The 72,089-nt window shown below is 43.5% G+C and overlaps 1 long non-coding RNA gene across 1 annotated transcript; it reads left to right on the forward strand.

Moving 5' to 3' along the window:
* The first annotated feature begins 15,945 nt into the window (after positions 1-15,945).
* LOC109285920 (uncharacterized) lies at positions 15,946-56,888 on the forward strand. Its single transcript, XR_002093810.1, has 3 exons — positions 15,946-16,099; positions 18,562-18,633; positions 56,438-56,888. It is a non-coding gene; the product is annotated as an uncharacterized LOC109285920 (long non-coding RNA).
* The last annotated feature ends 15,201 nt before the right edge of the window (positions 56,889-72,089 follow it).

Below are 72,089 nucleotides of genomic sequence, written 5' to 3' on the forward strand. Positions count from 1 at the left end.
CCGCTAGAGCAAAGCATGTCCAGATTCCTCAGATAGCACACATTAATGGATTTCACACCATGCGTTTGTCCCCGTAAAGTTAACTGACAAAAGTCCCAGAAGCTAGGAGGTCTTGCAACCTATTCAGATAGAAGTTCATGGCTTTGACTAGTGAGGCAAAGAAGGGTTTAACAAAGGGTATCTTTTTTATTGCAGGTACCACCTTATTCTTGGCAAGAACAGAGCAAGGAGCAGTGTTCTGACTGTCATAAAAGCTTTGGCTATGGCATGACAGAAGTACTGACAAATGTGCTAATTCTTCTTAATATAGGCCATCATGGTTATTCTAAATATCAGCAGTATTCCTTGGGTTTTCTAGTATATAGACAATATACTTAGGCAAACACCAGGATTAGTTTACTGCAAGTCTTAGGTAAAGAAGACAATGAGCAAAGTTTTAAATACCACCAGCAAGCCTGGAGGACCAGAAAAAGGAAGGAAGAAACATGTTCCCAAGACAAACTTCCTAAATTGGGCACTTATAAGCCGGCCTGTTCAAAGTTCTGAACACGCCTGCTGTGAACAACTCCTTTCCAGAAGCACGAGGAGGAGACGTGGTCTGAGCTGAGTGCAGACAAAAAGAAAACTGCTTCTCTCAGACCAACCTGATGGGCCCCTTACTTTTTTACTACACATTATTGTTTCCCCTGGTCCCAAAAGGGGCCTTGTCTCTTTCCAGAGCCAGCAAGCACCATCCTGAGCAGCTCAGATGGCTTGCTTGGCACAACAACACAAGGTGCTCCCTTCCTGCTCACCCCTTGCCCATCCCTGCAGCTGAGCTGCGCTGCACTGAGCTAGGGAGCAAAGATACCTTTCTTCCTTTTAATGGGATCCCTTAGCTTCCCACAGATTAAGCACCCTATTTGAAGAGCACTGGAAAAATGCAAGATGGTATTGGATTGTATTAATGTCATTTAATGGTAACTGTCAATGATAGTGATGGAATAAATATGGAAAAGGAAATTACTGTAATTGATTGACAGTCTGGAAACTTCCACATACAATCTAATGAGAGAGACCTGTAAGAAGCTGCTGCTATGGAGTCTATTAATGCAAATCATATGCACCATGCCTGCTCTCTGAATTATGCAATGCCATGTGAATGTCTAATCCGTTTCACTAGGCTTGTCTTTATCCAGAAAAAAATATTCCGCTGACATGCTGATTAGTATATTAAGAGAGTTTTAGAAGTTTGGTGCTAAAGTAAGTGCCATCACTATGTTATTAATTTAATTCAGAACAAGACAAACAGCTCTGTGCAGCCATCAAAATCACTACATAGGTCTACAAGATAACTTTGTCAAGGCTGATAGGAATTTACAGGATTGCCTTGTGATATGTGGTAGGAATTAGCAAATAGATAAGGAGGATATCATTTTTCTAGGAAAGAGTTGTTGAGTAACTGGAAAGAATGAAAGACTACTAAAGGCTTCCGAATTTCTCTGTGATGACAAGTTATATAGACTTCTAGAAAGAATATTGTGAGAACCTGCAACTCCAGCCATACAAGACACTTTGGGCAGGAGCTGGCACGCACATACTGAGGCAGTGCCCCAAGCATTGCACCCACTATGCCATTGCAGGAGCCCATAGGATGACACCGTCTGTCCCAAAGAGCTAGCTCAGCTAATGCAATTGTTTTTCCCCTCTACATGTCTAGGATCAAATCCTATTTAGGTCACTGATGAAAATGATTTTGATGGAATAATCCCAGTCCCTGGTGGGCATTTGTCCACACCACAAAAACATCATGTAATTAGCACCACAGTATCAGCTGAAAGGAGGCAAAGAACTAAAGTAAAGGAGGGATGTCATGCAGCTCAGGATTAAGCTTCAGGCATATGAAGGAAGCGTCCCTCCAAACCTCCCTGCCTTGTGCCTTGTGTTACAGCTGCTGTCACTCCTTCATTCACAGGAAAAGGAAAGCCTCTTGCAATTAGAAAATAAGAACAGAAAGAATCGGTGAAAGCCGCTGCATTGATAGGAATCCTGCCAGTTTGCTAACATAGCCTTTACACACTTGAGACATTATCAAATAAATGACATGCTGACAGATAAACACATGTCATTTACCCAGTCTTAAGGCTGCAAAACAGGGAAAATCATTTTGTCATAAGACTACCTTTTCTTTTGTTTGGTTGGGTTTCTTTGGTTGTTGTTTTGAGCTAAGAATTCACAGGCTGGCCATAGCAAAAATATCTAGAGTAGCAACAAGGGAAAAAATGTCTTTACAGCTGCTTTGAAATTGATATACCTGGTACTTATCCATTATAATGCAAACAAAAGCCACACTTCCACAAGCTGACTTATACAGGAAAACTGTCCTTCAGGGCACCCAATAGTACAGGGATGGGCAAAATATGGCCCACGGGCCGGATTTGGCCCACAAGGCCATTCTATCTGGCCCACATGGCCCCTAAAAAATGTTGAAAATTAATATTTATCTGTAGGACCCAAGGGAAGCCTGGCGGGCTCCCACAACAGCAGGGCCCGCCTGGCCCCGGCCCCCCAGCTGTAAGCCCCAGCAGGGGCTTCTGGCCTGGGACCACATGGCTACCCCAGGAACCAAAGATGGAATCTCCGCGAACGTTTCCTCCCAGGACAGGGGAGGAACCTGGACAGGGAAGGAGCCCAGGGAAAAGCTGAGTGCAGGGGGGCGGGAAAAGCTGCCCCTCTCCTGCCCCGTGGCTGGCGCCCTGCGCTGCAGCCGCTCAGAGCCCACATGGGGCTACCTGTGCCTGCTCCAGACAGCACCGCGCGGGCTGCGAGAGGCTGCAGCAGGGAGCGCCAGCCATGGGGCAGGGAAAGGCCGCCTTTTCCCCACGCTCAGCACCAGCTTGTAATCTGGCCCCGCTGCCAGCCTGGGCCCTGCGCCGGCTCTGGACTCGCCCATCAGGGATGTGCATGGCAACAGCAGCTGTGGCCCCCCCTGCTTGCTGCGCCAGGCAGTGTTTGCCACCATCGCCTCTGCGCTGCCCAGCTTGCAAGCTCCAGGTGGACAGCAGCAGCAAACATTGCCCAGCGCAGCAAGCAGACAGGGCCATAGCTGTTGCTGCCACACACAGCCCTGACGGGCGAGCCCAGAGCTGGCGCGGGGCCCAGGCTGAGAGCAGAGCCAGGTTACAAGCTGGTGCTGAGCACGGGGGGGAAAAGTGGCCCGTCACCTGTCCCATGGCCGGGTTCCCGTGCTGCAGCCGCTCACAGCCCACGTGGGGCTGCCTGTGCCTGCTCCGGACAGCCCTGCGTGGGCTGCGAGTGGCTGCAGCAGGAAGCACTGGCAATGGAGCAGGTGAGCAGTTGCTTTTTCCCGCACTCAGCACCAGCTTCTTCCCTGCCAGTAAGCAGAGGGTCAGGGCTGTGTGCTGCCCCCCGCCTGTACCGTGGGATGCGGGGGGGCACTGGGAGTGAGCAGGTGCAGGAGCCAGCAGGAGCACAGGGCCCACACCGGTGTCCCAGGGCCAGTGCCGGTGGAGCCCAGAGCAGAGTGGCAGGAGCGCAGGGTCCCAGCTGGCAGAGGCTCTATGGAGCTGGGCTAGCTCCCCCCTCTCCCTGCTGGTGCAGCCCAGCCCAGCTCCACACACCCCTGCCAGCCTACACCCTGCTCTGGGCCCCACCAGTGCTAGCCCTGGGACATTGGTCCCAAGATGGTGATCAGGGGGCGGAGCACCTGTCAAGGGGCAGAGCTATCCATGCAGCCCTCAACAGCCTACCAAAACTGGGTAAGCGGCCCTCCGCCTGAAATAATTGCCCGCCCCTGCAATAGAACATAATGAGATTTCACACAGTAGGGAAGGTTTGCCTGTATGGATCCATCTGCAGGACTGGGGCCCAAGCTAGTATTAAAGATGGACCAGAACCCAAGTAAACTTCAGCATAGTGTAGGGTTATGAAAAAAATGTTGTCTGTTCCTAATTTAATTGGACTGATTCTGTCATGCCCAGAGATATCTCTGCATCTTCACAGAGAGGTGCTATAGACCTGTCTAACTCATTACATGAATGGAGAGTTTCAGGGACTCAGATCTGATCTGCCTCCTCCATCATTTTGCTTACAAATTGTTTCAATACTTTGGGCACATTTGTCTACACATGCACTTTAATGAGCATTAGCCTATTTTAATGTACATGAAAGTGTTCCAAAAAACCCATACAAAAAATTAGAACTCTTGGTTCCAAAATGATCTTTTAGTACACCCACAAAAAACCCATGCTATTTATCCAATGCGCATTAAAGTAAGCTAATGCATATTTTTCTAGTACTTCACAATGGAAGGCACTTTTACATGTCTTGGGGGGAGGGGCCACGGCGCTTTCATTAGAGTGGCAAACGCTGCAGCATCTCAGTGTCCCCAAACTTCAAAATGTCAGTGAGGGCGCTTGGACTAAAGCTTGTTCAACGAGCTTTAGTTCAAGCACCCCTGCTGCCATTTTGAAGCGTGGAGACGCTGACACACAAGATGCAGGAGGCTGTTGGAGCACAGTAATTGCCATATTCCAGCAGACTCGATTAATCAATTGAGCCTGCTCCAACACATTGTAATTACAGCCTCCGTGCTCATGTACAGGCACCCAGAGGTACTAGATTTAATGCACATTACCTAAAGCACATTAATTGAATGTAAAGATGCACCCTTTGAGATCCTGATGTTGGGTTTTCAGTATTCATGTCATTATAATGCCTGACATCACCAGTCATGGTCTAAGGCTATCGGAAACTGCACCAAGAAAATGAAAAGCTAGATCCTGCTCTGGAGGACATGCTGCAAATTGGATGGGTGCTTTTATCCAATTTTTTTTCTAATTGATAAATTAGAGCTTGCCTTTTTTTTTTTTTTTTTTTAGAAAGTCACTGCTGTGGCAAACCTCCTGCTTTGCCATATGCTATTATCCACCAGAACATTTGAGGCCTTTATGATGTAGCAATACCCAGGTTACCATTATTTATTATTCAACTAACAGAGTGCCCATGAGTACTGTCCTAGAAACAGTACAAACAGTGACCTGAAGAAGAATGCCATACGTTCGAAAGCTTGTCTAATTTTACCACAACTATGCCATTGATGGAATAAATTATATCACCCAAAAAATCCTTGCCTATCACAGAACTAAAAGACAGTTTTGCCTGAAGAGCTTTTGGATATGTTCATAAGCTTCTGAAGTTCCCAGCACAATGAATTGGTGATTCCACAACACTTTTCTAACCTGGACATTGTAACCAGGACCCATGGTCCATAAAGTGTGAGGAGACCTTGAGTCCTTTCCCTTTTATGACATGCATTTTGAAGCCAGTGGTTTTAAATCCTTCATAGTCATTTCAGGGAAGAGATAAATGTAGGGTTATAAGCCTTAGAGAAAGAATACTGCAATTTCCTGCCAGTTAAATCCTGCAGAGGATACAGATACATACAGATCAGCAGATCCCCAAAGGTTAAAATCAGTAAGTATGCTTGTACAGCATATTGACTTGCTCACTCTCTCTCCCCCTAAGGTTGCTCTAGGAAGCGAAGAATTTTGGATGTTACAGCAAGCCTTGTGTTGTTAACAGAATAATAAGCCTTTGGTGACTTGGCTTTTAAATGTTTTGAATTCATACCACAAAAGTTTATTAAAGTTTTATGGAGGTTTGAATTCATTTGGAATGGATGTGCACTCTACAGTTTGGGGAGCTGGGCAAGGAAGGGACTATGCAAGAAACTAAGAAGTCCTCTCTGGCCTGGGAGGAATTGTTAGCAACATGGCAGACCAAAACTGGCAGATTTTGCAGAGAATGATGTTTCCAACTTTTAGAAGTATTACTGCTCTCTACTTTAGAGGGAAAATGGTTTCTTATGTGTTCAGCTTCCCTGGTTTTGATTCCTCTCCTAGGTAAAATGTACTACTGTACCTGTGTTTATTTAGGAGGGGCACAAAAGCTGGATCTAGATTTCAAATGTTAGCAAAGCTCATGCATACTCAGACCCAGGCTAGGATTCAGATCATCACACAGAAAGCAGGCAGCTGTAAACCAACATTTCTCCAGTACCTGGGGGGGTGTTCAACTTCACAGTTCTTTCTCTGCATCTATAAAGAAACTGTGGAAAAGGATGCAAAATGCAGCCACCCATATGTAACTTTATTGCACAGAGCCTTTTAATGAGGGAGCACTGTATTAACACTAATCAAAACATATCCAGGAGGAGGAGGAGGACTGATATTTCCAATGTCAACTCCAATTAAGGGGAAACAGAAGCCACAGATGAGAAATAAGAAGCATCTGTATGTGTGAGCATATTTAGCTTTGAAGCTGGTGTGGGAATATTGGCGTAAGTCCTTACTTTCCCCAAGTGTTATGTCATCTCATGTGTAATGTTGACACTTACAAGGATTCCTTATTAAATAATTCTTTTACAAACAACAGGGAATAAGTCTGGCCTTTGATATAGACAGATTACAATCTTGCAAAGATACTATAAGGACCTCCATATTCACTGGAACAGCCTAAGCACATTTAGAGTTGGGCAGGGAAAAAATACAAATATAAAATATATAAAATAAGCCAAAAACACACAGACCAAAACCCATGACATGGCACAGTTTTTCTCCATAAAAATAGAAGTTACCACAGAATAAATGATGCTGCATCCCTCTCAGATTCAGTGAAATCTGAATTTTATGCAAGTCTCGACTAAAACACTTCTTTTATTTTAAAGCCAGGATCCTGTGTAGGATTCACAAATGCCTTATTAACTCGACTGCCTACAAATCATGCAACTGCCTGTAACTCAGGCCATCCATTGTACCCACCACTGCTTTGCCCACAGAATTGTGGTAGTTTAAGACTCTGTTAAATATAAGGCTCCAAACTATTAATATTTGCTCCCGTCCTTAACAGAAAAAATAAATCCCCTGGTTATTTGCATCCTGATGGCCAGCCCAGCACATTATTGCCAGCTAGCATTAAAGAGAATGTTCTCATCTGTCTAAACCCAAGGTCTGACCTCCATATAGATGCAGAGGGTGCAGCTGCACAGTTATGGCAGTAAAGTGGCAGAGGGATTAAGCAACGGCTTCAGAGGTATGAATTTAAGCCCTGTCCTGGACTTGTGCCAAATGCCACCTTCAGTTGACCCAGCTGTACATAGGCACCTGGTTATTTGGGTTGTGGGGATCAAAGATAGCTGGCTGTGGTACTAGCCCCAAAATTCCCTTTTGTGCTGTTGGCTGCAGAAGTGGGCTTGAAGTATTCTAGCCCTCTAGGCTGCTACACCCAGCAGGATCTCTACAAATGTTAGGGCACGTGGGTTTGCTAGCCCTGGGGACTAGCAGCATCCTGTAACATTTCACACCCTTGCTGTCTAGCATTCAGCATTCCCTACCACTCTCTGGCACTGAACAGCATCCTTGCCCAGGGTGCCCAAATTGCTAGTTACATCTCTGGGTGCCAGTGTAGAACTAGATGCCTGATACCCCCCAGATTTGCTTGTACTTGCACCTTCTGAGTCAAAGAATTACCCTTGTTGATCAAGTAACCACCAACAGCAAACCTATAGCTTATCGACAGACCTACATCATATTCATCTTCACTCTGTAGTTGCTGGGAGAGGGTATACAGGCTGTATTTTAAGGCTGTGTTTTAAGAGTCTGTGCAATGATTTGTCCCCAAGATTACAATTAGGATTCAATTAGCATGCTGCTCCCTGGAAAACTACAATAAACAGGAGAACTATAGCACAGTAACACAATAAAGCAGGAGATGCATTTCTCAAAATACAAACATGAACTGCATTACACGTGCCAAATCTTGGCTGACTTTTGTCTGAACAGAGTGCATGGAATCAGTGCTCAGACTTTAGAACTAGCCCCAAGACCTGAAATCAGGATCAGGAGTGGATCTGGTGCCATTTCCGGTTGGTCTCTGCTTCCAGAGAAAGCTTTGTGGAGAGACAAGGACATTAAGCTCTTATAATATTTTGCAGCACATTTGGGAATTGTCTTCTGCCTGCAGTTTTGAGCATGCAGACATAAAGGAACAAATTTATCCCCAGCGTAATTTCTCTCAATTTCAGTGAGGTTACACCAGGGATTAATTTGGCACCAGCATTTTACTTTACTGTCCCTTTCACTAAGACATGTTTCCAATCTGTCTCAATCTGAGCATCTGTTATAAATGGATTCAGGGTGAATGACTTCTTTAAAAAAAATGGATAAAAAAGGAAACGGTGTTAATTTAATTTGTTTTCAAAAAATTGCCAGTCCTGTATATGCTTAAAGCAAATGAGGCATTAAAGCTGTGAAAATGCATTGAGGCCCTGCTACAGTACTTCCTTAAGTAGAAGGAGAATAGGAAAGGCCCCTTTCATACTGTCTTTTAAAACTGTTAGGTGTTTGGCTCCAGAGTTCTAGCTATTGGCACAGTATGGGGTTACCAAGGGCACTCAGGGACAAACAATTTAAAACTTTTACATAAATCCAAAACACAAAGACTCTTTATCTCAGTGCTGAAAGGAGTAAAATTGTGCCTCTTACCCACCCGCCTCCCTCCCAAACGCCTGCTGCTGTGGTGCAAGCCAGGTAATCAAAACACACTGGTACGATGGCAGGGTAGGATCAAACAGACAGATGGATGCTGACAGAAAGAAGAAATCACTGCAGATTTCCCTTCTGAACTTGTGTGGTGCAAGAGGAGGAACTTCTCCCTTAACAACATCATCTTGCTCTTGGAGCAAAAAAGGCCTCTGCTGTTAGTTACACCTGAGACAAATGGCAACTCAGCTTCTCCAGGTTTACACAATCTCCCAGCATTTGGGCCATTGCTAGCCCTGTCCTGGGCTATGTCACCTTACTCACTTACTGTATTTTAAACAAAGCAAGCTAACAAAATAACCCATTTTCCTTTTAAAAAACAGAGAGAGAGAGAGAGAATCTAGTAGAAAAGTAAAAGAGAGAAAAGATTTTTCCAAACTCCAGGCTGGTGGGGAAGAATAAAGGCTTAAATGGCTGAAAGTCTGTAGAACGTTTTTATAAAACAGTTATTTTTTCCCCAACAATGCTACTCTGTCCCTGACATGAATCAAAAATGTCACAAGGCAGTTTGGTGAAGCTGGATGTGAATGCTGGGTATTGAGCTGCAGCAGCTGCAGGCAGACTTTGTGGTTAACCCTGTGAGACTTTCACTGCTACAGCTGGCTTCGATTCTGTCACTGCATGCGTGCAGCCTCTCATTCTGACTGCTTGCTGCTGCTAAATATAATCCTGGCCTTATCTATATACAGTGTCTTCTCTTCCTTCCACCACAACATCACAGGCGTGGTTTAAGGGTATGCTAGAGTGGATACTGAAGTGTGAACTACAAAAATCAAACCTGTGTAAGGCCCAAACCATAACCATTGCAAAAGTGCATTTGCATTTTATGTGTTTTGAAAGCTTACTAGCCAAGTTACCTGAATTCAGCCTTGGTTTTTTTGGCTCTCTCCAGGGAGGGTCAATTCACCTCACAATTTTTTCAGTACTGTAAAGAACACCCATTAAGGTCTGGTCTCAACCAACAATATCAGAAATCCACCACCCTTGTCTTATAACTCAGAACATTAAGGTTGACTAACGTCTTGCATTTTACTTCTGTATTGTCCAGTACTCTGCCAGCAGGAGAACAACTAAATTTGTCAGGACACCCAAAACCACAGAGGATGCAAACCTATCAATAGAACTAGGCAAAATATGCAAAGATATGTTTAACGAAAAACAACGTGAATGGTTTTGCTTTTCCAACCATTCCGAGACATTTTCAAGTTTTCGAAATGTTTGGCCAAAGCCCAAATTATTTTCAGTTTTTAATTCTTCAAGTCCCTTTTTTTCTTTTTGTTCCTGCTCTTCCACCCTCCCCCTATAGGAAACTCAGGGACTCAGAGAAAAAGAGAGAGAAACATACATTCAGAAAATGACGACACCAGTCATTTTGTATGAAAAGATCATTTTTTAAAAACGAAAGAAGTTTCAGATGAAAAACTCTAGACATCACCTCTATCATGACATATGAATTCTGAGCAGAGGCCATGTCTAAAGCAAAAAAAGCATTGGTAAATAGATTCAAAATTGCTTTAGTGACATGGGCCCAGACTGCTAATGTAGACACAATTACAGTGTTTTAAATCATGTTCAAAGTGATTTAGCTTAACACAGTAAGATGCAGGCATCCATGTGAGGCCTTTGCACCAGAGCAATAAGATTGATTTTTAATTAGACTAGCTATACAGGTATTGGCCGCTGCCAGAGGCAGGATAACAAACTAGAGGAACCCCTAGAAACATGGGTAAAAATACTCTAAGCAGAACCAGTGTTCAGGACAGATAAATACACCTAAAACCTAAACTGAAATACTTTTATTTTAATTGTATATATAAAAGTATTCACATATTGGGTGAAATTGTACTTGGTTGCATCAACATATCACTACAGTAGTACCTCAGCACATCAGGATTTCTTTAGTTCCCTATCAGTGATTTAAGGGCCAAGAGCTGATCATTCCCTACCTGAGCTATTCCTTGGTAATTATTCAAGAGTCCCAATCCAGTCTTCTTTTGGAGATAGGTTTGGGCTTCTATGAAAGCAGAAGACAGTCAACCCTCAAAAGCAACATAAATAAAAAAAAATAAAAACAATGGATCTCCAGAAGTCTTTTGTCCCTGCAAAGGTGCTCACACTCACCTTACCTCCCCTATGGGCTCTTGGCTAGCACAGGAGCTCTGCTGAGAGTAGCTCCCTTAAAGCCTCAGTCCCTTCATGCACTACTCTCTATACCTCCCCTTCCTAGGACAGTCAACCCCATTGAAAATACTATCTTTCCAGCATGTACACAATGGCTATCTGTTATAAATATCCTCTTGAAGATTCACATCTGGATGAAACTAAGGGCAGTTTGGGCACACCTCTTAGACAATGAGGTACTTGAGATCTGTGCTAACAGCACAGAGAGGTAGTTAGCTGTGTTAGTCTCAAGTCAGACACAAGGTAGGGCAGAGGTAGCACCTTAGGGCATTTTACATCTGCTCCAGGACACGGCGCTGGGCACTTTAATTAGCGAGCTGCGCTAATTAAAAGTGCCCGTACATCACGTGCATTGGTGTCCCTGCAGTGAAAGCTCATCGAATGTGTTTTATTTCAAAGCACCCTGCCACCATTTTTTCAGCGCAGGGACGCTGATACGCATGACGCGGAAAGCTGCCGGAGCGTGTCAATTTCCGTGCTCCACCAGACTCACTGGATTCCAGCGCTTCGGAGCAGGCTCCCACACGTCTGTAGGAGCATAACAAACACCCTCATTTAGTGGTATTTTTAAAATACAGAGGCATGCAAAAAAACCCCTATTAAGTGCCAATACACTTTACTTGGTTGGAAGAAGGAACACTGTGTGTGGGTTGGCCTGACAGACAGGAATGCAATAGAGGGCAGGATGAACGTCTCCCCTCAGCCACCCACCCACCCCCTTACCAATCCTCTGCTCCACCTGACAGTGATTTAGCCTGGAGCATACCTAAGGGCTACAGCACACACTGCCCAAGAGAAGCAAAGCAACGTGAACAGCATTATTGCATCATTAGGCCACAATTGGTACTAATCTCCCCAAATTCAGCTGGAGAATGTAAGCGGCTGGAAAAGAGGCTGCCTTTGAAAAAGAGAAATCAGGGTTGGATTTAGACCACCTGTCATCCTTCCCCCCCCCTACCTCCCTCCACAGTGGGGGGGGGGGGGGCACGGGTAGTGGAAGTGCCTTTCCTGCTTCTAATGCCAGCCTCCAAATGACAGCAGCAGGCCTGTTTTAATGAGCCCTGGCAAAGAGTGCCAATTCTTGTTCGCACACAAGACAGAAAAAAAAGAGAGAGAAAGAGAGAGAAGGAGAGAGGGAAATAATGAAAGCAAAAAGGAACGCTGGGTGGTGAGCGAAGGTGGAACGTGGGGCTATTGAAAAGGGTGCAGCTTTACCCCGAACAGACAAAACAAACACAAAGTGCCTGCCAGGTGAGGCATCAGGGAGTTGGGTCTCCAGCCAGGACTCAGTCAACACCACTAGAAAACACAGAGGAGGGGGGTGTTTCTTTAGGACTAGCGTTGATAGCAAAGGGATCAGGTGGAATCAAAAGGACAACTTGCTTTATTGAAGGGCTTTAAAGTTGAGAAGAAAGCTTACCAACCTGCTGAGGGAAGGAATAGAGGGTTTGGCACCCTTATTCACAGAACCCTTCCCCAACCTGCACCTCACCTCCTCATCATACATGCACAAAATGAGCCCAGGCCATCAGGCCATGTTCCAGACCAGGCCTGTATCAGCCAAGGGAAAGCTTGGAGCAGAACGCGCAGGGAATACCAAGCAATGACACAAAGACCCAGAAAATAGTGGCTTGGGATGCCCCCCACACACACCCTCCCTTCCTAATGGTGGCCTGGCAAATGTCATTTCACAGTTTATAAACACTTCCAGAGATGAAGTTTTGTGCAGCACTAGGTGGCATATTTCAGATAAGGGAGATCCTGACTATTCGTGGTCTTAAAACTTCCCATGGCATTTTTCAAAAAAGAGCAAGGGTGTTAACTCTGTAAACCCTGGCCAACTTCCAGTTAAAGTAGCTGCATTTTGCCAGCATGAATTCCCCCAGCCATTTCCATCAAATACATTATTCTCCTTTGCTTCCTCTCCAACACTGATGCATAGTGTTTCTGTGCACTGTGTACCATCTAACATGAAACCCCCCACGGGGGTGGATACATGCATGTGTTTGTAGGTGCAAAACGTCAGAGAGGCAAAAATCCACACCTCATTTCAAGTGAGTGAGGGGAAACAACATTTATAGTCATAAGAATAGCTTGTGGATACTTATGAATATATTATTAATCATTAAGCACAGCAGGGATATCAATGTCATCAGCAGAGCAATGAAAGGGCTTCCTGCTGAGAATTAAAAAGTGAACATGTGACAATTAAGTGGTCCCGCTTGGTCCAGTTGTCAGCACTGACAGGCTCCCTCAGCCTCAATTCTCTGTGAGCTGTTGAAAAATGTTATTTAAAAAGAATGCCTCCTTAACTGTTTTCCTGTTTCCGTAAGATGAGTTCCTGAAGCCAGAACTGCCTAGTTGTTACACATGTGCAGAGCCTAGCACATGTGTAACATTTTTTTGACTAACATAAGAGTGAAAGTAAAGTTGTAGTATTATCATTCAATAAAGCTGAGAAAAATCCTTGCAGCCTTAAAAGGACCACTTGTTTTGGTTAGCATCACTTTAGACGTAGAAAAGTTTGCTAGAAAAACTATACCAAGTAAACCCTCCTTGTGTGGATACAGCTTACACCAGCCAATGTTTGCCGAGTAAAATATTTGTACCAGCAAAGGGACTTTTGAAAAAGAAAAGAAAAAAAAAAGCTGCATGTAACAGTATTGCTTTTGCTAGAATGGAAATGCTGCTGTAAGAAAAAAATCATATCCCTAACCAAAATTATAATTCTCTCCTTTATGTCCAATTTTGCAAACATTTACAACTTTTAAACACCCCTTAAAGTCAGTGGGATGACTTATAATAGTTCAGTTCAGTAAGGACTTCCGCACTGGAGGCTTTAAATGTACAGTATTTATGGATAACAGCAAAAACATCTGTAGTAACTTTGGAAAAAAGACACTTTATTTCACCCCTAACATAGCTGCACTTCAGTGATGGATGAAATTACCTCAATAGATATTCATACACACATATGCTAATAATGCATTTCAGGGTCTTGTTCTTTTCAATGAAACTTCAGCAGTTCAGATTTTTGTATTTTACGTTCGATCATTTTTTCCCTTTACACCCCCACCCCCTTTTATTTATTTATTTACTATTTTGGTATACATTTGACGTTTAAGCATTTGCATGAAAGCTTCTGAGCGCCCATTTGAAATGTTATTTCAGTAAAGAACCATTTTTGCCATCACATACAATGTTTTGAAATCTTACATGTGTTACTGAAAAAAGTACTGTTTCCTAAAGACAAGGTCTGGGGCTGTACAATCACCTAGCATTAAACCAGATATTTTTCATGCAATTTCAGTGAAAAAAAGATTAGCACTTCTCACCCAGTTCTGATTAATGACTCAAGGCCTAATCCTGGGAGGTAATGAGCTCAGGCAATCATTACTGTAAAAAAATCGGAGTTGTAGGGGTCAGTACGAATAAGATCAGTTTTGACACTGTGTGTGATTCTGACAATGAATCTAGTTTCAGCAATTTGGCTCCATGGAAGCGCAGAAGCAGAGCCAATTGGAAGCCCATGATTATAGTCACATTTGTTTGCAAAACAGGCGAACTTGAGCACGGGTCTTGGCACATAGAAAATTCTTACAGTTTGCCTCTAAATATGTTATGTGTAAGGAGGAAACTGTGATGTTGGGTGTAGTTGTGAGTTCTCTGGGGCAGGACCATGTTTTTCTTCTATGCGTAGACATCATCTATAACAGTGAGGCCCAGTTCCCTGACTAGGGCTCTTAGGTAGTACCACATTACAAATTATAAAAGGGAGGAAATCATAGACCTATTGAAGTGAATGACCAAACTGCCATTGTCTTAATAAGGTCAAGATTCCACCCCAAGTATTTCCCAGAGTCCTATTAAATTATTTCTATTTTATTTATGAAGCTTTTTGAATTTTACAGACAGCATTTGCTTATACTGCCAGCTGACCAGGAAACAACTTTTTAAAAGATTAGGTTTCATCCCCTTCTTTGTTACAGAGAAATTAATCCTGAAATATATATTTTTAAGGGAACAGGGACCAAAAAAGCAATGTGGTTTTGCTTACTTTTTACCTTAGCTTAGTCAAGTTTAGTCTTCCTTAGGATTTTATTTTTCTGAGCCCCTGAATGATAGATTCTCACCCTTCCAGGTTAAATCCTTGGCTTCCTTGTCTGAAACTGTTCTTGTTTGGAGGTTTGGGATTAAAAAAAAGGAGAATTTTATGGAGTAACAGGTTCTCACAGATGGGATTATGATAATTAAGGCCCTGCTCCTGCAGGTACTTCTTTGCTTCATGTCCTTGTGGCAAGGAATGTAGCAGAATTCACATATTAATTGGAATCTGACAGGGCTACATCTCGAGCACTTCTGCTATGGCTTCACATTTGCAACCTCTGGGCTGTCAACTGTGCACCTTAGCTCCTGCACCATCCCAGTCCCCTGCAGGTACTTAGGGTTAAAGTAGTTTTACATACCTTAGCAGTTCTGCAGCATAACTTAGGGTATAATAGGATCCAGGCCTTAATAAATCGATGTTTGTATAGTGCTTTTAAAAGATAAAGTGCAATCCTGCAACTGATTCTCCAAATATAGGTGACTTCCATGAACTTCCAAGCTACAGAGATTTGCTTACACAGCAGGATCTGGCAGGTATATGCCTCTTTTGGGGCTATATTCTGCCCATAGAGCAGGGTTGCTTTGCATTTTACAAACAGCATGATCTGGTGGTAAAACTGCTTCAGATGGGCAGAAGAAAATAATCCCTGCCCTCCCATCATGATCCATCCACTGCTGCTTCTCGTTCTGCCATTACTGGTGGCTATGAAACACTTGTCCTAGGAAACGTTTTTTTTCATAGCCTCAAAAATCACAAAGGCCCAATGCTGCCAGTGGGCCTTTGTGCTCTCTGAGGCTATGAAACACTTGTCCCAGGAAACATTTTTTTTGCTTAATGCATTTTTAGCCCAATGGCATAAAAGAAGCTTTGAGGCTGTCCTAATACAGTTCTCAGGTTGTGCTATGAACAAATTAGCACCAGGAAAGTGTGAAGGAGAGCTTTATGCCTCCTTTCTATAGACCCACCCCTGAGCCACATGCTGTTCAGTCAAAGTCCAAGAGCTGTCTCTGCACTTTGAAAACATAGTGCAAACATTTCAGTAATATACACTTCACAACACCTTGGCAATACAGGGTGACATTCAGAGTTCCCTCTAAGGTGCACACATGCATGGCCGTACACAGGTAAAAGTTTGGCTGCACACAAACTTTTTCAGGCCCTGCACCTGCCAGGAATGGAGCTGGGCTGCAGCGTGGGACACTTAGTAAAGGTAAGCTCCTCCCCCAGGTGGAGGCAGGGGCTGGCGTGGGCTCTACCAGCTCTGGGGAACTGCTCCGCTCCCCCGCATCGCCTAGGGGAGCAAGGACACACGTGGAGTCAGGGTCGGGGAGTGTAGCATTTTCCAGGGCTGGCAGAGCCTGCGGAGCAGTTCCCCAGAGCTGGAGGAGCCTCACTCGGGGCAGGCACCGGCTCCTCCCCGAAGTGAGGCAAAGCAGGGATGGAGGCTAGGGCGGGGGCTGGTACAGGCTCTGCTGGCCCCAGGGAATTGCTCCGTGGGCCCCAGGAAGTGCTCCACTCCCCGGCCCTGATGCCACATGCCTCCTCACTCCCTGAGGCAATGCAGGGGAGCAGAGCAGTTTCCCATGCCAGCCTCCAGCCCCCAGCGGAGCCTCACCCGGGGCAGGCAGGCTCCAGCCCCCTAGGCTCCAGCCCCCCAACCCCCACCCCCGAGGCTCCAGCCCCAGCCCCCGAGGCTCTAGCCCCTTAGCCTCCAGCCCCTGCCCCCCAGGCTGCAGCCCCCAAGGCCCTGCTGCCTGCCCCGGGTGAAGAGTGAGGAGCTTACCTTTTGTAAGTGTCCCACGCCACACCGAAAGGGGGAGGCAGGACAAAAGCAGCATGCTCATGGGCCTAAGCGGTGTGCTCACGGACCGCTACTCCTTAGAGAGAACATTGGTGACATTGTTACCCCCATTTTACAAACTGAGACCTACTGATTTATAATGTTTTCTCCAAAAGAAATCAGTCTTCTTCTCATATCCTTGTCATAAACTAGATTTTTTTCCAGAATTGTGCACAGGTGATGGCTCTTTCCATTGCTGCAGCAAAATCCTCTGCCGTACAGGTGTCACTGTCAAAGATACAGCCTCCCCAGGGATGGCCGTGTTGTCCCTAGGGCACTGTGACCATGCTGGCTCCATCCTATGGGCACCTACTAATTTCATCTGCCATGTCTTGCTGGTATAAGTGATAGATTGGGAGGCTGCCCTAGAGTTGCTGTTCAGTCACAGTCCTGACAGACTCCTCTGAACCCTGTGGATTGTTAGACCCCTTATTGGGTCCCACACTCAGGAGGTGCCTTATGATACCCCCCCCCCCAGCCTTATGGGCTAGATCCGTGACTCTAAACCACCCCTTTATCATGCCCCATACCTTGCAGATAATATGTAGACGCTGTCTTCTTGTGTTGAGGCCTCAGTTTAGTTCGGCCTTGGTTACTACACCCTCTGGCACTGGGCTCTCCGCAGCCCCTGTCACTGCACCCCAATGAGGCCTCCTCCTCCCCAGTAGCCTCAGTCTGGTCCACTGGTTTAAATAACAAAAAGCACAAGCCCCTGGGCTACAACACAACAATAACATAGGGTCCACACCCTACCCCTTTTAAGAAGGCAAGCTTCTCTCTCAATTGAATGGGCCTCCTCCCCACCAGCACTTATGAGCTCCTATAGCCCCTTAATCCTGCCAGCTTCAAAACAGGCAGTTAAGCATCTCCAAGTAGCTTCCTTCATGAGATCTCCATGCCCCTTGGCTGCTACCAGAGAACTAACCCTCTAGTTCCAGCCCTGGGGTTTATATGTGCCCAGGGCCCTGCCTTCTTCCGGTCAGCTGACTGGGTGCAGGTTCCCTTGTTAGCCTGCTGCCACAGTAACCTGCACCTGTGGGGTTTCTGCCTGGCTGCTGAGGCCCTCTCCCTAGGCAGTCTCTGCCCTTGGAGGAGCAGGCACATTAGTACCCTGCAACACTCACCAAGGAAGGAAATCAGTGAGAGAGATGGGCAAAAAAACTCAGACCTCCTACCTTCTTACATTATAATTAACCACAATACCACATTCTACCCTTTCCACATGATAAAATAGCCTCCATAGACCCCAGCCACAGTTGGGACTCCATTGAGCACAGTATAAGCACATACAAAGCACAGTATAAGCACATACAAAGACATGATCTTAGTCTCAAATAGTTTTCATACTTGTGATAAAAAACATTGACCACGGGACTTTCATTCCTATCCTTGTGTGCTGCTTGTACTGCAGCATGTGACAGCTGCCAAGAATGGAAGACAAGCATCTACAATGATATGTTGAGAACAATATAGAGCCTTTTCTTCTGGTATTGTTGATGCCATCACCTGCATCATGGAAGACAGTAGCATGTAAATGCAGGTCAGTTAAGGAGGAATTGACTCACAGGCATTTTATTTTCAGGTGTACACTTGTAAATGCAATGTTTATACATACAGTATTGCTTCTCCAGGGCTGCCCCATGCATTTAGTACAGTAGGAGTTTATCTATTTTCACTGTTGGACTGAGATGCTGCTGAAATAGGACCTGTGACATTTTATTATTACTTACATATACCTGATAATGTATACTTATAGGTATATACCTGTAGTTGTACCTGAAGGTATCCATCGGAATTCAAACCCTATTTTACTCGCTCTTATACAAATGCAGTTGAAGACAAGACCTGATCTGAAGACCTTCCACCTAAGCAGACAACAAGGAATATGAGATGGAAGAAAAAAGGTAAGCAAAGTGATCCAGCTGATGTATGGTATTGTGACAGTGGTAGCGTTTTTGTAGAACTTACATTCCAATTAAGGGAAGGAATCGCTGCTTCTGGTGGGGGGAGGATGGAGTGGTTTCAGTTTCTGTCAGTAGAGGGGGGTAGCATCAGGGACTCTCCATCTGGCCATCCTGTCACTTCTCCCTTCTTGTTAGTCTCAGAGGATTTTGATTCACTTCAGGCAATGTGTTTCCTGCACCATTTCCATTTATCTGCCCTGCAGTTCCAGGCTCCCATCTCTCCTCCCATTTTGCTGGGCCTGAATTTAGACAGCAAGGGGAACGTGCTTTATTTTCTTCTGAAGTATATTGCCAGACCCTTTTCTGTCCCTTTCACCACCCACTGCAATATTTATTCCAGAGTCTTAGCAGCAGAAGTGCATCCCCCCTGAACCACTGCGACCAGCTGAGTCGCGCGGCACATTCCACAGTTCATTGTCCCACTGTCGTTGTCCTGGTTTTATTTCTGCAGCATGATCACAACAGCACTTTTCATCCTCTAAATGTCCCACACAAATGGGAGCACAAGTCAAACAAAAGCTACAACTGCTCTGTTTACTATAGAGAAAGACTGCTGGACTCCAATGAAAGGACAGGAAGCTGCTGTTTTCACTGTAATTTGTTGGTAAAACAGTGAATAGTCCAGTCATAGCTCACAAAGGCTTTCTTTTTTTTTTTTTTACATGGAAGAGCCTTATGTAGAGGGGAGTTGAGTAGTTATCAACAACCCATGAAATGGGGGCATCAGCAAGTTTATCTCTTTTGATTGTTCTTTGAGGGACAGTTAAAATGAAACCCATTGGGCGTATCCCCACAAGGAGGAACATGCGTTTCCCTGGGGACAAACAGTAGCAGTACAATATGTGCCGCTGCTACTTGTCCCCAGGGAACGCCCATGCACACGTGCTCAGGTGCGTGGCACATTGCTCTGGGTGGAGTAGGGGAGGCTGGGGTCAGCACCTAGACTGGCCCCCACAGCCCTACCTAGGATCCAGGGGACCTCTGGGAGCTGCAGCTGTGGGGGTCCAGCAGCAGGGAGCCTGGCTGTCAGCCAAAGTATAGCTCTGGCCAGCCAGGCTCTGATTTCAAGCTACACACGCTGCCACTACATGAGCTGCCCTGATCTTCTTAGGTGCTGTTTTTTTTGACATCGGAAACCCCCCACCCCCATGCTGCAAATTAGCAGCACAGGAAATGCCCACATGTGCGGCGTGTGCAGCATGCAGTGCCACAGATAGGTCTGCAGTGCCACATACACACTCATCCGGATGCGCCCAATCATGTGCAAAAACTCACCAATGGAAACAGACAAGTCACTAAGAAAAAGTAATGCATGGCCGATAGATTTCCAGTCTCATTTATTCAGCTTCTTTATCATTGTTTGGTTTGGGTTAGGGATTGTGGAGTACTGGATTGGAAAGAAAGAACAGGCTGCACAGCTAACTTACACCTTTGCAATGGGCCCCGAGGCAGGGGCACTGCATACCCATGCAGTCCCAAAAAACACAATGTGAATCTCAATTCTTTATCTGCTCCTCACTTTCTCTGTGGAGGATTGGAAGGAATTTGCTTCACCCCTTTTCATAGAGCCATTTACTCCTTTCCTAGGGGAACAGAGTCAAGACCCTTCCCTCTCTCCCCCACCCCCATACATGCTTATCAGTGGAGAGTATCAGGTGTGTAGCTCCTGCTCTCCCCACTACAGATGCAGGTACAATCTGAGTAGCCTTACTTGGCATGGCAGCAACATCAAAGAGGCCTTACTCCCTCCTTCCTTCCCTGCATGGCCAAACAAGAGCTATGACAATCTAGCCCTGAGGGCCTTATTAGAAATACTACACGTGGTGTTTGCACGATCAGGCCCCTGCTAAGGGATATTTGGAACACTTTGTGATTCTGTCTACATAACGATACCTATGCAAGCAACGTTTCATGTACCATATTATTATGTACACAGCACCACAGACCATGCACTGTGCTCTGTAGAACATAGAATGAGACATGGCCAGTATATTTCATATGTACTTACGCGCCATCTCTTTTACTTTTCGGGTGGTTGGGAATGCAATTTATCAGTGACATTTATTATTTAAAGTAGAATTAATCCCATGAAGAATTAAAATACAGTATGTGTCTATTCCTACTGATATTAATAAGAATGTTGCTATTGATTTAAATAGGGGTGGGAGTAAGCTGTATATTATTACCTAAATGTTTTGAGTGACATGAATCTTTGTACAGGTGATATCTGTGTATCTGGCTTGAATATTACATATAATACACCTGCATATAAAACTATATGCAAGGACATCTACATATTGTATATGCATCTATACAGCAGTCACGCTAGTAAAAATTAAAATGTTGTCATATAAATAAAGCCTTGCATTTTGCAAACACGAGAAGCTAAAATCTTTTGATCTCCCAAGTCTCCTTTCCCATGTCCTACATATAACATTTAAGATTGCAAATCTAACTTGAGGCTTAATGCAGGGGAAACTGTGATTCTCCTAGAAGGCTCAAAGGAAAATTCAGGATTATATTAAAGACTTGAGGTTAGTTATTAGTAATGCCATTCTTCAAAGGACTATAGAAACTGGGAGGACTGATGTCATGGGAGAGCCCAATAATGATGAAAATGTTTTTTAAAAGTTAACCCTTTCTTTTGCTGCTCTTCAATAGCAATGAAAAGTGGTGATGTTTTCCTGTCTGCTCTGTGATTTAAGAATGCCCCCTCATGCTTATCATGTGCAAATAGTCTGATTTTTCTTCTAAAGTTTTTTTTTAAACCCATACTACAATGAAAGTGTAAAGCTAATGTAAAGAACACCCTAGTCACCTCCAAGAAGATGATGCAGGACTTAACAGAAGGAGCTATTCTCCCCATCAACTGATCATTGTACATGATACAGATGCTAAGCTCTTCCTGGCTGTTTCTAGCCTCTGTTATAAAGTTAACTTTCTTCATTTCCACTTATGTCATGGATTTCTTTTTGTCTTTTGGGGTTTTTTTTTTCCATGTGAGGACTATTGACTCTGCTTGCTGATATTAGCTTAGATTCCAAAGCAAAAATGGGGGTATTTATGCTGTTTGTCCATATTACAAGCCCAGTTTAATGCTTGAAAAGCTCTTGATACATGTTACTCTGCTGACTGCCTGCAGCCTCATACGCAGCATCCTTGCACAGGTTATTACTGTTACCAGCATGATATCCAAGCATGGAGGTGTTCAGTTAGGGGGCTTATACAGGCAAACATGAGGATTTTGTGCCTGCTCTCAGCATGCCCTTCTCTGACTTCTGCTTACAGAACCCAAGCTCCCCCACCTGAGTGTTGTGACATATGCCTATGCATATACTCAGCCAGAATGCAGCCCTGGTCCTATTTATTCTTTTAATAAGAAATGACAGGCCAGTGCCTTAATCTGTTAGGGTGGCTTGTATCAGTAATAAAGAATATGTAAAGAGTGACTCACTTCAAATAAAACACACAGGATTCTTTTATTTTACTTGCAATGAAAAGTGTTACTTCTGCAAGTCATTACTTTCTAATTCTATAATTACTGGATATGGCAAAACACTTGAGGTTTTTAATTAAATAATCTCATAAACCAAAATGATCATTTTCAATTACTCTTCTAAAAGATATAATTGGATCTAATTTCTACTGGGGCTTGTCTACACATAGTTATTCTGGAAAAAGTCTATCCCAGAATAACTCCATATGTGATTATTCTAGAATAAGAATATCCATTCGTGGAGTTAATCAAAAACACTTAGTTACTATACTTTAGTATGGATTCAGTCCTGATGCTCAGACATAAGTAGAATTGTAACTAGAAAAGAATTAGAACCCAAGTCTAACTATATACAGAAATGGCTTTTTCTCATTTACAAAATAGGATGCTTGTATACACAGAGCTATGTGTGTGTGTGTACAAGTACACCAAGTTTTTACCTGGACACCTAACTATGGAATAAAGCCCAAACGATGTTAATTAATTCATCACAGCTGCCCTACCCTCTTTTGGGTAGGGGAAAGATGAGTGTGCATGTTGTTGGGCTGGGGAGCTCAGCGTAATGAGGTATGAGGCAAGATATATTATTTCAACAAAGTTTCCTCTACTGAACCTATAACCTTCTGAGGAATCAGCGTATAAAAAAATCTTTCCAGGGTTCAAATTACACTTTGACTCTTGGGGTCTGCAAAAAAAATTAAACTGGTTCATTGATTAACAAGTCCAACTAAGTGAAGGAGCAATCCGATCAGAGACCCTTCCCCCTTCTCCAGTTATGATTTTCAAATCTTACAGAGGGGGCCTCATCTCTTATGGGAAGGCTCAGCCCCCCTAAGCTTTCCCTTAATTCGCACCCTGCTTCTTTCACCCATGCACCTAAATGCCCACATATGTAACGCGCAACGAAAAAGGATGCTATCAGTTCCACTGAACTGATTCACATGCATTCTGACTCTGATAAAGCTCACTCTCCTTGACATTCACCAGGAGGCTGTGTTTTGGGTCCATCAAACCAGGCCTGTGTGCTTTAAGCTTCTTGGCTAGGGACAGACATTCAAAAAGCCTGAGCCTGAATTGATTCAATCTTTGCAGGTTAGTCTAACCTGGCTAGGCTGAACTGTTTTGAAACCGGACAGACATTCTCTCTGGACTGAGGAAATTCAGGCACGTGCCTGCAGTAGCTCAGGCTAGAAGCCGGGGGGTGCTAGAGCAGCCCTCCCTTCCCTTCTGCAGGGAGCTGAGCTGAACGGGGCATGGCCAGGCCCTGGCAGAACTCTCTCATTAGGGAGGTCTGCCTGCAGGGTCTCAAGCTTTTCCCTGCTGGCTGCTCAAGGGGTGGGAGTGTTGCCATCCCCCAGACCCAGGCTAGCACTCTGAGACTCAGAGGGGGGAGGGGGGCTCAGTGCATGCATCTGTTGATGATACAGAGCTTTTCAATCTCCCTCCCTGCTTCATCATACTGTCTGCAGCAAACTGATAGGCAAGCAAGCCAGCTGGTGGCTGATAGTGACAACTATCACTCAATTAGCAAAACAATGGTCTGTCTCCATTACTTCAGACTTCTTAAACAGCTTACAGGCTGACCTGTTGATTAGCTCCAAATAGCCCTAAGCAGTCACTGTTCTGTCTGCTTGCCACCATGAAATTGGAAAGAGACACACACAAAGACACCTCTTGGCATTAGCTAGCATACCATATGCCTAGGGTTCTTGAGGCTGAGATCCGTGCTGTGGGAGACGCGAGGGATGGCGGGGGGGGGGGTGGGGGTGGGAAGGGATTTCCTGCTTGAGCAGTGAGGGGTGGGTAGGGCAGGGGGAAGCCAGGCAGACCCTGCTGTTTCTGCAGTCTCTGCCAGAGCCTTATACAGCATTAGCTAGCATACCACATGCTGGCTATGGTCCATGCTATGGCAGAGGGGAAGGGATCCGTACTTAAGCAGTGAAGGGGTGGGGAGAAGAGGGGCATGGGGAAGCCAGAAGACTCTGCTGTGCCTGCAAGTCTCTGCTGGAGCTCTGGCCAGGGAGCAAAGAGGAGGGGCCAGCCCTGCTGTGGAGCAGAGAGCCCCACCCAGCCCAGAAAGCATGTTGGGATGCTGGGGGACTCTGATTTAACTTAAAACAGCAAGGGGTCTGGGACAGACTGCATTAACTGGTTTGACCCGAATTAGTTAAGTCTGATGCTACATTCTACATTTATCTCAAACCAGTTTCAGCCATTTTCAAACTGGTTTATGTGTACTGAACATCTGTTCTGTTACAGGTTTAAACCAGTTTCTGATCACTTAAACTGGTTTATGTATAATGTCTGTCCCTAGCCCTTGAGTCTCAGTGGAGTCTGTCTCTTTATTGAAACTCTCTGGTATACTTCCTACGCATTGGTGTTCTGTTATCCCTCCATGGAAATAGGACCTCAGTATCCAGCTGCCCTGGACTATCATCAATCCCTAATAAACACCCAGATTGCTTAAATACACCTCCCAGAACTCCAACCTTATGGCACTCTGGGTTGCAGTTCATCTCTTCAGGGACATTAAACAAATTAAGCATATAGCATACCCTACTTCAGGTAGAACAAGAAATGTGCAGACGTATACAAAACAAAAAACCTCACCTATATATAATTTCTCTTCCTCGATTCTCACAATATGGGTAGGAATAATTAAGGACTGTCTTCTGTGACATAGGTTAGGCAGGTGTTCTATGTTGGGACATGTCTTCACTGCCTCAGGGAGTTGTGCTATTGGGCACTTGTAACAAGGTGTATGGCTCAGGGCTGAAGCCCAGGTACAGGGGGTTAGAGGGTAATAATCTACCTGCCTAGGAGTGCTGGGCCAGCTGATAGGGATGACTGGCTGGCCCTGGAGGAAGTTAAAAGCCCCCAGAGAGGCTGATGCATGGAAGGAGGGAAGGTGGGAGTAGAGATAATGCTGAAGGATTATGGTGAAGCTCTTGCTAAGGAAGAAGAGTTTGTTGATGTTTTGTTTATTCTGTTTGATTTGAGATAGGCAAGGGGGAAGATTGGCTCCTGGGCTTAGCTGAAAGGGTAACAACCTACTATATTACTTAAGTGCTTTAAGTCTCTTTTCAGCATTGGTGTCAGCCCTGGAGCCAGTAACTGGAGTTGCAGTGGTTTCTCTGCTACTACGTCGTAAATGTAACCTTACCAGCTAGGGTCCTAATCCTGGGAGAAATCCTGAATGGGAGAATGGGAATGCTAGTGTCAAGCCCTTCTGACTAAAGTAGAACTTACCTGGGTGTGGAGTCTGCCTGCATGCAGTTTGCAGGACCAGGGCCACGTATACTATGACATCTGCTGGCAGGGCTAGGTCCAATGCTTTTTCAAGTCAATAGGAATTTCTCTCTTGACTTATGTGGAATTGGGGCAAGTCAAGGTGTGTCTTTCAGAGGATATCTAAGTGCAGGTGGGAAAGATGAGACAGAAAACTGAATGGCTTCCCAAGGTCATGCATTCAATTCTAAATGTCTATAAAATAGATGCACTGATTTGATTTTTTTGTCTGTTATTCTACTCACTAGACAATGCTTTCTCTTTTTGTGGCCATAATGGAACCTTCCTTAACTCACTACCACATAGGGACACCTATTCTAACACTCAGCCTTGTCATCGAGTAGGCCCCATCCTTCCCCTTTCATTGTCAGAAACAAAACTTTTGGAGCCAAAATGGAAAACTGCTCAGTCCACTCTAACAGGAGCCTTGACAGCTAATTATGTCTATTGCTCTACAGTGAAGAGCAAAACTTTTGAAAGAATCAGAGGAAACAAAGCAAAGAGGATCATGCAGCAAAACCATATAAGTGTGCTCCTGGAAACCAATGCTCTTCTTCACATGCTAGAGAAGCAAATTTTGAAACTTGCTCAAACTTTATGGAGACAGGAAAAAGAGTACATACATCAAAGGAGGATCTGAAAGCCCAGGGTAAATGATTACAGCTATTATTATTTCTCTTTAGAAACAAATTGAGGCTGTATCTGATTAAGTATTTCTTGGATTGCTCATCTTCCAGCCACAAGCCAGGTGCACAATGCCTACAAATGAAATAATGAACTATGGTGAGAGTACATGTGTGTAGCACATGGCACCCATACATATTATGATTCAGTAGATTAAAACATTACAAGGTTCAGAACCCCTTGCCTGACACTAGTGCCTGCTACATACACAAAGCAATGCTATATACTCTTTTGGCTAGAAAAGGCGGCTTGCTTTTTAACACTTACTTACCTCCTCAGTATAGTACACAGAGGCCTTTGAATGCAGACAATGTTGGTCAGTGGTTCTGGGGAGTACAGCTGTAGCTGAGATAGAGCTCACACTGTGCTATCATCCTAAATTCCAGGGTAGGCTGCTGCTCAGTGCTGAATTATTTCAGCCTGCTGAATGTTTGCTATGCAGATTCTCTGGCAATAGCCCAAGAAAACCACTCTGATCTTACCCATTGGAACCTTCCATAGCCTTATGTAACAGCCACCATCATCTGGCTGTGCACTGAGCTCCAGTGCCTTAAAGGGACTGAGCAGGGAGGGACAAGATACCAACTACAATAATTTATCAGAGCAGAATTCATTAACTCTAGTTAAATTGCATCAGTGGCGTTCAGCAGTGTGTAAATATCCGTCTCAGAATCTGCATGGTAGGAGGTTGCTGTCACTGCTACTTAACATTTGATAGGATTTTCTCTTTGTGCTGTGCTTTGGAGTAGAGGACCTAAGACAGGGTAATCGCTTATATAATTGCACCATACTATCTAGAGATCAACAGCTGGCTTGGATCACCTTACAGAACCGTGTGGGAGGGGGCAGGCCTGATAAGGAAAGGATAGCACAGTAACTCATACAAGTTAGCCATCAAAATCCTGTACAGACTTTGACTTCCAAGATTTTCTCACAGCTCATAATGCTAGGCCACATTTTCCCAAACTATACTCTGTACAGTGGGGCTACATGATGCAGTTCCAGGGACAGAATTGGTTCTTTTGCCCTTAAGCCAATGCATAACATACACTATATGTAGCTGCAGTCTATAAGGGTTGCCCACAGCCTAGGCAAAGGTGCACTAGAAGACTTTATATCCACTGTTAGGCCCATGCAAAGCAAAGGGACAAGTGCAATCTTTGTTCTTTCTTGAGCAAAAGGAGCGCTGCCTCCTAGGAGCTCTGTGTAGTATTTAATAGAACAGAGAGAAGGTAGGGCCATAGTCCAACCTTCCCTCCACACCAGCCCTGGGCTGCTGTAGAGAGTGCAAATGCTGCCATTTTTTATAATGTGGTATGCAACGATTCTGTTTTTCCTGTCCAGGGGAATCCCTGAAAGCATTAGAGCTGCAGAAACCCAGAATTCTTACACCTCTGTGATGCTTTTCCTCTGTCCTATCTCTAAAATGAATCTGCAACTTACCACCACAGTCTAGCATGATACTCTTATTTCACTGATAAAGGAACAGGCAGATTCAAACCAGGTGACAGCTGGAGGGATTTTCTATAGGAATTTTGTCTGAACACTGATTTCCACATAAATGTTGCAGGGTGAGTCCTTGGCTGATGTGAACTGGTATATCTACATTGTGAGCTATGGGTTTTTACAATGGGTTTTACATGGATGAGGTGCTGACCCTCTCTTTTAATTAATCACCTAAATTCTTCAGCTTATTGCTCAATATGTTAGTAAAAGGGGTGAAGTAGGGATAGAAAAGAAGAAGAACGTATTGCCTTAGAAACACCTAAAAAAGGAATGAATTCAGAGTGAACTAAAGAATTATCCTAATCATATCCCTCTCTATGGCTCACAGACCCAAGCATTTGCAATGATATTTCAGTCTCATGCAGCATGAGGGGCCAGGGCCAATGAATGTTACATACAGCAGGCAGCACTGAGGTTCAGATGATATGATACAGCTCCATGGTTATATCTTTGACACCCCTCTCCCAGGGCATACTACTGCCTCTTTAGGCTATAATGCCCTAAAGGGCCATGGTGGCTTCATGTTGAGGCATCATACAGCAAGAAAGAGACAGGTAACCTATTTCCTTTAAAGCTGGAGTGTAGGCATAGCAAGCAAGGCAAGTGCTTCCCTATGCCTTCCTGATTTCTAACTGTAACGTTGACCCTAGGGAAAACTAGAAACCAGCATCCTTTATCAATGTTCTGGGAAACTGGCCTAGTACACAACCACTCCTCCAGGTATATATAGAAGTGCTCACATTTTACAGCACTATAAAGTTACAGTGTTCTTAAATATAACAAGTGTGGTGTTTGGTGGGGTTGGCAGTGGTTAGTTATAGGCTAGGAGGCCAGGGGTACTTCACAGCCTCCTGGGGCTTCTCCACTGGTCAGAAATTTGAGCAGCATACAGAAGTTACTTAAAGTTCTGTAGGTTGCTAAAGTGCTGTAAAATACAGCACTTCAAATTTAATATCTCATTTAACAAGGGTTAATTTAAAGTGCTGTGCCCATTTTAAAGTGCTATAAAGCGGTGCGCTTCTGTCAAGCCACAGCAATAAAGCATTTTAAACGGTGAAAAAAGCATCTTCTGTACACACCCTCCCAGACTATGCAGAATGCAAAACCTCCTCTGTGCATACACTTCTGATGAACTGTGTTGTAAGCTACAAGACTGCAGCCACTGGTCCAGGTCTCCCTTCTTATTTATGTGGGGTTTCTATTGTTGTGCATATGTAGCCCGAGGCTAATATTCTTATTGTGCTGTGTGAGAGTGAATTATTAACAAACCACAGCATGCACAATTTTATTTTGCAGCTGGCATAAAAAGAAAAAAGGCACTTGAGATGTTAAAGAGCTAAATTTAGGGTCCAATCCTGAGCTTTTTAATAAATCTGTGTATAAAATTAAAAATGGGAATGGAACAGCACTGTACTCTGTATCTGAGCCAAAGGGTGAGGAGAGACTTCACTTCTAAATGATATGAGTAGGATGTGAAAAAACTTCACAGGACCAGACATTTATGGATATTAGAATTCATACCAGACCTCAGAATATTGGATTAGGCAGGCTCAGCCCCAGTCTAAAGAACAAGTCTGCATCACTGAATCAATCTCATCTGTTTGCGCTCTTGCTGGCACTGTTCTTAGTCCATAGAGAACAAACTAACTTCTTCCCACTTGTGTTATTTCTGTCATTGCTGAGGCACATCCACATGCTAGTATTTGGAGTTTTCCTATATAGTACCTGTAGGCTGCAATAGGAATAAATAGCAGTCTTCTGGACTGTCCCTAATGGTGGTTTTGTAAAAGGTCTGGCTTTTTAATTGCCCATTCCAGTGCTAAATAGTATCTTCTCTCTACTCATTTTCAATAACACTGAAAGACAGGAAACAAAGTGTTCCCACACTGAAGATTGACCATTACATCACACAAACTACTGATATGAAACACTCCCTGTGGCTGCTACAAGTTGTTCCACCCACCAAACACACACACACACATAACAGCCTACACAAAGATAATTGTGACAATAAGAGACCTAGAATCTCACACACATTCTGCCAAAACCATACTGATGGAACCTGAAAGTATTTCATACAGTTGTGTATGTTTCTGGGTGACAGAAAAAGTCAAGTAACCAACTGAATGGCCCAGGGGAAAATAAATGGTATACAGAGCCTTCTATGGCAGGTTATTGCTCTGAGTCTGGCCCATATCATAAATGTCAATGTTATTATCATTAGTGACAAGGGCTAGAGACAGACATTCAAAAAGCCTGAGCCTGAATTAATTCAATCTTTGTGGGTTAGTCTAACCTGGCTAGGCTAAATCACTTTGTAACTGTAAAGACATCCCAGACATGCAGGCACATGCCAGCAGTGGCTCAGACTAGGGATGGGGGGGGGGGCACTAGAGCAGCCCTCCCTACTATTCCACAGAACTGAGCAGGACACTCTGATTAGCCCAGCCAGGAATTGATAACACTATTTATCACCCCTAACTCAGTGTTTATCACCCCATTAAGAAAACAAGAGGGACATTACCAGCTACCTGTTGATTCTACGTGTTGATTCAGCAGGGATCATAGCCAGCATATGGTCTGCTAGCTAATATAGACATCTCTCATCAAGGCAGAGGGGAGGGGGGAATTCCTGCTTAGCATGGAGTGGTGAGGGTAAGGGGGGAGCAGCCAGGGAACAGAGGGGAGGGGCCAGCCCTGCTGTGGAGCAGAGAGCCCTGCCTAGCCCAGAGAGCATGCCAAGATGCTGGAGGAGTCTGGTTTATCTTAAACCAGCAAGGGGTCTGGGACAGACATTGCATAAACTGGTTTAACCCAAATCAGTTATGTCTGGTACTACATTCACCCAGGTTTATCTCAGACTGGTTTCAGCCATTTTCAAACTAGTTTATGTGCACTGAACATCTGTTCTGTTACAGGTTTGAACCAGTTTCTGATCACTTAAACTGGTTTATGTGTAATGCCTGTCCCTAGCCAAGGAGTTTGTGGTTTTAATCCAGTTCCATTACAACCTTGGACATGTTAAAATCTAGGTAGAGCAATTAGGCAAAGTAGGTTATGCCATGCATACCACCACCTGCCAGGCCTGGGACCACCACTAAGAAACAAAGGTGATTTCTCCCCAGGAATGGGCACATTTTAATGGGACTCATTCCAGTAGTTTTTTAAGTCAATCAGCGTTGTGTCACTGGAGGCCAAAAATGAGATAGATACAATCCTATGTCTTTCCTTCACCAAGTCTTCCTGCAGAGGTTGAACTCTTGGTCTGTTTTTATGCTGTGATGGAAAAAAAATGATGCAGAAGCACATTTTTAGCAGAGAAAGCCATTTCTTGTTTTTGGAATGCCATCTTGGGTGAACTATCAGATGTTAACATGCCATTCCAAAAATACTGTCACCCTTGGGGCTTATGATGAAAACTGTTACCTGGGATATGCTCACTACGATCAGGTACAGACGTTACACTTTTACCAGTATAGGTGATTGGAAACCAGTCTATACCTGTAAAAGAACAGAAGTTTGGCGCACACAAACTGGTTTAAGAATAGCAGAACCTGGTCTAAGATTTGCTTCCCGCTTCCCCCTCCCTCCCCATAAAAGGGCGGATGTTCACCCTCCCTCCCCATGAAAGGGCGAATGTGTGTTCTGTTTGCTACCGATTTAAACTACATCACTTACAGAAAACTGCATAGCTTAGATCAATGCCAACTCAGGCTTTTTGAATGTCTGTTCCTAGCCTAAAAGTTAACTTCATCAAGTAAAACTATAGATCAATAGTTCTCAACTTTTTAAGACTCAAGGCACCCCTTGTTAGGCTGAAGGCACTCCTTGTTAAATACAAGGCACCCCTTAGAAAATTCAAGCCCTTAGTTTGCACTCATTTTTTTACTATGGAAAAAATAATACAGCAATTTTTCTAGTGCAAAGAACTCAGAAAGAGCACAACAGGTCAGAATTTTTTTTAACACTATGACTTCTTACTTGAAATCACTGGGTGCCTATACATGAGCAGGGAAGCTGCTCTGACACTCTGTAATTCCATGGCACTTACCACACTCCAGCAGGGGTGCTTTATGTAAAGCTTGCTTGACAATCTTTAGATAAAGTGCCCCCACCATCATTTTGAAGTGTGGGGATGCCGATACATGAGATGCTCAAGATACTTTAATTAGAGTGGCTTTAATTAAAAAGACCCCCACACACACACACTCCCAGAGCATGCGTATAAATGCTCATTGGGTTTATCTTGTGAATCATGTTTGTATGCTTAATGATGTTAACATTGTGTGGTATCCCACAGCACCCCTAAAAGGACCTCAAGGCACCCTGGTTGATAATCAGTGCTGTAGATGCAGATTTCCAGCCTGCAAGGGGCTGGGGGGAACGAGAGGAGGGCAGTCAGGAAAGCAGCTCAATGTATATGCGTGCATGCATACACATGGCTGCCAGGCAGCCTGGAGAGCAGCTTCTCCAGGTAAGTCAGTTGGCAGGAATTGAGGCCCCCATATTGAGGGAGAGAGGGAGTTGGGCAGGATTAGGGCTGGGGATGCTGCCCAGTTGGAGTGGTGGATGGAGTTTGGGGCCCGGGGTTATATGCAGCCACATGGCCCGGGAGGGGAGTAGGACAGGGTCACGAACAGTTAGTCTGGGGGTGGGGGGCTGGCTCCCCACCGCTGCATGCACTCCTGAGAGGAGGGGGCATGGGGCAAGCTGGCCACTGTGGGGCCAAGGCTACCCACCTTGCTGCCCTCCCCATAGGGCCTCTGCAGCCCAGCACGTGGGACCCAGCACAGCAGGGTAGAGCAGGGCAGGGAAGTTCAGTGCCACTGTATGATCCCTATGCAGCCATGGGGTTCAGGCACTGCTATGTAGGGCAGGGGGCTGCAGACCCAGGTCCCTGGCCCTGTAACCCTGGCAGCTGGGGGCCCCCTCTAGCAGGGATGGGGGGGACTCTGGGTGGGGAGTGAGGGCACCAGCAGAGCCAGGGGGATGTGGTTCAGGAGTGAGGGGCACCAGCAGGGCTGGGGGACTGTGACTTGGGAATGAGGGGAAATGGCCTAGCCAGGGTACCGGCATATCAGGACTGCTCAGTGCCACAAAGCAGTGATGGGGGACAGCCGCAGCTGGACCCGTGTCCTGGTAAGCAAAGGGAGCAGGGGGAGCTCAGATTTTCCATGATAAGAAAACCAATATCAAATGCCAACATTTATTGGTATTTAGAATTTATTTTATTATAGTGATTGAGCCACTGGAAGGCTTCCAAATTGCTTTAAAAATGTAAATATATCAATAAAACACTGTGCTTCACTTTAATCATGGGGCTTAGTTTTTTTAATCAGAGAATTTGCAATTTTTAAGCAGAGAAAACCAGGATCCCTGAACGTAATATACTACGCACGCGCGCACACGCACACACACATGCACGCACGCACAAAGGCACACACTCATGAATGATTAGTGCCTCCTGTGACTGGAGAGGCACCATAGTGGTGACCGGGGACCACCCGCAGCAGCTGCTGGCGGTGTTGGCAGCAGTGAGTGGTAAGTGAGGACCGCCCGCAGCCTCCCCCAGTGGTGTCGCCCCAGGGGTGGCGAGCAGCAAGCAGGGACCGCCCACAACCACTGCACTGCAACAGGCCTCCAGTCAATAGTGAGAGTTAACAAGGTTCCTCTTACACCCATTGCTTCATTGTCTCAGAACCAGTGTTAAAAAATCAGGACACAGAGGACTATATCCTTTGCACTGCCCATGTCACCAAAGAGTGTAACATGGCATGTATTACACTGATTCAGATTGGGGGGAAAAAACCTCCCTGGGCACATCTACACATTCATTAAAGCACTTTAGGTAATACACATTAAATCTCATACCTCCAGGCACTTTTACAAGAGATGCTCTAATTAGAACACTGTAGTATGTCATGCATTAGCATCCCTGTGCTTCAAAATGGCAGCAGGGGCACTGAACTAAAGCTCATTTGATAAGCTTTAGTTCAGGCACCCCTGCCACCATTTTGAAACAAGGGGATGCTAATACACGAGGTGCGGAGACTGGCTGGAGCACGGTAATTACCATGCACCAGCAGACTCGATTAATTGAGTCGGCTCTGACACTCTGAAGTTACAACCCATTGGCACAGGCCTACAGGCACCCTCCGTTGTGAAGTACTAGAAAAATGCACATTAGACTATTTTAATGCACATTAGCAAAAGAGCATTTTTTTTTTAAATAAGCTAATGTGAATTAAAGCCCACGTGTAAACTTGCCCAGTGTTATTTGCTGATATGGATAAAGATTAAAAATATATATGTAAGAGTTGTAAAATCCCACCATTCTTTTCCCTTTGATTCTTTTCACTTGCTGTTCTGGTTTCTCCATCAGGCTAAAGCATGTCCTGATTTTCTAGGCTCATAATTTTACTGCTCCCTCAGTGAAATCAATCTTCTTGTGACAGTGCAGTACAGCAAGCACAAAGAGGTCTGTGGTGCACCTTTTTGGCACCATCATCAGCTCTGATCCTCAACCCTGCCCTGAAATCACTCCTTTACCAACACAAAATTTCTCAATAATTAATTGCTTCCTCTCATAAATCTTGCTATGAGAAATCTCAGCATAATTTCTATGTTATGGGCAGTACTTCCCAATGAAAACTAGGGAAGCAGGTAGTACCTAAATGCCCACAAAAGCTTGTCAACATGTTCTGTAACAAACCTTAGATCTTTCAAGGATCACATATGTGTATAGTTGAATTGCATGGCCAGTCTAGGCAAGGGTGTTTGAGGCTATAAGGCAATGTGAGTTTATGAACTGGACAAATCACTTTGGTTACAGAGGCCATTTGAGGGTAACAGTTGTCTTGGAGGACATGTCTATGTTGCTGCTCCAACAGCATCACTATGAAGTATACCCCACCCACTTGTTACTGCTCTACAGGTGCCAGGTCCCAAAAATGAGACCATATAGCAGCCATAGACTGGCACCAATTGCCTGGCCAGCTTTCAGGCTCTCTGCAGCATACCTATTGGCACAAACTTATTGTAACCCCATGGTGACACTGCCTCATTTCTGGGATAAACAGGCAGATTAAGATTCATTGGAGCCCTGGGCCCAGGCCCCCCACCCCACGGCCTGGGCCTCCCCCTGACCCTGCAGCCTTGGGCTCTGCCCCTGGCCGTCACAGCAGAAGCAGCAACCAGAGAAGGACACACTGCCCCCTAGGCCCAGGGCAGGAGCCGCAGCTGCCCCTGTCCGCAGGTCCATGCTGGAACCGGAGCCTGGGGCCAGTCACGTAGGACCCCGCACAACATCGCCCCGCAGCTGGGCGGCACCAGAGGTGCAGAGCTGCTGCCCACCCTGCACCTGTGGCATGGACTGAGCTCAGGGGGCAGCTCATCACCCTGCCATGGCTCAATCTGGCTGCAGTGGCGCCCAGCCAATGCACAGGATCACGGCCAGGCTGGGCTGGGACCTGGCTGTGCTGGGGCCACCCCACCGACAGCAGGTCCCAACCACTCACCGTGCCTAGCTCTACTCCCTGCCACCAGCAGCTCCAAGGGCTCTGGCGTGGTTGTGCTCCACCTGGTACCTGGCAGCCACAGCCTGCCACACCAGGCAAACCTGGCTCAGCCCCGCCACTGGTTTAGTCTGTGCCAAGCTACCCTCCCTCCCCCCAGTGCCTGCCCTCCAGGCATCTGGGGCCCCCTGATTGTCAGGGGGCCCTGGGCCCGGGCCCAGCTGGCCCATGTGTTAATCCGCCTATAGGGACAAGGTGTGTGTGAAGAGAAAGAGAGAGTGAGCAAAGCATGCGTCACACCTAGATGCAGCCTGGAAGCAGTGCAGAGACACTGGAGTGACATGTATGTATAGGCATGTGGGAACAGATTAAGCCTATGTATACGCTCTAGATATGAACCACACTAGAGGTAGAACTGCTAAAGCTATTCTTACAAAGTATCTATTCACAACACAGGACAGAGGATAGTCACAGAAGCCAAGCCTTGTCCTTAGTAGCAAAAGGTGTGTTTTATCTCTGGATTACTAACAGGCATGAGCCACCCCGAGGTAAAAAACAGTTATAACAAGGCACTTCAGTATTGCTAGACAAGGTCAGTGCCATCTCCTGCCTGGAGTGTTCCCTCGCACATCTTTAACTTGTGGGTTAAATGTTGTTTGTGGGTTAGGTACTATTAGCAGACTGACAGCCTTGAACCAGCTTTCAGAGTTCTTGCCTTTTTTCAGTCATATCACAGTTTATGGGTGGAGAGTGGCAAGCTGAGCCCAGTCCCGTGCTAATTAAAATGTGGCATGGAGTTCTCCTATGGAGAAGAAGGCAGGGAAATGCTCTGGCTATTATGTACAGACCACAGAGATGAAGGAAGAAGCACACTAATGAAGACAGGAAGGAAGATGAACTCAGACTAATGGAGACAGGAAAGCTCACAAAAGCATCAGGCTGAAACATAACTGCAAATGTATTTTAATTGCAATCATCATATTCTGAAACCAAAAATGGCATTAAAAATACATTTATAATGAATGTACATATCCCACTGGCATTCATCTACATGACAGAAATAGGGTCAGAAGTAGCCAATATAAGTATACACACAGAGATATTAGATAGGAAAACAATAAGGAATATTAAATTAAGCACCATAAATATAGTTAATCACAGTCTAATGTTTTTGGAAAGAACACTTACTTCATTGGACAAGTCTAGAAAAAAAAGGTTTTGCAGCCTGGGCTGAGTCCTCTGAGGATTGTCACATACCAGCTTCTAAAACGCAAAGAATCAAAATAGGGACCAAAGCATGCATGCTCATCTGTCTATTCATTATGGCCAGCAGCATGTTAAAGAAACAGAAGAGGTTTGTCTCTCACATGGGACATGAAAACATGTTGACACACACTTTCCCTTGACCTTTAATCTGACATTACTTATCACATGGGTTTGGAGTAGGACTGTGATTGTAGCCAGGGCTGGAGCCCAGGTATTGCCCCTTTTGAAGCAAGTGCTCTAACGGCTAAGATGGTCTCTCTGGTTTTGGCCTGCTAATTACCTACATAAAGTAGGAGAGGGGAGACTGAGAGCGACACATCCCAGCCTGGCTCGAGAACTCAGTGGTTCTCCTGAGACACAGGAGATCCATGTTCAAATCAGTCCTCCAAATCAGGCAGATAGGGGATATGAACACATGGGTCCCCCCTCTCAGGTGAGTACCCCAACTATTGCCCCATGAGGAAGGAACCAGCACTAAGAGCAAATTTACATACTTGACAATTCTGTCCAGTAGGCATTAAAGGCATTTCTGTGCTCTCAAAGAATTGCCCTAGGGTGCGCTTGAAAATAGATATAATGAGGCTCATGTAGCATAGGGCATATGCCCATAAACTTGCATGAGACTGAAAGCTTAATGGCATATGCCCAACACTACACTGAAGCAGCTACCTTGCCTGTATTTCAGGAGCCGGCACGCTGTGCTTCATTTGTGTGGCCTGATTGCCAATTCTTGTTCCCGTTAAAGTCAAAGGCAAAATTCCCATAATGTGCAGGCTCACGTCCTAAGTACCTACAACCAAAGGCACATGATTTGAGACAATCTCCAAAGACCAAGGCATCTTAAAACACAGTTGGAGAACTATTGTGTTCTTCTGACAGTAAAAATGGCTGAGTTGGACGCTGACTGCTGTTGTTTCAGGATGTTGACTCAGAAAGATAATACCGCCTCTCACATGAAAGGCTTGCTCTCATACAGACTAGAAACTTTTTTTTTTTTTTTTTTAGTTGACAACTTCAATTCTGCAGAAACTTGAGGGTCCACCAGTGAACAGCAAGCAACAGCTTAATAGGCTCAGGTTGTAAGACTGACAATGGGCTTCTGTGGCTTCACTGGGGTTAGCAGATGTCAGAAGACCAAATAAAGGGCTGAAGCTCTCTTGACTCACTGCAGCAGGTGCAGGTCATTAAATTTACCCAGGACACAAAGGAGGTGGGAGTGGCTCTCTGGAGAAAGTGGGAAAGAGATCAGAGGACATTTGGCAGGAAAATGCCAGGGACAGCCAAGCTCAGGGAGGAAGCTACAGCTGAGGTATATGTGGTGTTATTTTTGTGAGTGAGTAATAGAAGGCAATCCCTGGGAAAGGAGGGAGTTTGGATGCTAATTCAGGAGCTCCATGCTCTGCTGAGGTGGAGAAAGGGTCTCAGCTTATTCACAGACCAGGCCTTGAACTTTTGGCTCAGCCTGCATGGGCAGATGTGAGGGTTGCTATAAGTGATCTGCAGAAGGGCATTACTGCTCGGTATTTTGGGCTGCAAGTGGTTTGGTGCCTGGGCTCTTCTGCGTCCTTCCTGTATGATTCCATCTCCCAAAAGAAATGGGCATGTTGTGCCCAAAAGCTTGTCCAAAATCTCTAACTATGCAGATGACCCCAAAAACCTATTACTAAAAACCCCTTGCTCTCTGTTTCCCTTGTGGTTAGCTGACATACGCATGACTAGTTCAGCTAAGATAGGCATTAGGCAAGCCTTAAAAGAAAGCATTATATTTTTCTAATAGGATTATTTTGCATTTATAGAAAAATTTGGTTTAGGTTGATTTAAGGAAAAAAATCAATTGCTACAAAGATCTCAGTCCAATTCAGTGATGTTGTAATGCATGGGTCTGTAACCTATAGCCCACAGGCTGGAACTGGCCCATGGAGCTATTTAATTCACGCCATGGACCAGCCAGATTGACCTAGTGTGGGTCAGAGGCAGGAGCATGCAGGTGGGGCAAATGCAAGGACCTAGCCGCTGCCACTTCTCTTCCCAGCAGCTGCACAGGGAAAGCACTTGCCACCACTGTTTATCCCTGCAGCATCATAGAGAGACTGTCCACAACCAGCACTTTTCCCCACAGCAATTGCTGTGCTTTAGAGGCTTCAGCAGCAGTTGCTTTCCCCTGGTACCAGCTGTGGACACTCCCCTTGTGCCTCCATGGGAGAAAAGTAGTATCAGCAGGCTCTTTCCCTGTGCAGCTGCTGGCAGTAGTGGTGGCTGGGTTCAAGCACCTGCCCACCATGTGCACAACCTCTGATCCAAGTTGGGTCAATCAAGGATGCAGCCTAAAAATGTCACTGACCCCTGCTCTGTTGGAATATGACAGGCTGGTCAAGTGTTACTAAGTACAAAAAAGAAACGTACCCTTTCAGGTGTCTGCTGAAGCAGAAGCTGGTAAATTTTGCTCAGGATAGGGCTCTCCACTTGTGTGGTTTGTTGCCTGACTATTTGTCCATTCCTGAATTGGTGCCAGGATGCTACACTTAAATTCAGTCATAAATTAACATGGGCATATTGCTTTCCTATCAGCAGCTTATGGAACATTAAAGTCTGGATTGGCAAAAGTCCCATTGACTTCATTGAGAACAAGAACAGGCTCCAATATACCACTTCACATACAATTACGTTTAATTCAGATCAGTTACTAGTCAATTGTAATATCTATCAGAATTTTTAAATGGAGCATTTTATCGTTTTTTTCTTATTATACTTGCACTGCCTCAGACACTTGTCACCATTTTTATTTAATTAGCACCACAATTGTATTAACACCACATTTTTTATATTTAATCATGCTCAAGCAGTACCCCAGCTTGTTTTGTGCAATTAGCTCTCTACTTTCATACAAATTAATCTCCCCAGAGAACAGCACTGGAAACAGAGAAAACGAAGAGATCTAATTTAATGAAAATAACAACATCAACTGACTCCGAGTCTGTGTATATATATATATGTATTTGTGTGTGTACACACACACACACCCCAGTTGTATATATATTATATGGCAGGATAGATAAGTGCTTTTACATTATATACTACTTTATATGTATATTTACGTTGTATATCACGTCATATGTTGCTAAACTCTTATTTATTCAAGGTGCCAGTTTGAAAGACCTCTGGGACTGGAACTTCTTGATTATAAAGTTATGGTTGTTTCTCATCTGCACAGTACAGAGTTATCATTGCTTTGACCATGTCAGTCAATTTAATCTAAAGAGAATAGAAGCAAGACTGGTTCCTGTATCTGGTAAACATGCTCTTTATCAGTCATTTTAAGAGTCTCTCTAATAAACCTCTCTCTCTTTAACAGCAGTCGCAGTGAGTTTAAGGTGGATTTAGATTATGTGAAATGACTAAGTACACGATCTTTACTGTATTCTTTTCTACTCTAAGGTTTGTTTAGAGTTTGACTGCCCTTCGTATAAAGGGCAATGAACCTGAATAAGTAACTTTTTTCACCAGTTTTGTGATGAGAAATGCAGTGAGACAAGCCTAATTCCTGCAGGAAAAATGTACTTTGCTTGTCTTCCATACTTGCTCAATTCTAGATAAACAGTAAAAAGAATGCAAATAAAATTGTTTTGGGTGAACATTTATTTCATCTGTGTTTTCAGATGTGCTCTGTATTCATTTTCTATATGTATTTGAATGAATTTAACCTGGCAAACTGTACGTGAGTAGCAAATTTGAAAGTCAGACACATAATATGAAGTTTACGCATATAGTCAAACAGAAAACAGACTAGTTCATGATGGTTTGAGTTAGCTAACAAACAGCAACAAAATGACACAACTTGTATTTTGAATGTTTGGGGCAATTAATAATACACACACTATGAAAAGCTATTTCTTGAATAAATTTGAGGACATTGTGATCTTGTCAGTATCCCATAAACTCAAATTGGCTACATTTGTCAGATAAATTATTCACTCAATTCTGTCTAAAACCACAGAAGCTAGAAATGGAATCGGCACATTTGGTCATCATTAACAGCAGTCGCAGTGAGTTTAAGGTGGATTTAGATTATGCAAAATGACTAAGTACACAATCTTTACACATCATGTTAATCCACAACCGAACCACTATCATGACCTTTCTCCAATGAGTTCTTGTTTGTTTCATCTAGTACAGTTTCATGAGGGCCAAGGCACTTACCACTGCCATTGGAAACTATTCAGCAGTGTAACAGAACCATCCATTAATGCCAAATTATTTTTTGTTGAGTTTCATGCTATAACTCTTACTTATACCCACTTACAGCACCTGCAGCCATTTCAGATCTGCTCCACTGCCATTTTCCTGGTGACTCTCAGAATGAAGCATTTGAAAAACCATATGCTGGTCAGTTGGGAGGAATGTAGAAAGTTGTAAATGTCACCCACATAGTGAAATACCTAAAAAAAACTACCAATGGAAATAATACCAGATAGTCTAGAAGTTTAGTCCATCCAAGGTTCTTTGTACCACAGAATTGTTCATGACATTTCTTAATAAGATTTGTGGCACTTACTGTTTGGTCAGAAATACAAGAACTGTCTTTCTCTTGCAATACTTTTGTCATTTGTACTGATTGTTTTAGCCAGAGAGGAGAGGAGAAAAGATTAATATACCATTTTCAAATACCATAGTACAATATAACCTGATAAATCTGGCATGCTTGGGACCGAGCACTTGCTGGAAATTTGAAAATGCCAGATTTTTTAAACCAGTGGGGCAGCCAGTGACTGGGGGGGTAGGGGGCGGGGATAGCAGCAGCTAGTCCCAGAGCAGCAGCCACATGTGGAGTAGCAACACAGGGTGGTGAATGGAGGTGGCATCCGCTGCATGCAAGCTTCCCCCTCCGAATCCAGGAGGGGGGGAGGCAGCTGGTCCCAGAGGGGCAGGGGGAAGTGTCGTATTTTTTATAATTCTGAATTTTTGGTATCCAGATTTATGAGGTTATACTGTATAATAGAAAAACAGGGCTGGAAGGGATTTCAACAAGTCAACTAGCCCCAGCCCCTGCTCAGAGCAGAATGATCCCTGTATAAACCATCCCAAGCAAATGTTTATCTCACCTGAACTTAAAAATTTCCAATGATGAAGACTTCACAACCATTCCAAGTAGTTTGTTCCAGTATGGAACCATCCTCATACTTAGAAAATACTCCCTTGTATCTAACCTAAAAATCCCTTTTTGCAATTTTAGCTCACTATTTCTTGTTCTGTCCCCAGCTTACATAGAAAACAATTGATCAACATCCTTTTCATAACAACCCTTTTGTATTTGAAAACTGCTATCAAATCTCTTATAAGTTTTTTCTAGTCTAACTAATACCTATTCTTCCAACCTTTGCTCATATGCCACATCTTCTAGGCCTCTGAACAGAATAACCATCTTGTACTGACAGAAGTCAAATTAAATGTCACAAAAATAAAAGCTCAGGACTTGCCTTGATATTTTCAGGATTCAGGGGTAGCTGAACAGAGAAAACAAGGCTAGGAAGAAATATGGGCATATCCTGTAGGCACCATGATATTTTAGATCATCAAAGGGAAAAATGGACAACCTTTAGCTTTATGAGCTTTGGGTGAATGCTTCAAGGTTCAGGGATCCAGGCTAGTCTGGGAAAGCAGGCCAGTAGGTCAGTGGAAGAATGCGTGGCCCACGCTCCCAAGTATCCCATCCCTATGTACTGCTCTGGAGGCACACAGGGGCTGTGAACAGCCTGCAGAGGACCAGAAGGGAATTCTCTCAGCACAGGCCCTTTACTGGACCACCACAAGTGGTCATATACCAAGTTCTGTCCGTGGACATAAAGAGGAGGTACAGAGTCTGCCCTTGATCCATGTACTCATGGAGGGGCCAACAAGCAGGACTGATCTGGGCTATTGCTGCCCTTCTCCAGAACAGGTGGGATTAGATGAGGCTTCTTCAGTAGCCAAGCCAATGAAAAGCAAATGCTGCATCATAGTAGGGCTACTGCACTTCCCAGGCGCTATAGGAACACATGTCTATGGCTGAGTGCCATAATTTAGCCCTTAATTGTCCCGATAATATTATTTCTAAGGCCTTGTCCCCCCTGGGGTTTGCTCCAGTCACTGCTGGTCTAACCAGTGGCACAGCTATATCAGTGCAAACTCTTAGTGCAGACAGGCAAAATTAAAGTAAAACCAATTTGCACCATTGCAGTTCACCATAGTTTCAAGCAAGGATGACTGCCCTGGTGAAAATGGTGGCTGACAGCAGTTTGCTCTACCTGCACTGGTAGGTGGCCTCCCACACAGGTACTGATGGTATCTATGTACTCAACCCAGTTCTTTCCCGCTTTGTGCATGCATTTTAGCACTAAAACACAAAGCACTGACTTACACAGCAGAAACCTGGCAGCAAAGGGAACTTCTGCCAGCTTCACACATTTGTCATCCCCAAGCTCAACCATACGTTTTTAAGGATCTTCCAGCTTAAAGATTTCATGTTAGCACATTAAAACTCTGCCAGCCCAAATCTCTTGTTAGTACTGACTGAAGAGAACAGTTGATCACTTCAGAAACAGCCTGAGTTACTTGAGAGATGAATGGTACAGTCTTAAAGCTTTGTCCCCTCTTTGTTAACTAGTTTGCTCTGCAAATAATAAATAAAGGGAGGGGGGGCGCTATTCTCCTGAACACCACTGAGAGGAGACAGGATTAGAATGACATCAAGTGGCTTTCAAAAAAACATTGTAGAGACAGTGTAGATAGATATTCATACTGCAGCACCATTTACAAAGTCAGTCCCACTCCCTGCAAAATTAATGGATATTTTGCCACTAACTTCAAGGCAGAATCAGGTCCCATGAAATAACCAATGTTTCTAAAAGCAGGTTTTAAATAAAGTAACCCTGTTTATTTTAGTGAGAGCTGGGTAAGACCCACAACTTCTAGGAGCTGGGAAAATCCTATGCAGTTTGAAATTTGTTTTGTACCAAAAAGAATGAGAAGGAAAACCAAGAGTTTAAATGAAATTGTCAAAAAAACCAAACAAACCTGGGTTAGTCAAAACATTGTGCTTCAATAAAATCAAAATATTTCATTTCTATTGTGACTTTTATAATATATTAAACTTTATAACATAATGCATAATAATATCAATTTCTACAAGACATTGTTTTTAAATAAAATATCCACACGTTCTGCTCTGACAAGATCAAAACTGAATGTTCTGATCTAAGAGAAAACTGGGGTTTTTTCTGGGAAATGAAATCTCTCACCAGATGTTTTGATTTCAATAAATCAGTATTTTCTGATGGTAAAAAATAGTTCCACTATAATACTTTCAACCAGCTTTAATTACTGTTTAGTAGGTTCATTCCTTATATTAAGGGCACATTCATATGTAGCTTATAAAGAGTTAATAAGATCAATGCATGTAACTGGCACACTACAGACATGAGCAATATGTATTATAAATGATTATAAGCATATAAGTAGAACGTGTTATAGATGTTATGAGCCACCTATTGCCCTCTTGACCTCTACAGCGATCGATTAACCATCTATTAAAGCACCTATTAATCATTTATTAACCATTAGTTTAGCTCAGCCTATTTATAAAATATATCTCTAATATAAAGCATGACCATGTATGTTGTATTGACACAGCACCACAGTTTTTCATGATATGTTACAGATTTGGGGTCATACTCTCTATTCTGGAAGGCTGATTTGGCACTGGTGCAAACCAGTGTATGCTCAAGTAAACTGAGGCATTGTAAGAGAGACTTAGACCCAGCCTGGAAGCCTCTGCAATCTTGGTTATACAGGACAGAACATGACACAAGAAGAGATGACAAGAGGCAAAAGGGGGTGGTAACAGGAGAGAGATTTATACACTGGAAGGTCATGAGGTTGCTTGTTTTCACATTGTCCAACTTAATGTACTGTTTAAAGGCCACGGCAGCAAAAGCAAATAATCTGTCAGGCTGGCTTTTTATTTGTTGAGTCCCCGGTGAAACCCTGTGGCTTGCTCTGTCTCTCTAAGTATGTTTAACTTAAATAAATAAATAAATACATTCAGGTTAGCAAAAAGTTCTAGACAGTCTGTCCTGGAGTCTAAATTTGCCTACACAACCAAAACGTGAGAGATGTGGGGATACAAACGTACACATATATCATCCCCAACCACCCCCCATTGAGTTGGATCTTTGCTAAATGCCAGGTCACCCAGTCTCTTTGGTACCTTGGATGAAATGCTGTCATATAATTCTTAAGATGATAGCAACTCTTGTGACGCGAACACCTGATTATTAGGAACTGAAATAAAACCAGCAAATCTCTCACAGATCACTGACCAGCTGGCAGATGGTAATGATTTGAATTTCTATTGTCGTAGAAATCTGATCCTGCAAACCTCACACGAGCACTCCTTGCTCACACAGGCGGGTCCATTGACTCCTGTGGCACTGCACATCTGAGTACAGATCTGTGGAATCAGGCCCAAGGTTTAGATTTCAGTCGGTGACCTTTACATGTGAAAAGGTCTGTTTCCCATTAATAGTCCCCCGAGCCATCCCGCCCCACTTTTGATCCCCTTTTTAAACACTGTCTTTGTTAATGCATTTAAGAATGTGAAGCAATGCTGTCTAAAGTGAGGTGTTGTAGACCATAATTTAGAACAGCTATAAATAATCAGAACCTCCAGCACTGTATCTACTGCTTTAACTTCTTTTATTAGATGTAAAGCTTCAGTAATATCCTCGAACATATTAATTTATGTATTTCTAATACAAAGAGCAAACTCCCCTCAATCCCCCTTTCAAATTTCCTATCCCAAAAGTGAAAACAAAAGATCATTCTCTGAATAGCAGATGCTAAAGCCTTGGTGACCATTGTGGTTCTGCTAAGAACACTAATTTCCTACTCAGGAATATCAAGCAGAAAGAATGAGAGAGAATCTACAGTACAATTTATTGCCCCAAAACAACCTTCTCAACTAAAGTCACAACCATAATTATTGGTGAGAAAATCGCTCCCTGTTAACGGCATAAGAGTGATTTACAATGCAGCCCCCCCCTTTCCAATGCAAGGCCTTATAGCAGTCAGAGATACAGGGTGCATATGTTCAGACATAAATCCTGAAAGGACACAAGCATGGTTAAAGGGGTATTTCACACAGAGAAGCATGCTTTTCCCCCCACTATGTTTACATTATGCAGTCACAGCACTTAAAGCTGTTGAACTATGTCCTGGCAAAAATCAAAGTGTGATTTCAATAATGAGAAAGACAAGCATAGCAAAAACAGTTTTATCATTCAAGATATTCCAATGATGTTGCTTGTTTACAGAAATATAAAAAGTTTATCTATATTAGCTACATTGCGGGCATATCTACATGAGCCGTTTACCATGCAGTAGGCTAATTAGTTCAGCAGTAAACATTGCATGTCTACACATGCGTCCCTATTAGGCTGAAGTAGATTAATTCACTCTTCAGCAGTACACATGTAGACACTTTCCTAGCTGGCTGGGGCATGAGCGTGCTTCAGTGCGGGGGGCTGCTCCAGCCAGTCCTTCCACAGCATATTGACCCAGGGGAGCAGCCATGGGCTAGCAGGCTGAGCCCTGGGCTCCCTGCCAGCTGGGGCAGTTCTGATATGACTCGATGTGCTGCACTCCTGGGCGCATGTGTAAATGTGGTGCCCAGGAGCAATAAACTCCAGCATAATATGTTCTGGAGTTTACTGCTTTGCATTAATTGCATGTGTAGACATGCCCTGAGTGAGTTAAACTAAACCCATTTTCAGTCAGTCTCGTTGAAGTGGGACAAATCCAAATGCCCTTAAGAGGGTTCAAACCTTTCTTAAATTGGCACTGCTAAATTAACAAATGTAGCTAATCCAATTTAAGCAAAAGTTATACCAGTTTAAGGACATCTCCATTCGGTGTCTGCATATGTTTGAAAAGAAAATTTTGAAACTGATTTAGTTAAAGAAGCATACTTCTAATACAGACCAAACCTGATATTCTAACAGCAACTAATGTTAATGCCACTCCTAAATGGAGCAAGACATTCAGTATTCAAGGTTTTATCCATTTCCAAAAAAGTAAGAACTGTAAAAACTCTATTGCCCTTTCATTCTACACTACTGTAAAAAAGGCACCTTACTAAAGAAGGGATACTACCAGATAACAAAGTACAAAGGTAAAATTAAGAGGTCTAGAAAAAATATGAAGAGAGGAAAGGGACTGTGTTCTGAGTGACTATTGGTATGGGCTTGAAAAAAAAATAGTGAAAGCTTGGCTTTGCATGCAAGTGGAAACATAGATGTGTGGTGGGAGGGGGGCACTGGAGGGAAGATCACCTTGGGCTGCCAATTTTGGGGGGAGGGATTCAACAACCATATGTCCCAGATGGATGCTTCACTACAGGGTAGGATACTAGCCCAATAAGGTACAACACACGCAGCTGAGTGCTCACCATGCAATTTCCCTATAGTAGGGTACTACCCCCACAGGATAGACACCCTCACTCTAGGATGCTGCCCCACAGGGGCCCCATGTGCAAGAATGCCAATTCAAGATTTTTTCCCCCCATGCAAGGCCATTACTTTCAATGGCATTGGATCCATTTGCTCCAGAGCTGAATCTGAACCACCCATATGGCCCCACTACCATCCTGGATTTTGAAAGCAAGCAGTGAAGCTTCCCTGTCTCTACCTGTAAGGGCTGAGCTCCTCATGGCCTAAAGATAACTGAGGTCTAGATCCCCATGTCTTGTTTTGTCTGTCATGGTCCCCTCAGTTCCATCACTGCAAAGACCCACTGGCTTTCATGTTGCATTGCCCTGGTGCAGTGCTCTTGCCACATCCATACAGTTGCAGAATCAGTATTACAAATGGCAAGCCCTCTGGGGAAATAAATTGTTGTCTCTTTTCCCCTCAAGCTGGGGTGTCAAATTCATTTGGCCCCATGGGGTGAATGTGGAGTTTCCTGAGGGCTGGACGAACCATGGGCAATGGCATTAATCCCCACAGCTGCCAGAGACACTGTTTCAGCATGGCCCTGCAACCCAGGGAGGTTACACTACTGATGCTCACCCCCTACTTTTTCCCTGGCCCCAACTGTAGTCATCATGGATGAGTAAAAACCATGATTTAAGCAGCAGGCAATGGCAAAGGGAGGGAGGAGGAAGCAAGAGGCATACACTCCCTGGGTTCCAGAACCGTGTCAAAACTGTGGCTCCAGCAGCCATGGGGATTAACACCAGCACCACCTTTCCAGCAGCTGCAGAGGTGAGCCAGATGACCAATGGGCCAGATGATCAACCTCCCTGGTTTGTATCAGGACTGTAGGCCCTGTGTTTGACACCCCTGCTCTAAAGCACAATGTAACATTTAAAGGACTAACAATAATTTATTCTGGTAATAAGAACATTTCATCTGGGATCAGAGGGATGGGAAAGTGTTTAGCTAGGATTTTGCCTGCATTACTTCTAGCAGGTCTAATGAATTCAAGCAGGAGACAGATGGAGGAGGCCATATTACTGTACAAAACCTGCTGGGAGGGTGTCTGTCAGGAGCACAGCCCTTCCTCAGAGCCCCACAGCCCTAGAGCTCTCAGTCTGGCGATCACATCCCTTTACTTCAAACAAGAATAATTACAAGGGGGCTAGACTGTCACAGCCCCTGCTCAGTCCTTTGTTTGGCCTAATAATGGTTACTCAAATGCAACGCCAACCATGGGGGGGAGAAGAGGGGTTACACACTTCATTCTCCTTCTGTGAGCAAGTGAACACAGAGCAGGGTAGAAAATGGGTGAACTCAGCTTGAAAACAAACCTCTCAACCAGATACATTAATAGTATTATTTATACTGCATGAATGCATGCTAGTCCAAGGCACTGAACAGAACTCCACAGTGTTTGGGGCTATCCAGAGACATCTAATAATTTCCTCAAGTCCACCTACATTGCTAGCAGGTCTTTTACAACCTGGAATGAGAAACATAATCACCCATTTAGGACTGTGATGAAAGATGTAGTAGGCCTAAACTGTCTCCATCAATACTCTCATCTCAATGCAATGAAACTTTTATAGGTCCTTAGGAATTCAAAGTAGTTAACACAGTATTAATGAATTAGAGCACCGGTCAGGCTGGTATTAGTATTTTTGTAAAGAGATGGCTCAGCCGAATACAAACAAATCCTCTTCTCGTAGTACTTCAAGTCCTCATCACAGAACGGGGGGAAATGCCTGCTCACAAAACAAGCAGTAAAGGAAGGCACTGAAGCATAGTTCCAGGTCACGATATACACACAATCTATGATCCATACTCTGGGTAACCCAATTAATCCCAATTATAACCACTTTATTACAGTCAGTCTCATTTTATGGAAGGGAAAATTGAGGGGGAGCAAAAGAGAGGGAGAAGACCCAGAATTAAACAGGTTATTCATGATACAGCAAGGAAACACATATTTTCTAGAAGACAGTTTCTAGTCCCAGTTCTAGAAGACAGTTAAAAATGGGGTGATGTTATAGCCATGAAGGTCCAGGAAAAATGTGAGAGGCAAGGATTTTTGTGGGTGGTATCTTTTATTGGACCAACTGTACCATTAAGAGGGATACAGACAAGCTTTTGGGAACAAATTACCTTTCCTCATGTGAACCTGTTTTCCAAAAGCTTGTCTATATCCCTATACAATTGGTCCAATAAAAGCTATCACCCACAATAATCCTTTCCTCATACAGTTAAAAAATTCTTATGTTATTTAAAACTTGTCATGATCAGACCAGTTTGTTGTTGTTGTTATTCCCTTCTATAAAATGAGAATAACTGTAATAGTGTGGTTATAACTGGGACTGACTGCATTACCCAATGGTTCATGTATTGTGTGCATCATGACTTGGAACTACGCTTCAGTGCCTTCCCTTACTGCTTGTTTTGTGAACGGGCATTTCCCCCCATTCTGTGATGCAGTTAGATAAAGCACAAATTCCTAGTCTGAGGTACTATGAGAAGAGGGCTATATATTATTTTCATAGAGAAACAATAGTAGTGGCAATACCAAAATGCTTCACCAACAGGCAGTGAGCCTAATTCTCTATCAGTCTAAGTGGGCAAAACTCCATCTATTTTCAGGAGCAGAGAGTCTTGCTGAATATCTCCTGTTCAATTTGCAGCTTCTCTCTGCACACCATAAATAAATAAATTGTGTGTCATTCACCCCAGAAACTATCCCTCCCACCCCTAGTTTGTCCCTTATCTCATCCTTGATAAACAATCACGGACACAACACTGCTCTCCAGCACAGATCCTTTTCCTTCAGGCAAATATCAGCTTGTTTGATAATTTGCAGTTGCCTTCAAGAACAGATAATCATCCAGTAAATAGAGAAAAGGTGAGTTGATAAAAGATAGCTGACAGGCAAAGGAATTCATTGGCTCCTGAATGAACAAATTAATGGTTTACTAGGCTTTAATAAATCATTGGATTGGTCCTCTGACTGTTGTGGGAAAAGCTTAGAAAGATGCCTAAGGGGCAAAGTTTTCTCACTGGTGACCAAGATCACAAGAAAAACTAGTTAGAGGGTAGGAAGTTAGGAGGTAGAGGAGCTAAGTGTAAGGTCAAGAAAACTACATGTGGCCAACTGCATTTAAAGCATTTGAAATGCACAGGCAAGGTTTGGGAGGTGGGGTTTGAGGAGGGTTGTTTTTTGTGAGACTCTTTCAGGACGCAAGGAGCAAGGGCAGGAAGGACTTTGTAAAGGGTAACAGGATCCTGTGCAATTGCTGGAGCCCTTCTGCATTCCAAAGCATACCACTAGGAAATAGGTTAAGAATCAGCAAGGCAAATACAAAAACAACGGCATAGAGAAGAGGAAATTGTGGCTGTCAGAGACGAGTGGTTACATGGACATGCCAATTTAAAATTAATGAGGCGTTTGTTACCTTTCATAGATCTTTATTGGTTCACAGGATCATAAGCACTGGGTATAGAAATGTATGGAATCTATCCTAGAGAGCCTTACTGGCATCTGTTGAAAAGGGTTTGGGTTCAGGATGCAGCAAGAGACTGTGTGCACTCAACTTCCATCTGGATGCAAGACAAAATGGCCATCAGAGCACTGACTGCAAGGATACCCATTAGGATCCATTCAGAGGTAGGTAGGAATAATGAGCAAACAAGAGATCTGGAGACATAGCTCTTAACAATGTGTGCCATTTGACAGCTCTTTGGATCTACCTTAGGTGAAATAAATTGTCCGCCTCAGTCCACCTTTTAATGCTGGAGAGGACATAAGGGTAAAAATGCCTGCATCCATCCATTCTTGAATTTATATCAACAGCAGCGTGGTTATAACTATGCTGCCACTAAAAAATAAGTAAACTATTTCCTAGCATAGATGCACTCTTTGAAACCTGCTTATCATCATCATCATCATCACCATCACCATCATCATAACCTCCAGGAACACTGGCATGGATCAGGACCCCATTTATATAAAAAAAGCTATCCCAAAGCTTACAACCTAGGTATAAATCCAAAGGCAAGGGATACATACAGACCAATAAGGGAGACCACATTAGTCAGCACTATAGAAGGAGGTCTGAGCACATCACTAGCCAGGTTTGCTAGAGGTCAGGTTTGCTACAGGTATCACAGAGAAAGAGAGTTTTAAGTAGCCATTTAGAGGAGAAAAAGAAATAGTTGGTGGAAGTTTGTGCTTTGGCTCATATTCCCATAAAGTTAACGTATATGAAAACTGAGCAAGTGAGTGACAGAGGCTGGAGCAATGGCTTGATTTGTCTGGGCATAGATATCTCAACACTGGATAGAGTTGGCAAGAAGAAAGAAGATAGGTCATGAAGGGCCACTTAAAAGTGAAGCCAACTAGCTTCTATCTGATGTGACAGAAAAGGGGGAGACAGTGGAGAAATGCAAAGAGGGGGATGACGTGGTCAAAGTTACAGGCTAAAGAATGATTGCAGCAGCAGCATACTGAACAGAAGAAGATTGTATCTGTCAGAGCCAGAGAAGAGGATGATGCAGTAACTTGGATATTAGATGACCAATTTCTGGACAAGAGTTTAGGCTGAATGAACTGAAAGGGACCCATCTAAAAGATGTTAGGCAGAAATAAACTGCAAGGCTTAGCCATAGCCTGGATATGAAGAATCAGAAAGGTGTCTAAACTCAAGAGGACACTCAGTTTATGGACCTGAGTGACAGGCTAGATAGTGGTATTATTCACAGTGATCAAGAAAAGAAGCATCAAGAAGAGCTGGACTGATGGTTAGACATCTGCTAGGAAATGTCAAGAGAGAGAGAGACCAAGATTCTTTCTGGACATAAAAAGATAGCTCTGGAGCAGAGATGTAGGTCTGTGAGTTGCCCACCATAGAAATGGTAGCTGAATATGTGTCATGGTGAATGAGGAATTAGAGAATGGGAGGAGAACCAGGAAGGTAAATTGTTATGGAAGCCAAAGGGAAGACAAGATTTCAAGATGAGGATGGTTTACCATATTGAAGGTGGTTGACAGGTCAAGGAGGATGAAATAGAAACAGTTTGGCCCAGTCTACAGTGGGAGTTATCAGTACAGATTCAGGGGAATCTATTGATGAAAACTGAGTGTAGAGAGGGCCTGAAAGATTCCCTCAAGGACACTTTTCTTATAATCCACTTTGGATTAAGCAACTCCAGACACATCTCCCTATCAGTCTGGGTGCATCTATATGAGATGCTTTGAGCGCAGCAGACTAATTTTACTGTGCATTAGTATGATGGGAAAAACCCATGCTAATGCACAGTAGATTTAGTCTACTGCACATTAACATCACAAAAAGACTGTTCATTTGCACTACTGCGCAGTAGCGTTGATTACAGTCCATTTACTATCTATATAGTACTAAACTTAATGCGCAATAATTATGGTGCATTAATAATATGTATAAGTGCCCAGTGTGTTGTCACTGTGGCCAGGCAGCTACAGTATTTCTCTACTGAGGGGGAGAGTGTTAACTATCTCTCTGCCAAAAAGTATTTTGGGGTCTTGACATCCTTTCACAAAGTAGTCTGGAAACAATCAGCAGTGATGAGGAACACACTGTCATCTTTATAGAAGGGCAAAGCATAAACAACTTCGGCACTTCCAGGCATGAAGTCTGGGGCTGCCTGTATAATAGAAGACCAACCCTGAAGAATAAATGCTGTGACTGATTGAATGATATGATTTTATTTTGTGGAGTGTCAACAGGAGGGTGGCCCAGAATGCAAAGGGCAATTCCTTCTGTTACACTCACAAGCAAATTCAGATCATAAAATATACTGAGTCCTGGGGATATGATCTCTTTTCCCGCAGACTGAGAGAAAGGAAAACTGAAAGCATTTCCTATGATAGCTTCAGTCGTGCCCTGACAAGATAAAACACACACCAAGTTGCAAACAAGTATGGAATATTTGAATATAGAACCTTGCAATTTTGTCCCAAATTGTGACTAGCCCATTCAGAACAGCTAGTGCAATGGAACAAATGAAAGTTACTCCTACAGATTTTACAAGGTAAATAAAAAAGCAATGGGCCCAATCCAGCAGATTGAGATTTGAATCTAAACTTCCACAAAATTCACAGATTTTCAGATATATTTCCTGCTGAAAAATCTACTATTTGTCTTTACGAGGATGGAATTAATCTGAGCAGAACAAAATTGTCCCTCTCTTTGTTTTATAACATTCCAATTGCATTCTGCGATTCCTAAGCTAAGCAAGCTGCAGAATGCAACATTTTTACCCCCTGGAGTTTAAGAACTGGGCTTCCCAGTAAAAAAAATAACAGAAAAAAGCTCTCGTGAAGCAACTAGGAGATCTTTTATTTGACAAACTTGCACCAGCACTACGGCTTATTTTGCATTGCTGCAAAGGACACACTAACAACAAAGCACCTGCAGAGACAGCAAGGGGAAAATTGAAAAATGGTCCTTGTACTCTCTGATATCATGAGGGGAGTAGAAGCATGATAAATTATATATAGCTCACTTCAGTAGTGGAAGTTCTAGTAGACTGAATTAGACTCTTTCAATTGCTCTCCATTCATTTCTACTGGTCTCTGCTAGTCGCCTTTGGGTAAGAGCAACAAACAGTCCTTTAAGTTGGAACCAGCTGAAATTTTTCAACTAAAATGTCTACTATTGAACAACCCATATGGGCATTTACCTAGATCAGTGATTAATAACCAGGGTGTCATAGTACCCTGGCATGCCTTGAGTTCCTTACAAGGGTGCTGCAGAGTGGCACATAGGGTGTATACAGACATTCAGGGAAGTTAGAGGAAGGTTAGACTGAGTTAAAAATGGCCACCTGATCCAAGGTAAGTCAGGATGGGGAGGCCAGTGGGGGAGGCTTGGCAATATTGGGGGGGTTGGGGGAATCGGGGGAGCAGGCAGGGTCTGTGGGAGGATTGAGGGGCAGGTGGGGTCTGTGGAGGGGAGGAGCAAACAGTCTGAAGAGGCGGCTGGGGGGGCAGGTGGGGTCCACAAGGGGGGTGAGGTCTGGGAGGACTTGCTGGGATATGGGAGGCTCACAGGGTCTGTGGGGGGGGGGGGGGCATGGGGGAATGAGAGGCTCTCTCTGCAACCCCCTGGGACCAGAAGCTATTTTTAGCCCCCCAGCTTCCCCCGATAAACAACCTCCCCAGCAAACTAACCCCCCCCCCATACTTCACCCCAACTTACTTCCTTGGCTTCCAGCACTGGCAAAAACCAGCACCAGGAGTGGCTTGCAAGATGGGAAGGCGGGCTGGTGGGCTGGGGGTAGGGTTGTCCATATAGGAGTGGGGGTAGGGAATGGGGGCCTAAAAATAGCCCATTGCCAGGGATGAGGTAGGAAAAGCACAGCCCTGGGAATGGGGCCAGTGGCTGGGCTTTCGCAGACCTGGCACTGCACTGGGATTTGTACAGAAGTTTAAGACAGTTAGATTGGTCTAAAAATGGCCAACCTAATCTAAATTAGACTACCTGAGAGGCAGAGTTAATTTAGATTGGGTCAGCCATTTTTAGACTGATCTAACTATCCTGAACTTTTATACAGTTCATACATGTATTGAGCTAACTAGGGATCTAAGTGTAAGATCCACATCTAGGCAAAGTAAGTTAGATCGGGTAGCCATTTTTAACACAATATAATCTTCCATTCATCTCCCCAAACATCTATATCCACCCTCAATGATAGCACTGTTCCTTTTCAAACATGATTCATAAGATAAACCCAGAGCTTTCAAATAGATCACAACTCTGGGTTTCTTTCTCAGTTCTTTGCAACAGAAAAACTGCTCTATTTTTTTTTTTTTGAGGCAAAAAAAGAGTGAAAACTAAGACCTAGCGCATTCCAAGGGGTGCCTTGAGTCTATCCAGGTGCCTCAAGTTTAAGAAGGTTGAGATCCACTGACCTAGATTAACATGAGGGTTATTTGTTTAGGCTAAAAACACCTGAAGGATGTGCTCCTACCTTTAATTCCTGCGTTTTCAGCGCTATTTGTGTTGGTGGTTGGACAGGGGTAGTGAGGGACAAGTTACTCAATGAATATGCTAGTAAAAATGTTTCAGGTCTGCCACCCATGCAACCTGGAGTTTCCATAACAAACCAAATCAAATGGACCAGCAAATAGATGACTAGTCTGATATTCACCTCAATGTAGAAAGCCAGGCAAAGGCCTGTACACCATATGCATTTCATATAAACCCTAAGGATGCAAGCCTTCAAAGATCCTGAGGACTCAAGTCACAGGCCTTTGACTGGATACCTAAAGGAGGGTGAATTTTAAACACAGTTTAGGTTACAAACACTTGTTCACAGCAAAGACCATTTACCATTTGTTTAATCACTATGGTCAGAGAGTAGATGGAGTGAAAATCTCAAGCCTTCCAAAGGACCATGGAGATAAATTTGTAGAAGTGATCAAACAGCCAAGATTTAATAGTTATCTATGGCCTACCATGTCTATAACACTGGAGTATAAAGCAGACAAGCTGGTGGAAAGGTTCTCAATCCTCTGAGGAGAAGTGGGAAAGTGATTAGCTCAACCACATTTTCCCATAAGCATCACAGCAGCACTCTGCAAGGGAAGAGTTTATTTTAGGCAAAGCTATTTTTGAAAGCTGGAGTGTCACATCCTGACCGGTTCTTTTCATGGGATTACTATAATAATTTGGTTATGGTAAGCTTAACACAGGAAAAGTTTCCTTTAAAAAAAGGAAACGCTACAATCAAGATATTTCTGGGCAGAGACTATTTCTTTTTCATTTGTTCAATATTATTTTTCCAGTACTCTCACACTATCTATAAAAGACAGTAGACCAAAGCACTGGTTCTCGCCCATCTAATAAAATCTGTGTCTTCTCTCATGTAAAATATGTGCTAGAAGCTTTGCCCCTCACTAGCATCATACACTTAGGAATTCTCTATTCACCAACTCCAGTCCTGACTGGCTCAGGTTTTTCTAGGCCTCCTCCCATGATCAGACATGTCTAGCTGAGATTGCCTCCAGCTATTAGGAGGAAGGAACTGTATGGAAACCTGGAGGGAGAGATCTCACCTTCTTACACATCTCCGACATTCTGGGAGCAAGGCACATCTCACCCATCTGCACCCTCCCCCAAAAATACATTAGCTGAAAATGACCCAAGCAAACCTCAACCCCCACTGATCCCCACCTGCTGCCATCCTACAACCAAATATTTCATGCCCAGCATCACAATGTTAACTAATGAGTTTGCCCCTCTACAAAATCTTACATGGGGGACCAGAGCCTTGGTGAGGCAGGCATGGGAGGTATCTGGATCATGGAGGTTGGCTATGTTAGCAGCTACTGTGGGATTCTCACAGCCAGCTCAGACAAAACACATGCAGTAGTCTCTGGTAGCAGCAGGCAGGGCTCTCATCACATAAACCTTGTGATCTGGAGCTCAGATCTGCATTCCTTGTGCACACAGAACTCCCAGTGAAGCCAGTGTATGCTTGAGGGACTTGAAGAACAAAGGATTGGACCTTCCCATCCACTAGAAGCATTTCTGCAGGTACCAGAGTTACAGCACAGCAGCTGAAGTGTGATCTAAGACCGTTTGTGAGCACTGCAAAAAAACCTGTAAGACACAAATACTATCTTTCATTGTATTTGAGCATATTATGCTTTGCATTAAAATCACATGAGTAGGAAATTGATATGCTTTCTAATTAATGGGAGTAAGGATAAATTCTCTGCAATCTAAAAAGGTGCCTTATCACAGCTTAAGGAAAACATCATTTTAAATTATAAAAGCTAGAATGTTGAAACAGTCCTATGTACTGGTCTATATACATTTGATATTCAGAAGGAGCAGAGGAGATGTAGCTGAGCAGAGCCCTCAGCTCTTTAAATTAATAAAATATTAATTCATGGGTAAACTTCAAAAGCTGTGGACGTTCCATTTATTCCACTTCAGATCAGCAGCCAAAATATTGCTATGAAATATCCTGCTAACTTACACAGAAGCATCCAGCTTTCTTTGGCCTTTAATATTAAGCTGGAAATGTGTGAACCATCTTTGTTGTTAGACAGCTATCCTTCCATTTCTGTTTCTAAAGGGTTTGTCTAGGTGTAATCTAGCACAGTGGTTTTCAACCTGTAGTCTGTGGACCTCTGGGGGGTCCGCAGACTATGCCTAAGGGGTCCACGAAAGATTATAATGATCAATCAAAAGCATGTGAATACCCACACTTAAGATTCAAAGGGAGCCTGCACCTCCATTCAAAATTTTCAAAGGGGTCCACACCTCCAGTCAAAATTTTTGAGAGGTCCAGAAATTTAAAAAAATTGAAAACCACTGATGTAGCAAGTCCTTAAAAAGGTGGTTGCAAGACCAGAGTTTGACAAGATCTGATGCTTCACTGGGATCTAATTGCAATCGTTGTATTAATAAGTGCACCTCTGTTAACCCCAACTGAGGCAGTCATACACTGAGGCCGTATTTGGCCAAAAATAACTGGAAGGAAAGATACAGTTCCCATTGTAGAGAGGTAGAATAAGTAAAAACAATTCTTTTATGGGTCATAAAATCTCTGGGGAGACTGGAGACTATTTGGGAAGAGGATGTTTTAGAAGAAACCTAGAATTTGATGGATATGGACCAATTTAACCTTAATCTGAGTTGTGTGGGAGTTGCCAAGGACGATATTATGAATCTCCAAGACTCTCTCTCTTTATTCACTTCATGCTGCCCCAGCCACATCACCCACTGAGGAAGGGTAACATAGCTACAAAACATGCCACAGTCTTTGGCAGAAGAGACAGTGCAGAAGAGTGGCAGGTGGTCCAGTTGTCCAGGAAATTTACTATGCATCTTACATTGGTTCCCCTGCCGCAGGACTGTTTTGTTAAACAGGTTGTACCACTGACTTTTCGGCCATTGGTTTTGACATTTTCAACCCCCAAGTTTAACTCCCATGCAGCAGCTGCAAAAACACAAGTCAGCAATAACATATTCTCTATCTGCCTTTCCTCTCAACAAGGTAGAATGTAGGGCTTCTGGCTCTTTTCCACAATGTGTAAAAAGATGAGGTGATCTTAACATTGGATATTTATAAAATCCTCTATCAGGAATCAGGCGCATCTTAGAGGACCAGCAGTGAGATAGGAGCTTTCATTGTAAGTTACCATTTCAGCTGCATCCCAGATCAACACTAACTGAAAGCCATGATCCCTCTGATGGCTGTTTGGATATCCACATGACATCAATTGTTGGTCTCCACCCAGTTTCTTATTTTTGTACCTATCATAGAAATAATCGCACCAGCTCCAAACCGGAATCCTGGTTGACATAACTGACAGAGAGAGCAAGTATTAAAGGGCTTTGGAAGGCAATTTGCCCTCTCATCCTCATTCTGTTCTTGCTGGGTTTGAAGCACAATCATGGAGCAGAGTGAAGGTACATCCACTGGATGCCTTGCCAGTCTGCAAAGGAACATAAAGAGATTCTGCTTGCAGGGCTGTCAATCCTGTGCAAGTAATAAGTGATACTATTTTTTTAAATCCCAGTTCATCAGTAATAGACAGATGGAATCTTTGCATTTCAGGTCAATTTGACATTCCCGACATTCAAAGGTCCAAGTCAGCATTGCAGAATTTAATGAGCAGCAGTAACAATGTCTCCACACTATTGAACTAATTACTAGTTTCCCAAAAGAAAAGAAAAAAGGGGGGAGGGGGAGAAAAACCTCCAAACACATGAAACTTTAATTAACAGTATTGTGATATGTTACTTATTATGGAACAAATGCCACTACAAAGTGAAAATAGCCTCTAGGTGGATAATGGATCTAGAGAAAAATACAGTATCATTTTAGTACTAACTTGCTTCCTATGTATGGCTTTAAGCCTTCAGAATAATCAGACTGCACAGCAATAGCCAACACTCTCTAATCCTCACGATGCAAAACTTCTGTTTTCACAGGCTAGACTTTTCAGAAGGTCCTCGTCATTGTATTATTCTGTAGCAGGTGGATACCACAATGGTTTGGTGCTTCTGGCGCTCTTTTCTGGCTGTGGACAAGGAGTGGTTCCAATAGCAAAACTACAGCCTTTGGACACTTTTACACATGCTCCAGGGGTAGGGGGTGGAGGTGGAGCTTTAATTAGAAAGGATCCAAGAGCCGCTCTAATTAAAACGCTGCAGCATCTCATGTATCAGTGTCCCCATGCTTCAAAATGGCAATGGGGGCACTTGAACTAAAGCTCATCGAATGAGCTTTAGTTCATGGGCCCCTCGCTGCCATTTTGAAGTACGGGGACACTGATACATGAGACACAGGAGGATTCTGGAGTGCGGTAATTGCCAAGCTCCAGCAGACTCAATTGAACCTGTTGTGATGTGCTGTAATTACAGCGCATCAGAGCAGCCTCCACACTCATGTACAGGCACCCTTTCAGTTAAAATGAGTGGCTTTTTAGCTGTCAGAATCAGACATAATTTTTGTATTTAAAAAGTTGAAGAAATAAAGAGCTCTGAATTACTGGATTCTGGTCCCTTGTAGTTCTATTAAAGCCCATGAAAATACTCCACCTTTAAACCGACCAGAATTCAGCCCACAATGCATGAACTAAATGCAGATCTCATTTCTTCAAATTAACTTCCTCTCAATAACTTCTCTCTCTCTCTCATGTACACCAGCTCTCATTCCCATAAACAGACATATAAAAAGTCCCCTAGCTTTTCAAACTAATCAAAATGTTTTACTGTGAGCTGAAAAGAAAGAAAAAGAGATTTATTGCTATTTCTATTTTTAAATACTCAGGAGCTCCTCAGCTCTGACTATGTGGAGGGGCCATGTCAGTGCTTAGATAAACAAACTAGATGAGGCAACAGTAGTTTCTGAACTTGCTTCCTCACCCAAAATATACAGATACCTCCATGAAATTATTTAGGCCATCTACTCGAAGGAAATTTACACTTGTGTAACTATTCTGACAGTCACATTCATGCGCACCTCTAACGCCTATGGGCCTTACGCCCCAAAGCAGTGTTGTCTAGTAACGTAACAAAGTCCCTGTTGTCTGGTTCTACGATAAAATAATCTGCCCTTGTTTAAACTCCACTTTGGAGCAACACAACACATCTCCCTCTGGGTTTTGCACTGACGTAGCTACACTGGTGTAGTAATACTTGTATGAAATCCCTTCATGTAGACAGGACTCTGTTGAGCTTAATTCTGTGTTAACTACATTCTGTGCAATCACGCTACAGTCAGTGAGATGAATACTGTCCTCATTTATGCCCCACAAGTAAAGGAGAGGGGAGGGTAAATTCTGGTTCAATGACATTATGTGGTCAGAAAGTCCCCAGTGAATTTGGCCCATTGTTGTTTGAAGGAAGCAAGTCTTGAATTACTATTTGTCATAGGATATGCTTCCTAATTTTTTCTTCATGTTTTTCTTTTTCATTTTTTCCAACCACTTCCCACCTCAGTATTATCTTTTTTGCCATTAGAATATAATTAGCAGGACGACAAGGGCAGCAGAAAGCTACAGCCTCCACCATTGAATAGTTTTCTATCTCAATGCACCCCATTCTAATTAGTGTTGTTTGCTTTTGGGAGCAGAAAAGAAAGCTGCCAGCCCAGAAATGTGGGGGGTGCATGAACCAGTGCTTCTCAGGATGCTGCCAAACCACCACCCTGCCTATGTGATGAGGACAAACTCCAAATAAAGAGCAGCAATCAGGGTGCCTGGCATAGCAGTTTTTGTCGAGTCTATGGCAGCAGGTTGCATTCAACCTAAATGAACACTGGCTTTTAGGGGATGAGATTCATGCTGGAACATATCCAGGGGGAAAAATGCGGTTCCTGCTGCAGAGTGAGCAGCTGGGGGGTAGCCTATTGATAACATGCCCCTGAAATGGGTGGCTAGGCTGAGAAGGGGCATGGCAAGTTTGGGTGGCATGTGATTCTGTGAACCATAGGTGACTGGTAGAGTGGGCATGAGGGGGCAAGTGCCCTCCCTGATAGGTCCGTCCCCCGCCACTGACATCGCTGGCGGCTTCTGTGGGTGCTTCTGCCACTGGCTTCTATGGGTGATCATCAGGCCCGTCCCCGCCACCAACACCACCAGTGGCTTCTGTGGGTGCTCATCAGCCCTGCCCCCACCACTGATGCCGCAGACTTCTGCAGGTGCCCCCCCAGACTCAGGAGGCACCAGTCGCCCATACTGTGAGCTCTCTCAACAGCCCTCACAAGCGAAGGCGCTTGTGCAATTCTGGGCAAAATCTTACAGCTACCTCCTAATGCAAAGCCCTGAGGATGGCAGGCAACATCACCTGCCCTCTTTGAGGATGAATCATACCTCCACCCCAAAAACCAGGGAGCCAAGCTGCTGCACGGAGCAGCCAGAAATGCCTCTTTGCATTGGCATTGCTGAACCTGCCCTTCCAAAACAGCCTGCACTATTTCCCAAATAAAAGGACAGATCACAGTGTCTGCTCCTCCAGAAACACCCTGAGACCTGACCTGGCCATTTCTGTGGTCAGAATCTAGGAAATTACAGGATAATATACAAGTTCACTTAGCAGGCTTTTTCCTGTCCCTTTTTCTCCCCGTCAGTATAAAGACACATTAAAAATATAACAAGGTGGTGGGTGTGTATAGGTGGCTGATTGCTGCTTTCCTGAGAGACCCAGCACAGGGACAGCCCTGGGCACACAACACCTGGCTGATGCAATCAGAACATATTGCCCTGAAGAAGTACCCTTCACCTGATCAGAAAGACATCCAAGCACAAAGAGTCATTCGAGAGCACCTTCAGCTACAGAGCAGCAAACAGTAACAGGGCAGGTAAACAGAGACTTGAGAATATTGATACTAATGCCCTGCAGGACATACCAGATCCGGGGGCATCCACACTTGCTCAGCACCCCCATGTGGGCCCACATTGTAGAGGTCCATGTGGTGCCTGCCAATCTAACAGTCGACACTGGCATCACAGATGCTATTCCCCATCTTGAAGTTGCATAACTTCCGCCAGAAGTTCTGGGGTCGGTACAGTTTCATGGATGAGTACAAAATCAGTGGGGTCCCCTTAAATTAGAGCAGGCTCAGACCAGGACCAAAAAGGTTGAGTTATTCATTACTTTCTTTGCTTACCTGGGCACTCCCACAGCAATTGCAGGTGCACTTTCTGGTTGTGGCTGATATATTCATGAGTTCCTGGCAGTGGGCAAAATTTGGTGAGTCGGGTATCACTGAAGGCCACAATGCAATTTGGGACAAAAGTTAGGAGTGTTCAAAGCTGGAAGGACCTGAGGGAAATAGGTTGGTGGATTAAAAGTACTGCACAAGGACTTGGAAAAGACTGACAAGTTCTTTCATCACACACCAGGCGCAAGTTCTTGGGATATGCTAAGATGACAGGGACATTATCCCCAGAAATCCCAGTGTCAGAGCCCAATAACAACCACAAGGATACTGTTCAATCTTTAGGTAGGTCTTAGCCACTACACAGGCAAGATAACAAATCCCAGCATGCAATGTACCAGCAAGATGCATACCACCAGGGTACTGAGGAGATCTGGTCTTACCTTTTTGGTCCTGGTCTAAGCCTGCTATAATTTTAGGGGACCCCAGTAATTTTGTACTCATTCATGAGTTTGGCAGGATGGAGGCAAAATAGTCCTGCCTACAAAATATTTTGGTAGCCGACACCTTTTGTATTAGTACAGTATGCAGTACCCTGCACATCTGTCAGGATAAGGGTGAGTGGACTCAAGATACTATTGGTTTTCAGATGTGACACACCTCAACCAGAAAGTGCACCTGCAATTGCTGTGGGAGTGCCCAGGTAAGCAAAGAAAGTAATGAATAACTCGAGCACTCACAATCTTGCATTACAGAATGACATGCATGAGTCTGCACTAAAAAGTTTGCTCGCAACTTCTTGACTCTTTTTTCTTTCCCAAACACTAACTTGCCAGTGTAGTATACAATCAAACCAACTTGGTTACTCATAACTGAAATATTGAAAAAAACAAAATTATGTTGAAACCTACTGAATGCAGAACTGTGCTGTTCTCTTAAGAGTAACTTATACAGTCTGCCCATCTGATAGATACCTATTTTCTATACCCAGTGGTGCACCCAGTTGGACATGAGTTGAACATCTGACCACTTTATGGAATAGTTCTTAGCAGGATGGCTTGGCTGCTGTATGTAGTAGCCTCAACAATGGTGATGATGCTAGAGCTGGTTCAAGAGCAGGAGTCGGCAGCATAGTAGCCATTATGGCAAATGGTTACTCAGGTTGCTCTTGGTCCTGCTCACTCACCCTCCAGATGTGCTCAAGGTCATGTGTGACCAGAAAGTCCATTTCAACTTCCTCCCTTCCCACTCTGTCTTACTCCTCCTTCCCACATCAAGGAGGAGGGAAAACTTGTCAGCTACAGAAACAGCCATTGGAAGTTCACCTAGCTCTGGTTTATATCTATCAGGCCTTGTTTTCCCTGCTATAAATGTTAGACCTTCCCTCTATGACTTCTCACTTTGAGTTGGGTTTTGCACCACAGCAGTCATTTGTAAAATTTGGATCTGGATCAACATTTACCTTTCAAGCACTCATAATGTTAAGGAATGTTTAGATCTGGAATATTTACTGAGGGCCACATCTAACGATATGCAAGTCCTATATAAATGTCACTATTCATTTGTCCTGTTCCTCAATATATAGAGAAGAGGAGTGAATGAAAGGTCCAGCTAAAGCAGACCAGGAGGTCTCTGCACCTTGCCTTACTAGTTTACTTCAAAGCTCTTTTAGTGAGGTTATAAGAACAATATAAAACAAAATCAATAATAAAAAAACCAATTCCTTGTTTGTGGCTAAAGATAAAGGTATTAGTGGGAACATGTTTAATGGCTTCTCTCTCTCTTCTGTGTTATTTGAGAATTCCCTTGTAAACTAGGATCCTAGGTCTGTTTTGCTATCTGTCCGCTCCACCCTGCGTAGGAATCCTGAAAGAGTATCACCAACGCAGGCTCAAGGAGCTCCACTTATTGCAAATAAAAACTGCATGAAATATAGTGGGGCCTGTTTTTCATAGACTGCCTGTACTTATGATGAAACCTTATAGGTTAGGAACAAATATGTAATTTGGGAATAAACCTGGTAATGAATAAAAAGTCCCAGTAAGTAAAACAACGATTAGCAGAACTGTTCAGTGAAAAATCCTGTTAAGAGAACATATATGCTATCATCAGAGTTTGCATCAGAGTGGCAGCTCCCCATGATAAAAATCTAAGAGCAGAAACTAGCAAAGCAAAGGGAAAAATAAGGGTGGGGGGAAATAAGAAGTCATGAAGTCTCATGCTGAACTTCCTCTAGTTCCTAGAAAACCTCTCGAGTCCTACTCCCTCCTGCCTGCCAAATATGATCTATATTATTTTCAGAATGTATTAGACACAGATTACAGGTCACTGCGTTAAAAAAAAAAATGGTAAAGAAATCAGCAGAGCAATTGAAGGCCAGCAGGGCAGACTGAATCAAAGGTTAGAGTGAGGAAGTTAAACTCAAGTGGGAGCACAACCACACAGAGAAATACATTTTTAAACCAATTGTTTAAGGCATAAAAATGGAATTTATAGACAAGTAATGAGAGAAACATCTGGTAGGAAAACACTAAATTCAGCCAGGGTATATAATCGCTATTTTTACCACAGAACAGTATAACCACGAAAATGAAGGGATTATCATTCTACCTACCTGTTCCCTTAACTATATATTTCCTTATACCTCATGTAAATTCACAGCTTGCTCCACACACACACACGCTGCACACAAAGCCAACTAAAAATCTGGGGAATAATCAGTGGGGGGGGGGGGGTTAATAATCTTTGCCTATTAGTAACATTTCCTCCATGATAGTCTAGCTGTTTTATGTATCACTTTATGTTTTCCAGTGTGGGTTGCCCAAACTTCCCCATGGAGGTGCTTATTGATACTTCAGTTAACTACAGAGTACGTCATCAAAGCAGGAAAAAGTTGTCACAACTGATGCAACTCTGATAAGTATTGTATTAAGCACTGATGCAACCCCCGTGAGAGACCCAGAATTACTCCCATAGAGCATGTGGAAGAGGGAGACGTTGTTTTCTTTCCATCTAACTTCTGCCTTTGACTTTGATCAAAAACATGTACAATGCCTTTATCTTTTACCTTTTTCCAAAGGTGGAAGATATCCTGAGGTATAAGTACGGTGAGGACAATGCACTTTAATTTCACCAGGAGGCCAGCTGAAAGAATTCCACCCTAAACACCAACTTGGGGGGGGGGGGGGGGTTGACCTCAGCGTACCTCAGGATAAAACTTAAATATTTTGTCTTCAAGGTGTTTTTTTTACCTCAGGAGAGCTCATACAGGTTACTGACTCCTTTTTGATACTGAAGAAAAGACCAAAGTGCCTCTAAAGGACTGAAAAGGTAAGCATGCCCCCTAGCTCCACATCCCCCAACTAAAACGTAATGCATGGGACTGCACACTGTGTGTACACTAATTGACAAAGCAAGCATAGTAATTTGCTTGAACATATGCAACAAGACCAAAGTACATCTTTTACAAATTACAGACTTGCTGACTTTATCTGTACAATGTGTACATAAAAGTTTCATTAATTCATATCACTACATTTACTGACACTGTCTGATGACAGATTTTAGTATTTTTATTGCTTCTTTCATAACTGACGTACTTCTGACTGTGTATAATTAAGTGGTATAACAACAGTATGGTCTGATCCAACAACCTTTATTCAAATGAAGAATCACATTAAGTTCAGTGGCACTATTTAGACTTACAAAGATAGCAAGATTGGGCACATATTTGCACTAAAGTAATTGTTTGTCAGTTTTTCTGCTTTGGATTTTCATGGACTTACCCTAAAAATATGCAGCAATTATTCATGATTAGTTTTTACTTTCATATCCCCCACCTGATATAAAAATGCAAGTACAGTGGGGTGGCAGTTATATTCTGGCCAAGGGCGGAAAGAAATAACAGTTTGTGTTTTGTCAGGGACTTGAAAGATATGCTGCTTTTTTGCCAGTCTATATCTTAGTGTGGTTTCCTGAAACTGATTAAAGGTTTGAAGAAGGGAAATTTTTCAAGAGTCTATGACTCACTTAAAATGTTGTATTCTGGACACATATAATATACTTATGTAATTCCCCTTGTTACCTGCAAAATGGGTCACAATCGTATGCTACGCTCCAGTTGTTACGTATGCAAAGTTCTAAAATGCTAGAGAAACCCTCTTCTTACGAGCTTTCGGGCATTCCTCCTTCCCACTGTGTTAACACATTTACATTTTCTCAGCTATCATTTGTTCATCAGAAACTGGAGATGGTGAGTCTCAGCCTCAGAGTACAGATCTGGATCAGTAGCTGATGGTCTTCACTGTGTGAAAAGTTACTCAAGTATGTTTTGGGGCTGGTCCATTATGAAAAAAAAAGCTTCCAAGTTCAGAATCAGACAGAGATCTAACTACAAACTTCCCAAAGATATTTTTCAATTCTGATTCTTTGGTTTGGCCCATGACAGCTGATCTGCAATTCTCCAAAGCACAGTTTCTGGATTCGAGTTCTCCAAATGAAACCAGAAAAAAGAGGCAAGGTTAAGTCATTATGAAGACCAGGCCCTCACCAAAACCCTAACCTGAAAAGGCTTCCATCAAAGCTATCTACCCTGAAATCCCTCTCCTTTTACTCCCAATCTTGTACAGCCTGATGCAACTATTCTTCCTTGTTCCTCCTCCCCACCAGCCATGAAAGCAGAAACTCCCTGAACCTGAAATTTTGTGCTCAGCCTGTACCCAACCCTTTGGCTGTTTTATTTCCTCCAACCTCAGGGGGAAGCCCAGCCTGCATGTTAAGACAAGGGAGAACTGAATGTGTTTGGTGACCACTGACACCACACCCATGAGCCCAATAGCAAAGTACAGAGAGTTTAATCTGGGCCAGTTATGGCTTATAGAAACAAATCATGACCTTTAAAATTAAAGTCCAGCAAGCCATTAACCCAACTTAAAAAATGTGACATTGCAAGAAAACACCTAACCAAAATTTGGAAGATTTAAATTTGACCATGACAATCCAGCATTGGAAAAGCAGGAGGAAGATAGTGGTGGTAACTAGTACATTTTGCTTTTCAAAGAATGCTGCTGAACTTGTAATTTCAAGAGTTACTAAATCATAACCCATAATAGGAAATGAAACCTTTGCTGTAGACAAAGTGCAGAACAATCTTGGTGTCCCTGGCTGGGTCACTAAACCTTCTCACTGTACTCAGGAAGGGTTATAACGCACGCTAATCCCATCTGGTATCAGTGGCTGCACCCTACGCAATGATTTACCACTGTGCAGCATTTTAAAATTAGTGAAATCGAAATCTAAACTCTGATCATGATATATAACACAGTTCTCATGATCCGATTTAAAAGGGCAAAATCAGAAGATCACTGTTTAAAAATAGTGTGGTTCTTGGCTGAAGTCTGGTCCAGCATGGGTCTTTTAGCTTTACTGTCAGGGAGAATAGGCATCAACTGGGTGTATTGCTCATTTCTGGCAGCTATCAAGTGAGCTCAGGGTTTCAACTCTTGAAATAGAAAATATCTTGGGAGGCTCATCAGGGTAATACAGACATGTTCTCTTGTCTTGGTTGAAAAATTTTCCAGAATGTTAGAACATGCTTTTGGCCAGGTAGGAGTGAAACAAGTCTTTATCACTCAGTCACCTTCTTGTTTGTCACCCCTCATGCTCACCTTCTATAGTCAACAGAGATTTGACTAATGTACAAAGGAATATGGAAAAAAAAATCTGAACCCCCTTCTTCTCTCATCACCCAAACCTTAGTCAGTCTTTAGAATGGTACTTGACCTTAGTCATGAGCAACACCACCTTCAGGACACCACAAACTTTGTCTTGAGATTTCCAGCTAATTTGAAGACTTAAGAGTTTTGGATGGAGTTCAGCCAGTCATTCTATGAAATATTTCATAGAACTAATCATCTATGTCACAGCTGCTCACTTTATTTATGAGAATAGGATGAGATACCGTATCAAAGGCCTTCTTAAAATCCAAGTAAATGACATCTACCTCGGCTCCTGAATCTAAGCATTTTGTGACCTGGTCATAAAAAGAAATAAGGTTAGTTAGACAAGATCTACCTGCTATGAGTCCGTGCTGGTTACCCTTCAGCATTATTTTTCCCACTGGACGTGTGTGACCAGCCAGTCGGTAGGTCTTTGGTCCAGTGTCCCTCTTACCCCTCTCCCCCCCAAAAAAGGATTGAAGCGTGATAGCCTATCTTCTCTCATAAGCACAGAGACCTGAGACAATGTTAACAAATGGGTTTTTACCTTTTTTATGTTTTAAATATAATAAACATAAAAAGAGAAAAAACTAACCTCAATAAAATTAAAATTTATGTGCATCTGTGCATGAGTTTGAAAAAGAAAAAACGCTACAATTCTCAGGCCTTTACTGATCTTTAGAAACAGTCCAACCAGGCACTGAGCTTCAGCCCAAAGGATTTTCCTAATCCAGAATAATTCCTCTGTTGTATAGATCGCATCTCTCTCCTCTACTGCATAGATCTCTGTATCTCACCATAAATTCCAGATAATGTACAGATAATTAGGCTGTGTACATACATTCAAATAATCTAGGACAATTCCCCCAGGTTTGTTCTCCTAGTAGAGAAATTTACGCAGAACTACATGTACAGATATTTGAAAACTGAGGCCCAGGAATATGGAGATCTTGCTATGCTGACACCGTGCAGCCAGGGAGGGGTCCCTGTGCACATATCTTAGTGTGTTCTGCAGCTTCCTTAATCTGCCTGGTGACAGGTAGCAATAATGCATAAGGCAGCCCTGACTGGCTGACCTTGGCTGCCCATGATCAGCCTGCGTTTCCCTGAAGCACAATGTGGGGACTGCGAAGGGTGCATGTTCTGCTCTCTGCTGTACAGCAGAGTCCAGCAAGTGACACACTGTTTCCCTCAGGGGTTAAGAGGGAAACTGAAGGACTATTTTCTCTTCTGGGAGAAGCTACAGAATGTACAGACATTTGCTCTTCCAGGAGAAACTCCCCTGGGAATGACTTAACCATGACTGCTCCCGGGTTATTTTTCTCCTGGAGTGGCCATTTTTACTTTGCAAGAAAAAGCCTGAACATGTGTACACCTGTGGTTTCTCTTGGGAAAGCAGTGACTCTCCCAGGAGAAGCTGGATGTCTATACAAGACCTTACTAGCTGCACCAGTGCCAAAAATCCCAGTGTTGATGAAGCTTAAGAAAAGAATAGCCATATGGAAGCAGTGCATTGATAAGGCTTGTGGTAGAGTGGGAGATGGTAAGAGTTTGGAAGACCAAGAGAGGAAAAGAAGCCAGTTCCAAACAGAAGAGATGGGTAAGAGGAAGCAGAAGGGGGTGGGGGATGCAGTGGTGTGGTCAACAATCCCCCACACACACCTTTTGCCACCAGCTCACTGCTGAAAGCCAGTCTCAGTCTTCAGACACATGTTTGGTGAGCTTTCCACTATCACCACGCTCACCTTTTCACCACCCTTTATCTGCTACTATAAGATTCCTATTTTTTTTCCATTAAAAAAAAAAAAAACTTACTTAAGTAAACACACATATTAAAAAACAGCAACTGTCTCCCCAGTACCCCAGCTAGGCTTTCTACAGAATCAACTGTTTTCTAGTGGCCCTAGCAAGTGGAGGATGTTGAGAAACCTAGGTGTTCACTTTGAGCAAGTAACTCAAATTTTCTATGCCTCACAATGTTGTATGTACTTTGCTTTGTGAACTATCTGTTATGAAGTATTGAGGTGAAATAAGGTCTAGTGGACCAGAACTCCGAACTTGTATACGAGCCCTGGTTCTGCCACTGAGATCCCATGACCTTGGGCAAGTCATTTCATTCCCCTGTGTTTCTATTTCTCCCTCTTTTTCCCATTTTGTCTATGTACACTGTAAGCTCTTTGGAGCAGGAAAAGTTTTTCACTGCCCATTTGTACCACACCTAGCACTGTGGAGTCTTTATTTGGGGCGGGACCCATAGAAGTCATCAAAATACAAATAACTAATACATAGCGGTAGCAGTAGTAGTTACACAGTGACTCAAGGCAAAAAGTACCTTATAAAGTCTCCAACCCTGCAAGTGACTGACTTCTCAGACACAGATTTCTCTAACCAGAGCCACTTGCAGGAGTGATCAAATTGAAGTTGGAAACTTCCAATCGGAAGTGAATGATTTTGTTCAATCTTTCTTCAGTGTTTTCACACAGTGATTTAAGACTAGGAACCAGACCTTACTTGTGTCTAATTGAGTGGAGTTAGGATTTGGGTTTAAACAAAAACATGGAGATCTCAAGCACAAAACTAGAGAGAGTCAGAAAATGACAGTAAAATATTCTGAAAATGTTAATTTCCATTTGCCACCCTTACGTTTACATTGACATTTTCTGACCACCTCTCCACTCAAAATAATTGATGGGGAAAAGATCAAGAAATGTAATTAAAAAGGCAAAAAACAGAAAACAAAGAGAAAGGGCAAATGGGCATGAGTCTTAGGGTCAGGGAAAGAAGAGGAGCAGGTGGTAGAACTGATGAGGGAGATTTAATGAACTGTGATTGACTCGCTATAACAAAGGAGGAGGAACCTAATCCTTGCCGTCAGATCTGTACACATATGGACTCACAATAACAAATAGGTGCCAGCTTGGTGATCAATCCATCAGCACCACATTACAGATAAGTTGGGGAGGAAGGAAGGAACCAAGTTTTATTTTGCCCTCAGTCAACCTAAATCTGTTTGCATGTATCCATTTCAGTACTGTTTGAGTTACTGTCTGTCATCTCTGCCTTTTCAACCTGATTGTTTGCCTTCTCATGTCTCACTACCACCAACCTCTCCAGGTTGTTTTTAGATACTACCCTTGGAATTTAGGGTCCTAATTATATTGGTCCTGTGGCACATTTCACATACCATACCTCAGGCTCAGTAGCTTCAAAAATGGGCTTATAAAAATCTGCATTTAAATATTGGTTGAGTTTTAATCAAATGCACATCACAGCTTGCTCTGTGTTTCTGCATGACAGAAACCAGAATCCTGAATCTGCAGATCTGCCAAGAAGAATATCACATGTGATAGAAGCATTTTTCTCTCTTGTATCATTTTGGCCCTCACACTCTCATGCTAGGAATTAGCTGCAAATATCTTCAGTGCTTTGTGTGTTATTTGCTCATATAAGCAGAAGAAAAAGTTAACTTGATTTCCTAATTCTGTACCAAAGAGAGATGGACTCTATAATCTCTCAATAAGTCTTCCTTGATACATTTGTATTTTAAGGCCTGGATCTGCAAACTGGCCTAGATTCTGCAAGCCAGACATCTGTGCCCGCATGCATTCCCTAAGGGGTCTGCCCATGTGGGTTTCTCTGCACAATCATGGCCTTGGTGTCCAGAAGAGATTTACTGCCAATCCAAAACAAAAGCCAGGAAAAAAAATCTGCTTTGGTTCTAATTTTTTCAGAGCAAAAATTAAGCAAAATGACTGAATAATTCCTGCCCACTTTCCAGGATATGCCAAGGGCAAATTTATCGTGTATTGTGAATTGCTTTAAGATTTATGAGTGGAAGGGGCTAACAAAGGGCAAAACAATATAGTTGTTACAGCATATTATTTATGTTTCAGTAAGGCCCGGGAGCACCTATCATGGATGGGTAAAAACTTGATGTGTAAAAACAGAAAAAAGAGATGGTCCTTGCCTCAGAGAACTTTGTCATGTCTGAACAAAAGCAGTAACACTGGCTGTTCTGTCGACCAGATGGTGGCTGGAATCCTCAGATAATCTTCAGGTGTCTTGCACCTTTGGGGTTCACCACTTCCCTCCTACTATGTAGGAGATCTCTGACCACTGGCCGTGGGTGCAAATTCAACCAGTTTCTCCCCAACCCACTTGCTGCCTGCTATGAATCCCCTTGAATGCCTGTCCTGCACTCCCAAAATGCGGTGACAACTTTCAGAACTGGAACCAGTCAAAAGGAAGAGGACAATGGACAAGGCTC

This window comes from Alligator mississippiensis, chromosome 3, assembly GCF_030867095.1.
Source record: "Alligator mississippiensis isolate rAllMis1 chromosome 3, rAllMis1, whole genome shotgun sequence".
Lineage (NCBI taxonomy): Eukaryota > Metazoa > Chordata > Crocodylia > Alligatoridae > Alligator > Alligator mississippiensis.